This window comes from Lactuca virosa, chromosome 8, assembly GCF_052849685.1.
Source record: "Lactuca virosa cultivar CGN04683 chromosome 8, Lactuca_virosa_CGN04683_v6, whole genome shotgun sequence".
NCBI lineage: Eukaryota > Viridiplantae > Streptophyta > Magnoliopsida > Asterales > Asteraceae > Lactuca > Lactuca virosa.
In genome coordinates, this window is record NC_136433.1 from 8,522,072 (window position 1) to 8,594,160 (window position 72,089).

The 72,089-nt window shown below is 36.7% G+C and overlaps 2 protein-coding genes and 1 non-coding gene across 3 annotated transcripts; 1 reads left to right on the forward strand and 2 right to left on the reverse strand.

Annotated features, from left to right (window-relative positions):
* Positions 1-5,338: 5,338 nt before the first annotated feature.
* On the reverse strand, positions 5,339-6,844 carry SWEET3 (Nodulin MtN3 family protein). Its single transcript, XM_079063273.1, has 6 exons — positions 6,719-6,844; positions 6,575-6,611; positions 6,259-6,481; positions 5,974-6,135; positions 5,756-5,875; positions 5,339-5,670 (listed from the first exon to the last, which is right to left on the reverse strand). The coding sequence occupies exons 1-6, from the start codon at positions 6,753-6,755 to the stop codon at positions 5,464-5,466; spliced, it is 786 nt and encodes a 261-aa protein (XP_078919399.1). The 5' UTR covers positions 6,756-6,844; the 3' UTR covers positions 5,339-5,463.
* Positions 6,845-38,260: 31,416 nt separating this feature from the next.
* On the reverse strand, positions 38,261-38,770 carry LOC145130074 (uncharacterized). The gene has a single exon (XM_079064933.1). It carries the CDS (start codon positions 38,768-38,770, stop codon positions 38,261-38,263), a length of 510 nt encoding a protein of 169 aa, XP_078921059.1.
* Positions 38,771-39,790: 1,020 nt separating this feature from the next.
* Positions 39,791-39,897, forward strand: LOC145135217 (small nucleolar RNA R71). Its single transcript, XR_013719678.1, has one exon. It is a non-coding gene; the product is annotated as a small nucleolar RNA R71 (small nucleolar RNA).
* The last annotated feature ends 32,192 nt before the right edge of the window (positions 39,898-72,089 follow it).

Consider the following 72,089-nt stretch of genomic DNA (forward strand, 5'->3'; position numbering starts at 1 on the left):
GACGTACTCTGTCTGGACAAAAACCCTAATCTTGAGGGTTTGGACCCTATTTATTGATCCTTAAGTCCCATTTCTTCACCCCATTCTCAACCTCCATCATTTGAGACGTTCCCTTGCAAACCTTAGCCCCTTTTATTGCATTTTGATACCTTTGAGTGGGTTTTTGTGTGTTCCAAAGGAGGAAAAAGGTGGTGGTGAACCTTAGAAGCTAGAAGCAAGCTTGGATCTGGAAGTTTTTCATCATTCTCCATCTCCAGAAGGAAAAAAGTTCTCACCTTGATGATTAAGATACTAGATCTAGCTTGCATGATGATAATATGAGCTTTTTATCCCCAAATATGTCCTTCTTGTGCATGGCATGTTATAGAGCGTTTGAGCTGTCCTTTTGGACGTGTTTCCATGTCTTGAGTCATAAAAATATGATCTCGACCCCTGAGATTTCTTCATGCAAGCCATTAAGAACTTTAGTGGTTAAGATAAGTTAGGGTTTTGTTTTTGGGCTTGATCTATACATGTAGAACCATAAAGTTGGAAACTTTATGGTTTGGGATGCCATTTGGGGCTAAGACTGAAAGTTTGACGTAGTGACTTAAGGAATTAACCCCTTAAAATGAAGTTATTAAGCCATTGTATACGCTGGGCGTAGCTTGTCGTAGGTCGGGCGTACGCGTAAGGGAGCCCGATCTGGATCGCGAGTACACGGGGGGTACTCGGTCTGGGTTGACTTTTCTTGACCGTTGAATTTGAATTTGACCAAGGTTGACCAAGTTTGACTTAAGGATATTTTGGGTATTTTGAGTCATAGTTGAGCCTTGGTCTCTATCTGTTGAATAAGTGACATGTAGAGTCGGTATTTGGAGTAGTTGCTTGTTTTACTTTTCTTCAGACTGTGAGGTGAGTTTTCCTCACTGTACTTACGGGTCGAAGGCACCAAGGCCAGTCCATTGGATTGATATGCTGCTATACATTGATATACTGAGTATAGGATAGATCTGTATGATCACTGTACTTACGTGACCGTACACATCCTGATTTTATGTTAATGATCTTGGGAAATTCTGTTTTTAACAATGTTTTGAAAATAATGGTTTTGTAAACACTTTTATTTGTAAATGGGTTAATTTGAAAAGTTTAAATTGGTTGTCATTTTTGATATATATATATATATATATATATATATATATATATATATATATATATATATATATCCAGATGTTACATGATTTATAAGAAGTTCGTTGCATAAGATTAAAGTATACGATCAATACATTCTCATTAGAAAAATGACGTCACATTATCTTTACCACATCTTTACTACCACAGTAGTAACCATTGAAAATGGTTACTACTCCACATCATTTATACTTTTATTTTTATTTTTTTCGACAATAGATTAAATATGAAAAACATAATTTTTAAACATAAATAAGCATCTTAATAATAAAAAATTTCATTTAAAAATTATTAAAAGAGTTTATTTATATTAAAAATTCGTTTTAAGGGGTAATCGATATCCAAGAGGTTTGTTTGACGTTTAAAAAGAAAACTAAAATTGTTAACTAATTTATTGAAACATTATAAATGCAATTTTAATGAAGCTTAAGGGTGGTAAAGTGAAAATTGTATAAAACAGTTTTCCAGTGTTTACGTGCACCACATGCTCAAGATTTTATTCTAGCTATCCCCATAGATGGGCTTGGCCAACATATGTCTCCTGTGGAGTATCGTACCATCCTTAAATATCGACTAATGATTCCAATAATCCCAGTCGATGGGATATGTCCGGTGTGCCGCAAGCCATGTTTGGACTCTTTCGGTGAGCATGCACTTCATTGCAAAGAACTCCCGGGGTTCAGATACATGCACAATATGGTTAGGGATGTTTTGGTCGACATATGTAAGCGTGCCGGGGTTTCCGCCAAGAAAGAGGCTCCTGTGAATTTCCTGACTGGCCCGACAGACTGAAGGTCAACCCTTAGACTGTCTGACGTTTTGATTTTTGGATGGGTTGGAGGGAAACACACATGTGTGGACCTTACAGAGGTATCCCCTCTCGTAAGCTTGAGGGCCAGGGGTTTCACGACGGGACATACTGCATTCAAAGCTGTTACATGTAAGGTCACCAAACATGAGAAACCATGCATGTAAAATCAACACTCATTCATACCATTTGCATTTGATACGTTTGATTTCCTTGCGCCGGATGCGGTGGAGCTTCTTAGTAGAATACAACGGATCATGCATAACAATGTTATATCCTCTAGATCTATGAATGTAGTCTTCAAAAGAATTGACTTTTCCATACGAAAGGGCTTAGCGGCACAACTTGTTGCCCGTTTGCCTTCTCATTCGTTGCACGATGATAACTAAAATGTACTACATTTTCAACAATGAAAATCAATATTGAACCAAAAAAAAAAGAATAAAAAAAAATATGAAAAGAAAGTATTGAGTTGGGGGTGCATGCATAGTAAAAAGTTTTAATAAGGGACCATTAATGTAACTTCAAATAAAAAACAAAGTAATAAAAGATTCCAATCGTTCCCTTTTCAAACGGTAAAATGGCTCCACCAATAAAAACCTCTTTTGTCATCCGTGAAAAGAGCCAAACAACAAGACACTTACGCCCCCTTGCGGCGGTGTTGACGCGCGAATATTGCTTGCCACGTCGGAGTTGGAGTTCACGCGTAATAAGACTCCCATAGAGTAGCCTTATGTATGTATGTCTCTATGTTTTACAATTCATTTTTCGAAAATAACATGAAACTTTTTTTTTTCTTTGCTTGAAAACCTAAAACACCGATGTTATGTTTTGCTACGTGAAATGGCTTAATCCATATGCCATATGCTTTTCGACTTTTGGTATGTTGGAATATTAGTGTGTGCTTATAGTCCGCATTCTAATATTACCTACAAATATTTGAACAATTTTCCACTACTTGTGACTTACAACCATAAGTATTGTTCTATGTTAATGCTAAGATATCGATTCTTTTATCTATCCGATGCCCTATCTATCGCTTTAAATTATCTGGGCAAATAAGACATTAAAAAAAACGGCCAACTTGACATTGCACACAAGCTGTTTGATGAAATTCCCCATCATATCTCATTTAAATTCTTTCATCCAAGGGTCAATAGGACTCGGTAGAATTCAAGAAGCAAAGTGGGTATTTAACCTTTTAACAGGCAAGTTGAAAAAAGATTCAATTACATATAATTTGATGATGAAAGATCAAATATCATGCAAAGGTATAGTGTTTCCTGTATCTATAACAACAGCTGATTGATATGTATGAAAAGTTAAAAAGTTCAGCCCATCTATGATTCGAATTCCATGCTGTCATGTGAGGTGAGCTATCAAAGTCATCTCTTATGACTCACTATTTGCTTTTTGGTTGAATTCTCATTATCTTTTTCAATCCTGTCCATTACTTCATTTGTTGCTATGCTTTCGCCTCCATTTATTTTCTGTCTTATTCTGCCTCAAAACATAATCTTATATTGATGCACTAGCATAAAATTTTGTGATTCGTGACATTTGACAAGACTTTAAGTGGGGCTTCCCTTTATCTTGTGTTTAGTTGAATAAATTGATCCCTTTTTCCATTAATTTCGTGGGGTTTCTCTAGAAGTGGATAAGGGTTGGGAATCGGTTCAATTTATGAGTTCTTTGGTTTCTTTAAAGTGGTTTCCTCAGTTTGAAAATTTTCTGGTCTAATTCGAAAAAGGAACCAATTCGAATTCAAATCCCTCTAGACCAAACTTAAAACCGAATTCGAATCGGTTTGGAACCCGAGGAAACCAAATATTTTCTTAAAAAAAATATAATGTTGCAATTTTCCTAATATAAATTACAAATGTTCAAACATAAAAAGCTAAAGTTCCAAACATAAAAATCTAAAGTATCTATGATTAGGAGATGAAATTGAAAACGAAAAGTGAAGTGTGCGTATGAATCGTGAATTCGTGAGAGTTAAGAGCCGTGAATACTGAATAGTGAAAACTCTTAATTGGTAAAAGGGCTAAAATGTCTTTAACTTTATACTGATTATTTAATATATAAAATATAAAATATAATTTTTAATTAATTAACTAATGCAATTTAAATTTTTAGTTCGATTTGGCCTAAAGTTTATGAGACCAAAACTCAAACCAAAAACCAAATTTAAAATTTGGTTTGGTCTCGGACCAAACCAAAAACCGAATTTTGATATGGTTTGGTCTGAAATCGATTTCGGTTTTTGGGTTTTTTGGTTCCGGACCAAATAATTCTCACCCTAGTGGATATTACACAAATTGTTCAAGGGTCTACCTTTATAAATAAACAATGCTACAGTCATGTCACGTTTAATCTTTAATCTTGATAAACTGAACATAAAATATTTGAGTTAATGGTGCATATGTTTGGAGGTGACATGAGATGCAAGCATAGCACCTTATGCTTTTCAAGTATTCTTCTCTGATATATTATATGTTTTGTTCTGTGGTCCATTAATAGTACTAGGATTCCTTTCAGACATTTTAATTAACGTTGCATGTTGCTTTAATTTCAAAGATCGGCGTGTTTTCTCTGTTTGAGCACTTGTTTTTCCAAGTAGATGGATCTTGAAAAAAGAACCTACTTTTGTACTAAAATGCATTACGTTCAGTTTGCTAGACAATTCAAAGGTTTTCAAAGTTGTCTTTGTTCCACCAAATTAAGGGAAAATGACTTAAAAGCCCAACTAAGTTTCCAAACCATTCAAAATACATCAATCATGTTTTGTCTGTTCAAAAAAACTCAACGAACTTAACATTTTGTCTAAAAAGTCCAACAAAGTTCCAAACCGTTCAAAAAATCCCAATTTTGTTTTGTTTAAGTTCGTTGGGTTTTTTTTGAACAGTCAAAACATGATTGGAGTTTTTTAAACGTTTTGGAAACTTCGTTGGTCTAACAAGTCATTTTCCCGATACAGTAATAAACCATGTCATCTGTTTCTCTTATTTGACTTTCAGGAAAGTGTAACTTAGTTAGGCTTTTTAGACAAAATGTTAAGTTCGTTGGGTTTTTTTGAACAAACAAAAAATGATTGGAGTTTTTTGAACGGTTTGGAAACTTCGTTGGGCTCGTAAGTCATTTCCCCCCAAATTAACATCCTATATAGAACACACTCATTGAGTATGGATATATGGCTCTTTTTTACTTGATCATACAGTTTCATGGTTTAATCAACATGATGAGGAAGGCAATATTGTTTTTGTGTTTTTAATAACATCCTGATTAATGAAAGTGTAATAACATTATCACTGAATGTAGCCTAGTAACTTATAATGACACTAAATCAAAACCTTGTAATAACATCCGAAAAATGATTGATATAGTCATATTTTTTTGGAAATTGATACATAAAACTAAAAACTTATCATCTTAAGTTGAATTTAATCTGTTTATGAATCATGATCTATGCTTAACCTAATCGATCAAGAGTTCACGTTTTGAGACATCTTTCCATTGATGTTATCATCTGTTGTAACCACTGCAATTTGCAAATGCTGTTTAATATTGTCTTCTTGATCAAGTTTTTCTACATCCCATTCTTCTTTTGGCTCCTCCATTACTCTGTTTCTGTATTTGCAATACACCACCAGTTGTAATGCCCCTAGAGGGCATCCCACAATATTTGGAGCCTGAAATTCCATTGTAATTCTCCAAATTAATCATTTTTAAGTTAAAAAAAAAAAATACAAAAATACGGGTTTGCATGGTACTAACCGCAATGAGAAGATCTTGGCCTATAAGTCCATAAGCCAACCATAGTGCACTTGCTAGAAATGAGAAAAAAGATAAGCTAAATGGCATATACTCCACGCTCTTTGTCTCGATCACTTTTTTCTGCAATACATATTCAGAAATAAGATACATTAATGGAGTGCACAACACAATTAAAACACTAAAAGACAAAATTTTAAAACGCCTTAACAAGTACTCACCATGACAACAAGAGGAGAAGCATACATGGCTACTGCGACTAGAAGTCCCACGCTTCCAACCAATCTTTTTCGTGTATGGTGATCATGGAGCAAGTAAGCTGAGACCAGTGCAGTCATGGAGAAGATGAGTATAACTATAGTCGTCATGATCCCAGTCTTCAACTGCAATTGCATGCATGTCAGAACAAAACAAGACAGAACAAAACCGAAAAGAAAAATGTTTGGCATGCATTGAACTTGCAACCTTCGTGGTTGATGAATGATGTGACGTATATATGCATGTACCTTTTGTTTTGGTGAAGTGAACCATATGAAGATAATGATGAAGGAGAGCTCAAATAGGATACCGAGGCCATTAATGGTGATCATAGGGAAGTTCTCCCATTGATTGCTTACAACAGGCAAACCGTACCAAGTATACAAAAGACAATTCAACAAGGAAATGATGTAAGGTACAGATGAGAACTCTTCTGTGCTTCTTTTCTTTATGACCCTAGCAAAAGTCCATCTATTGGCAAAAAACATAATTTTCATGTTAGTTGAATATATTTAGAAAAATATGTTAACTAGTCTTATTTAAAACATTGATATTATATCTTACATGGGAGCAACATAAAGTAGAAATGAAGCAGCATTTCCTGCAATAAGAACACAAGATTGCTATAAAAAATGGTATTTAAAACTCACATGTTCATCAAAATGAGAAAGAAAACAACGAAAATTTCTAGAAGTATAAAAAAAATACCCATTAATCCTACAGCCAAATGCAAAATGACAATCATGTTTTCTTGTTGGATTTTTCTGGTGATGGTCAAGAAGAGATGACTAAAGGTATTTAAGGACTTTAGCTTGGATGATGTAGCATTCGTTTGGAGGGCTATATATACTAGCCATGAGAAGCTTACTTTATTTTGGTACCATTTTTGAGTTTTTAATTTTTAGAGGTTGTTATCTTATGGGAAAGTATGATAAACAGTCATTGTCAATTGCAAGACCTAATATACACATCGTAAGGCTCTTTTTAAATTGTGTGGTACACGGTACACCTATTCTATAATGGTTTTTTTGAGTGACTGTCATTCGGTTTTGTGTTTTTATTGCCGATTACTTGTTATAGTTATTTTTCTAACATTGTTAAATGATCAAATATAGTCCAAGTTATAAAGCTAAAGGAATTCGAAACTAAGAATCCTTATAAAATGATAATAGAAGGGATTTTGATTATTTAAGTATTGGAAAACGATAGATTTTCTTTTTAATTTAAAAAAAAAACAGTTCCTCACCGCTCACTAGGGGTGGAAATTATTTGGTCCGAAACCAAAAAACCCGAAAACCAAATCGAACCGAAATCGATTTCAGACCAAACCATATTCAAATTCGGTTTTTGGTTTGGTTTGAGACCAAACCGAATTGTAAATTTGGTTTTTGGTTCGAGTTTCGGTCTCATGAAGTTTAAACCAAACCGAACGGAAAAACCGAATTTTATAAATTAATTAATTAAAAAATATATTTTATATTTTATATTTATAAAAGTATTAATTATAAACTAGAAATCGTTTTAACCCATTTACTCTCTTGATTTCGTATGAAACTTTAGATCTTTCTGTTTGCAACTTTAGGTTTCTATGTTAAAAATATTTTAATTTATGTTTCAATTTTTTTTAAGTTAATATTTGGTTTTCTCGGTTTTCAAACTGAACCAAACCGAATTAGAATTGGTTTTCGGTTTGGTCTAGAGAATTTGAATTCGATTTGGTTCGGTTTTCGAATTGGACAAAAAAAATATTTCAATCCGAAGAAACCGATTCGAGGAAACCGAAAAACAAAAAAACCGAACTAATTCCCACCCCTACCGCTCACTCTTGCTCCCTTATATTGTGAAGTTTGGAGAAGATGACTCGTCTTTCGGCGATGATACTAAACAGTCTATTTCGAAACTGTGTCAGAGACCCTCTCATTTTGACCAACCCTTGATTTAAACCTAAGAGGTTTAAAGTTGAGACATAAAAGATGCCAAGTGTCACCCAGTGAACCTAAATCGATAGACGAGAGCTTTAATGAGTCATTATGTTTGAGCATTTAGTTTTTATTTTTAAATTTGGGAATGCTCTCCCAATTTGATTATCTGTTAACTTTAAATATGGAGATTTTGTTTTGAAATTCCTCACTAATTTTTTAGGGTTTTCATGTTGAGTGGAAGATGCATCAAGATTTCCACTATCCAATGATTTTAAATTCTTGAAGGTGCTCGCTTGGTTTCTAGATGGTGAAAAATCAAGAGGCCACAGCCACCAAGTTTATTTTCTATTCTCTCATTTACTTTATATATATATATATATATATATATATATATATATATATATATATATATATATATATATATATATATATATATATAAAACCCGTGAGAACCAAGATTACAAAATTAATTAAACGTTTATAGTAAAAAACTCAAAGTTATTAATCAATTATTTTAAAAAAATTATTAATTAAGAGATATTTTTTAGTCATATAAAATTATAATAGTTGATTTAAATAAATACGTGACCTTATAATTTGAATTAATTTTGTTTTAATTTTTATTCTAATGTTATTAATTTAATGTAATTAAAATGGGAAATTTAAAATTTGAATTTGAAATAGAGAATCAATTGTTTGAAAAATGACATTACATTAAATAAGACGCTAATAGTGACACATAACAAAAGAACAATAAACCTATTATTTTGTTAGAACAAATATATATGTTCAGGTTCATTTAAGACCATGCTAATTTTGTGAAACCGTGAGACTAAATCTAAAAATAATTTTAAAATGCAAAATAAAAGGAAAAATCTGAAATATCTTTTTTTAATTATTATTTTCGTCACTTTAATTACCTAAAAAAAATAAAAATAAAATAAAAAATTACCGTTTTTTTTGAAAAATACGTGAAATATTTTAATAGAATATTACACTGTAAATATTCTAATATTATTTTAGAATGTTAGAATATTCTACTAGATTTGTCAGATATGTAGAATATTCGAATATTCTATTAGAATATGTAAAAAAAGTATTTATTTATTATTATTTTTTTATTTTTTTTGGTATTTTTTTATTTTTTTTTTGGAAAATATAAATTCTGAAAATAATATTTGAAATTTTTTTTTCGAAAATTTTCAATTATTTTGCATTTTAAAAATATTTTTTTTATTTACCAAATGAGTGGCTAGGATTGCGTCTCATGGTCTCACAAAATTAGGCCGTCTCACATGAACCTAACCCTATATATATATATATATATAGTTTGATGCGTCAAAATTATTTTAGATACTTAATTTTTGTGATCTACATTTTTATCTATAAACCACTTCAAAGATTATAATATGATTGTATATAATTTTCTTAATTTTCTACGATATAGATTTTAATTATCGCCATTTGTTGTGTATGTTATTTATTAGGGTAATCTCATATTTTTTTTAGTAAATTAAATTTTATATATTTAAAAGTTAAATTTAAAAGTTATTAGCAAGTAAGAAAGGAAAAGGGAAAAGGGAAAAGGAAAAAGGAAAGTGAGGTAAAAATACAATGGTTAGATGAAAAAATATGAGAGGAGATCCCACCCAGTGCAATAAAAAGTTAGTCATGTGATTGTTTGTACTATGTACAATTACATCGCTGCATGAAACTAGCTAGTTCTATACACAGCTACGTCTTCAATGTCATTGTGTTTGTCATGTCCTTGATGTCTTTAATAAGCTGTTCATAAGGTACTTGATAAAACGATAAATTCATTTTGATATATTGCCTTCTGTTAAAAAATTATTATTTAATATACGAGTACAATTTTTTTTAATTGTATCTCCAAAATAGTATTTTGTACAAAAAAGATTTAAAATATTGAACGTAAAAGATCTTTTACAATAGTTTTTTTCAACAATTAAATATCTATATACATTCTAATATATATTTAAAATATTGCATAAAGAACCATCAAATAATTGGTGGTTGTTTTAAACATATACTACAATGGTGCCATTTTGATCTAATATGTGGTTATAAAATAAAATAATAATCTAAAATTACAAAGCGATTGTTATATTTTTTTTAATCTTATGTATTTGTGTAATGTTGATAGTTTGGTTGAAAATTCCTAATGGTATTTTCTTTATACAAATATTTTAGTTTACTTTACACATTTAAATAAGCAATTAATTGGTTAAAAAATAATAAATTATTTAATTTATAGCATAACTATAGAGGTTAGTTATATAGATGATTAAATGGTGGGAGAAAATTAAGTGCATAATAAAAATCCTTAGAAAATGATATAGTATTTGTTTTTGGAAAAAAAAAATATAATTTACTTATAATTTCTTCTATGTTTTAAACACGATTTGAACACTCGATCTCAAAATAATCTCTTAATGCCGTTGGGTTAAAACCATTTGGTAAACTTTTTATATCTTATTATCCTATGGAAAAACCTATAAAAAAACTTTCATCGAATATGCTATCAAGGACAAATAAATAGGGATGAACATATTAACAAAAATATCAAATTAAAACTATATTAACCGATATAACCACTATTACTAAAGGAGGTTGTGATATATATATATATATATATATATATATATATATTATTTTGATTAACCTAATACATATATACTTCAATTATATTTAACCGAACCATTACAAACCGAATGGAACAAATAATAATAAATGTATTTTGATATAATATATTATTAAATATAGCATATGTAATTATGTTAGGAAATGAAATTTTAAAGGGTAATTATTTGAAATTATATAAGATACATAATCTTCTATTGTTCATTTCCGCTTTTCACTTTTTATAGCAAAGTATATTACGGTTAACTGATATTAACCATTAACCGACTAACATCGTTAATCAAAATCAATACTAACCGATATCCAATAGCTATCAAAATTCATTAACTAATTGTAATGGTTATGATTTGGTTTTAACCCATAACCGAAACAAACCACCCATAAACACCCTTACAAATTAGATTTACCAATTAACATATTTCATTAGATTATATTATCTAAATATATTTACCTCGCGATGAACACCCTTACAAATTAGATTTACCAATTAACATGAGGTCTAGAGTTTTAACTCAATTAGAACCTAATGGTCGAGTTGTATAATTTCAAACATGAGGTCTAGAGTTTTAACTCTGACACGTCTAAAATATTGGCAATATTCCACGATAGACTCGAAACAAACGTTGTCCCATATACAAGCCTCATTTGGGTTACTGATCTATCCAAAACTGAAGATATCTACGTGTTTAATGTATGGAGGACTTTGAGAAATCTTAAACGTGTTATCTGTCCATCCAAAATTGAGGATATTTACATATTCAATGTATGTAGGTTTTTGAGAAATCTTAAGTTGATTTCCTATTTGAATTCTTTTAATTTGTGTCCATAATTTGTTCTTACAAGTAATTATGTGTAACTGATTTAAGAGCAGACTTAATTTTTTTGGAAATAATAGCACATATGGAAAGTATGTCCTTGTTTCTCCAAAGGAAATTAATATCACAACCTAACACAGGAGAAAACAATGGATCAAATGCTTCTGAAATCATGTGACGTGTTCTCTTTAGAAATATATCCTTTTTAGGAAATAAAAAGAGAATAAAGTAGAAAACAAACTAAAGAGGTTCGCAAACCATTGACCAATCGATGGTTCATGTTGTCTCGTGCAGACATGACCAACATTAAGCATTCTCGTTCAACCAAGTCAAGGGACGCAACCATAAGCTAGATCTACACACATTTTTATTTTATTTTATTATTATCAATTTTCTAAATTATGATTTAAGTTAACTGAACCATTAACAGCTATGTATGAATACACATTTTCCTAACATACATTTAATATTGCTTCTTGACTATATTTTATGTATGAATACATATATATGATGTTGCTTGTTTCCTTCTTTATTTCGATGAATCTTCCTATTTATAGTTTCATTTTCTGACAAAAATTTAATTTAATTTCATCAAACATGACAAAACAAAGGATCCAACAATGACCAAATACCTTTTCTTTAAACCAACCATCCCTAACTACGTTGTCTAAACCCGATTTTTTTTAATCTTTTCAAATTCTTTTAAAATTAACATATCCACTTCCATGTGAATATGTGATGGCCATTTTGCTTTTTGCTCCCCTATTTTTCGTCTATTTTATTTATCATCTTCTTACAATTGTCATGTTTCAAACAAGCTTTCATATACCTAAGTAAATAAACTATAATTTACTGATACCTAAGTAAATAAACTATAATTTACTGATATCACTCGTTGTTTCTTGGATATTTTCTAATTATATGTTAACTTGGTATATTACAATATTCTTAAATAAATTCCATATTAATGAGATTGCGAAGCATTGTCATGCAGAGCAGGTCCGTTGATTTTGAAAGTCATGTGTGAAAATTAAAAATGGATCCTTAAAATTTTGGATTAGCAACAGATAGGGACAAATTAGCAATGGATAGTGACATATTAGTGATGGATAATGACAGAGTAACAATGGATTACTGATGAAACTGCGACGCATTTACTGATGGATTAACAACAAATTAATGACATAATCGTAACGAATTAAAATTCCAGGCCCTCTGACGACAAGAAGCCATGTATAGTTGCACACTCCCCACATGTACTCAGGACTGGCCTGATGCCATGCATCGAGTCCACTATATAAAATAGAGTAAATTACACGAATGTACCCTATGGTTTAGGGTAATTTGCGCGTTTGGTCACTAACTTATTTTTTTAACTCGGAAGGTCCCTACTGTTTGTTTTTGTTACGCGCTTGGTTCCTATCTTACCTAAAAATACTATTTTACCCTTCATTTTTTTAATTTATTTAAATAAACATACCCCTAACCTCACCCTCCTCACCTTATCTTATCTATCCCACCATTTTCCCTATTTAAATAATAGTCTTTTTAGGTAAGATAGGGACGAAATGCGTAACAAAAACAAACCGTAGGGACCAAGTGCGTAACAAAAACAAACATTAGGGACCTTCCGAGTTAAAAAAATAAGTTAGGGACCAAACGCGTAAATTACCCCAAACCATAGGGACCATTCATGTAATTTACTCTATAAAATATCATAAAAAAATAATAATTTGTGGATTATGTACGACATCCGAAGTAACCTACTGTTAAGATTAGAAAGATAAAATGTAATCATAGATTCGAATTTTATGGATAGTCTTTAGGTTTTTTTATTTAGTCTCTTTAATTGCTAATGATTGGCATTTATTCTTCAATAATGGGATAAAAATGACGTTTCCAATGGTTATTATAAATGTAATGTTGATACCCATTGGTGGAAAAATGACAATATCCACAATGTGGTTGTATATTTGGAATTTTCGTTAATATAGGGGAGGAATATTAAACTTTTCCTCATTGACACACAATTTGTTTTTTTTAAGCTTTTATAAGGCCAAGAGGAGTGGGGGGTGTTACAGCCCCTCGCTATTATTACTTGAACACCACCTCTAGCACTCGCTAGAGAGTTTGCTATCTTACCCTCGTTAAGCATTTGACGAGATGAGAGAGAAAAACTTTGTGCAGTGTGATTGGTGGAAGTTTATTTTAGTGGATTGTAATTTGCATTTTTATTTAAATAAAAAACAAAAAATGTTTTTTTTAATGAGTGTTATCACTCCCTATCAAATGCTAAGAGTATGTGTTAAATAGAAAAAAATGAGGTGGTATTCAAAAAACTGATGTGGCAAGGTGTTAAGAGTGTTACCACTCCCCTTAGCCTAACTAGTTTAATATCCGTTTGGTTTGGTGAACGTATTTGGCGATATATGAATAATTAATAGTTATTGTTTGTACAATACGATTAATGATGTATTACATGTTGTCAAATAATTAATACTGACTTGAAATATATATATAAAAATAATAAATCAAATTTACTTTATTTTGTAGCATTAGACATTTATTTGTTCAGTAATTTACTATGACAAATCTATCGAGTCATAGCATTCAAATAAAATTGTTTATGTTTTAGTAGATAATGCATAGGAAGAAATATATATTTAGTGATGTGCCTGTAATAACATGAAGTCAAATGTTGCAATTATGAAAGGAAGATAAGGGGGAAAAACCCAATTCTCATGGGTATTATTTTAAACGGAAGTTTATCTGATGGAATAAAGGGGAAACGATGCATACACAATTTCATGATTAGCCCTCAATGAATTAGAATTCGTGCATGTTGAATGCAGATTGTATTGTTCGTATCAGTAATCTAAATGATTAAATACTCAGGAAAAATACCGATAATATACATGAAACAGATGTTACAGAAACCTCAAATAATGATCAAGATTGCAAGAGAAATTATTGGATATTTATATTCACCCACAAAATTACATTCCCCCGCTCTCTCTCGAGTATCTTAGGTCTGTGAAACAAGGGAAATCTCCGGAAAAGTCACAATATTTTACCATAATTTACGAAAAAGTCCCAAACTAAAATTTGTTTACGAAAAAGTCCCAATTACCGGTAAAAACGACGATTTGGCCCTATTTTCCCGGTTTTAATAAAGTCCCATTATTTTACCATAATTTATGAATAAGTCCCAAATTATGGTAAAATAATGGGACTTTAATGAAAATTATGGTAAAATAATGAGACTTTAATGAAACCGGATAAGTATTGAAACCGATAAACCGAAAAAAAGAGTCAAATCGTCATTTTTTCCGGTAATCGAGACTTTTTCATTAACCAATTTTAGTTTGAGACTTTTTCGTAAATTAGAGTGAAATATTAGGACTTTTCTGAAGATTTCCCGTGAAACAAAATATAATAATATTAGTTGTTATTTAGAAAAATAAGAATCAAGAGTCAAAAATAACATTTTCTCACTCGAACTTGATGACCCAGATGACAAACAGAAAATGAACAATCTTTTCTTATACTTGGTGCCACATTGTTAGGACTATATATAACAATTTAATACATAAAAATATTCATTAATTTTTGCAAACATAGAAACATACTCATTTGGCTTCAAATCTGCAACTGCTCCACTTGGGTAATACATATTAAACAATCCGCAGTAGCCATTAACATAGATTTAGGAATACCCGTTGGAAGTTCACTCGCTTTATATCTAAATTATGATAAATGTAGATTAGTGTGACATCTCTAATTTTTTTTTTTAGAGTTAAATAAAACTTTTTTTTAACATTTATTTAAAACAGTGTATCATTTTGAAAACTTTTTTTTAATGTTTATTTAAAACAGAGTATCATTTTGAAGAATATAATAGTGCGGAATTGACCCAAAATATTTTTATTGTAAGATAAAATCAACATCAAACATTTTTGAAGAAACGTCTTTCATTAAAATTTAAAAACCTCGGATGTCATAAATGATACATAAAGTATAAGCATAAACTAGTCATTACAAGACATTACAACTCTTTATTATAATAATGGCCTAAATCTCCTTTAACACTTGACAGATACAATCACTTATTTCATAACCTTCTTACTAGGGATGAGAGTGGGTCCAAACCCGGACCGGTAGACCCAAACCCGGAAAACTCGGGTGTAACACTCGTGTTTCTAGCCTAGGCATTAATCTTGATATGATAGTCTAGGTTAACCCTTGTAACTCATTTTGAAGAAATGAAAAAGGAATTATGTGAATTCTATGTGTTTTTTGTGTTTTATGCTTAATTACTAGGAGTTAATTAATTAAGAATAAAAATGAGCGTCGAAAATAAATTTTAGATAAAGCCGATATCTATTAAGAAAGTTGTAGTGGTCGTGACAAGGATTACGGATATATAAAAAATGCCGAAATCCGAGTTATAACGAAGAAGTTATGCCCTGTCGAAGTTTCACGACAAATCCGGCTCGGTGCTGAATGTCGTAAAAAGTGAGTTTTCGATAAACTACTTTTTAGCCTTAGTGATCTAAACGAAACTCGTAGTGTTCGTTAAACCGAGAGTAGGTATAAAAAGAACACCCAAATCTGACTTCGTATGAGGAAGTTATGATTTTTCGAAGTTTCAGCTTAGCAGTAGACAGCTAAAAACTCGAATTTTAGATCGAGTGATTTTTAGCCAACACAACCTAAACGAGAATCGAAGGTCTCGTAAATAGTAGCACAACGGTAAAAAGTCTGACGAAAACGGACGTCGGATGAAGAAGTTATGAATTTTTAACGGATTTCCTGTCCCGATCTGTTAAAAATAATAATATAAAACTAAAGTCAAAATTAGCCGACGAAGTCTAAACAGAAGTTGTAGAGCGTAATTTTACCTACGCGTGCATATAAAGAACGTCAAAAACGGAGCTCGTATGCGAAAGTTATGGATTTTAGAAGTTTTGGCACGAAAAACGAGAAAAATTGCTAAAACCGAGAAATTTCGCAAGGTGGACTCCGGACACGTGTCCTCGCCTCGCATCCGACGCGTGTCCAAGAAGGTTGCTGAGTCATCCGAACCGGGGAGCTGATCTGAAGTGGTCCAGTAGCGGTGCGACACGTACCCTCCTTCACGTGACCGAGCCTCGCAAGGTGCCACGTACACCCCCTCCTCGGATCCGAACTTCGGTCCAATCACAAGAGGCCAGCAGCCCCTTCGCACATGCATCCCTCGTGCGAGCCATCCCCCTGCGAGCTTCGGATCTTCGCCACCTGGAGACTTCTCAGCCATTGGATCAGGAGGCTCGCCCCTATAAATAGGAGGGTGCGAGACCTCCCGGGTATATTTTGGAAAAGTGTCAATTTTAGCCCCTAAACTCATATTTCTTTCATATTAACATCCCCCGAAGCCCCGGTATCGATTATAACCCCCGGAATACGCCACGAAGTGCCCGTGAAGCCCGAAAAATTTATCTTTTCGGTTTCGAAGCCCGACCTTTATAGAGTCCGGTTTCTCAATAAAACTCCCGGTTTTATTAGAAACGAACGTTTTAGGAAACAAATTGCTGCCCGATTATCATCAAATCATGTGAGTGTGTAGTTACTTTCACTTTACACATAGATATGAAGTATTTAGCTTAAAATACGTGCTATGTGTAAATATGTTAATTGTTTATTTGAGGTGACTGTTGAATAGATGTTTTATACAAGTTTTAAACTGTATATGTATTTTATCTACAAATATGTTGGGTAGAACATGGGTAGACAAAATAGTTGGTGGGTGTTAAAATGATGAGAGGCCTCGGTGTTGGTGTTGTTGTTGGTGTTATTGGTGAAGTTGTCTAACGGAGTATAGATGACGATCACAGACCTTTCTAGACAGTCTAGTGGTACACTAGCAAGTTCGCAACTTGTAGGTGTTGATGAACTAAATGTTCATTGGTGTACTCCAATCCCCCTCATGGTTGCCTTTAGGACATGTATGGCTGAGGAGTCCCCTTAGCAGTAGTGTCCAACCCGATGATATTCCTTAGGCTAAGTCCCTTGTGTTAGGTGTTTAGGGACGTAAAGTGAGGACAATGGGAATGAGTAATCAGGGTTATTGTTGATTGGTGAACTTAATAAGTTATTATTATTGTGGGTTGAAAACCCTATATGCTCACTAGGCTCCCAAGTCTGACCCACTCAGCTTTTTATGATTACAGGTAGTGGACCCCGAGCATAGTCGGAGGACGATGAGAGATTTTTGGATTATAGGCCAGTAGTTGTAAATAACTGTTGAAAGGCTTATAATGTCTTGTTTATGCTTTTGATCTGTATCGGAACATGACATCCCAAGGTTTTGATATATATATGGGAAATATATACCTTCTTAAAGAAGAGTTTTGATAAACTTTTATCATATGTTGTTTTGGGGACCAATTACGCAACTTCTTTTAAAAAGATTTCTCTGATTTTGTTTTGAAAAACATAAAATAAATCGGTCTTTTCTGGCCGAGAATTTAGGGGATGTCATAGTTGGTATCAGAGCATTAGTTTAAGCGAACTAAGAAATTGTAGAATTTCTAGACTTAAGCTTAGAATGCTAAGTGATGATTGTGAGATGAGTGTCTACCATAATTTAGACCTGAGCACTAGTTTATTTTAGGAAAGGTGCCTAAAATGCCTTTATGTGCTAAATGCTATATGTTGCCATATATGCCATTATTTGTTCGGATCTATGGTCTGTTGCCGACCGGATCTGGAAACCTTATGTGTGTAGGATTCTAAGCGTATGATTACGAGATTAGAACTAACATGTAAACGTTTCGGAGTGATAAGGGAATTGACATGTCTAACAAGGATAAAAACCTAAATTCGCCTTATTCGGTATATAGATTTTAATGGCAAGAACTCGAAGTGGAGTGGGAAACGCAAACAGAAACCAACAACCTCAACCTCAAGTGGTGGAACAGGTGCCTATAGTAGGAGCTGCACCCGAACCCATCACCATGGCTGGAGTACGAGCTGTGATTTAGACCATGATGGCTGAACAGAGGGAGGAGTTGAGGCAAATGTTGCTGAACAATAGGGATGAACCTTCAGTTCCTGTTGAACGACGTGAAATAAATGACGATCGATCTGAAGAAGGGAACAACAGCAGATCGGTTGGTCATAGTGAACCGCTCGTGGTTGGGAGGAATAACCACGAGGATAGAGTGGAGAGAAATGGGTGCAAGTATAAGGACTTTATGACTTGCATCGACCTTCACTGGAAAAGAAGATCCTATCGGAGTAATGGACTGGATCTCGGAAATGGAGTTGGCTTTCATGACTTGTGATTGCCAAGGCAAGTTACAAACTACCTTTGCAGTACGTCAGTTCAGGGGTAGTGCTGCTCGTTGGTGGAATACATTGGGGAAAACCCTAAGCCCTAATGAGCCACTGCAAATGAATTGGGCAGAGTTCTTGGTGCACTTTAAGCGCAAGTACTACTCGGCCCAAAACGTACTTGAGTTGGAAAACCAATTTCTAACGTTGAAGAAGGAGATTATGATCGTTGACGAGTATACGAATAACTTCACAGACAAAATGGAGTTTGCTTTGCGTATTGTCCCAGATGAGCTGGCGAAAATTGACAGGTACGCAAAGGGACTTCCATGGGAGTATGCGGTGCCAGTACGTCAGGCACTTACTTTGGAGGCAACTATCTGGGCTGCCAAGTCTGTTGAAGATATGATCAAGGGGAGAGTCGCAAGCAAGGTTGAAGTTGGCGAAAAGAGAAAGTTTGAAGGAACGTCAGGTTCCAACAAAAAGAACAAATTCTCGAAGTCTGGTTCGAGAAAATTCGGAGGAGGAGCAGAAGCCAAGTGGTGTGACAGGTGCAAGAAGAAACATGCTGGGAAGTGCATAGTGGAACTCATTTGTTACAAGTGTGGAAAGCCAGGGCATTATGCCAATAATTGCACCTTCACTAATAGCGTCTGTCATGGGTGCCATGAAGAAGGGCATATTTTGAGGGATTGCCCGAAGAAGAAGGACGCAGCAAAACCCAATCTGCCACCAAAGCCGAAGGCGAGAGCCTTTCAGATGACACTCGAAGCTGCGAAAGAAGAAGCCGATGTCGCTTCAGGTACCTTTCTCGTAAACGAATTGCCTGTCCAAATTTTGTTTGATTCTGGAGCCAATTACTCCTTTATATTGGATGAATTTGGTAGAAAACTAGCTTTGCCTGTTGATAGACTAGTTAATGCTTTATTAGTCGAAATTGCTAGTGGCAAGTTTGTACCTGTTAGCCATCGTATGAAAAACATCATCATTGATTTGGATGAGAATAAGTTCCACGAGGAATTATTGCCTATCGAGTTAAATGGTTTTGACATAGTTTTAGGAATGGATTGGCCTAGCGCCAATGATGCCGAAATAATGTGTAGGAAGAAGATAGTAAAAGTAAACCCGCCAGGGAAAGAGTCGTTTATGGTGTATGGAGACAAACACAGAGTAATTCTAGAATCATTTCCCTAATCAAAGCCAGAAAGTGTTTGGCCAAGGGGTGTACATCATATTTAGCATTCGTGATCGATGCTAAGAAGGAAAAGAAGGAGGTGCAGGATATTCCGGTGGTGTGTGATTATCCGGAAGTCTTTCCCGAAGATCTTCCCGGATTGCCCCCTGATCGACAAGTGGAGTTTCGTATCGACTTGTTACCAGGAACGACGCCAATAGCCAAAGCACCTTATCGATTAGCACCAACCGAAATGAAAGAACTTATGACACAACTTCAGGAGTTATTGGACAAAGGTTTCATTCGACCTAGTTCATCACCCTAGGGAGCCCCTGTGTTATCTGTAAAGAAGAAATACGGGAGCATGAGAATGTGCATCGATTACAGAGAGCTGAATAAAGCGACCATAAAGAACAAGTATCCGTTGCCGAGGATCGATGACCTATTCGACCAGTGCAAGGTTCGAGCTATTTCTCGAAGATTGATCTTAGGTCCGGATACCATCAACTAAAGGTGATGGAGCAGGATATCGAGAAGACCGCGTTCAGAACAAGATATGGACACTATGAATTTTTGGTTATGTCATTTGGATTAACCAATGCCCCAACAACTTTCATGGATTTGATGAAAAGGGTTTGTAAACCATACTTTGATAAATCCGTGATAGTATTCATAGACGATATCTTGATCTATTCGAAAAGCAAGCAGGAGCATGAAAATCATCTGCGTGAAGTGCTAGAAGTTCTGAAAGAGGAGAAGTTGTATGCAAAGTTCTCCAAATGTGAATTTTGGATTCAAGAAGTCCAATTTTTAGGTCATGTGGTTAACCAAGAAGGAATAATGGTTGACCCAGCAAAGATTGAAGCTGTGATGAAGTGGGAACAACCAAAAAGTCCTACGGAGATTCGAAGCTTTTTAGGATTAGCCGGATATTATCGCCGATTTATCCAAGGCTTTTCTTCGATTGCTACTCCATTAACAGCTTTGACCCACAAAGGAGCTACTTATGCTTGGAATGAGAAGCATAAGGAAGCCTTTGAAAAGTTAAAGAAAAGATTGTGTGAAGCACCGATTCTTTCGTTACCTGAAGGAGTTGATGACTTCACAGTCTATAGTGATGCCTCTGGAGTTGGGTTAGGATGTGTTCTGACCCAAAGGGATAAAGTGATAGCGTATGCATCGAGGCAGTTGAAAGAACATGAAAAGAACTACCCCACTCATGATCTGGAGTTGGCAGCGGTAATGTTCGCCTTAAAGATATGGAGGCATTATCTTTATGGTACTAAGTGTAAACTTTTCACTGATCATAAGAGTCTTCAATATCTCTTTAATCAGAAGGAATTGAACATGAGGCAGTGGCGCTGGCTGGAACTACTCAAGGACTACGACTGTGAGATACTTTACCACCCTGGTAAAGCAAATGTTGTTGTTGATGCTCTCAGTCGGAAGGTAAATCTTGAAAAGAGAAGGCCAAGAGCGCTGAAAATTGAAGTCGTCTCGACAATCGTGGAAAGTATAAAGAAAGCTCAGGAGGAAGCTTTGGAGAAAAATGACCGGAAGGAGGAACATTTGGGTAAAACGTTGGTGTTTGATACAAACGGTCAAGGATTGAAGGTATTGAAAGATAGGATTTGAGTACCTAAGACGGGAGGAGTAAGCGGTCTTCTGATGGAAGAAGCTCACAAAACCATGTACTCGATTCATCCCGACAGTACGAAAATGTATAGGGATCTAAAACCATATTACTGGTGGCCGACGATGAAGCTCGATGTTGCTAAGTATGTGGCTGAGTGTGTAACTTGTGCTAGGGTTAAGGCACAACATCAGAAACCGTATGGGAGTTTAGAACCTTTACCTGTACCCATGTGTAAATGGGAGGACATTACCATGGATTTTGTGACTAAACTACCCAGAACAAGGAACGGTCACGACATGATTTGGGTGGTCGTTGATCGCTTCACTAAGAGTGCTCATTTCATAGCCGCTAACGAGAAATGGTCTATGGATAAACTTGCGAATTCTTATGTGAAGGAAATTGTGAGGCTACACGGTGTTCTGTTAACGATTATATCCGATCGTGACAACCGTTTTACCTCAAGGTTTTGGAGGAGTCTACAAGAGGAATTGGGTACCAAGTTGTGTTTGAGTACAGCTTACCATCCTCAAACCGATGGTCAAAGCGAACGAACAATTCAAACGTTGGAGGATATGCTGAGAGCATGTACCCTAGAATTCTAAGGTAACTGGGATGAACACTTACCTCTAGTATAATTTTCCTATAATAATAGTTTCCACTAAAGCATTAAGATGGCACCTTATCACGCTTTGTATGGGGAAAAGTGTCGAACGCCATCATGTTGGCTGGAAGCTGGGGAAAAGCAGTTTATGGGACCTGAAATAGTCCATCAGACTGCTGAAAAGTTGAAGGTGATAAGAGAAAGGATGTTAGCTGCTCAAGATCGACAAAAGAGCTATGCTGACAAGAAAAGACAACTGATATCCTTCGAAGTTGGAGATTCGGTTTTACTTAAAGTCTCGCCGTGGAAGGGACTTATAAGATTTGGTAAAAGGGGAAAGTTGAGTCCAAGGTTTATTGGACCATTTAAAGTTCTTCAGAAGATCGGGAATCAAGCTTACAAGCTAGAATTACCGGAAGAACTGGAGGGTATTCATAACACATTTTATGTGTGTTATTTGAGGAAGTTTACGGGAGATGTGCCCGACATAATTCCGATTTCTGAGTTAAGGTTGGATGAAAACAAGAGGTTGATTGAAGAATCTGAGGCAATCGTTGACCGTAAGACTATGAAGTTGCGACGCAAGATGGTTGATTTAGTGCTTGTGCGCTGGAAACATACGAATGGGCCAAATCTCACCTGCGAAACGGAGAGTGACATGATGAGTCGCTACCCGCAGTTGTTTGTTGGTGTGTGATTTCGGGGACGAAATCATCCTAAGGGGGAGAGAATTGTAACACTCGTGTTTCTAGCCTAAGCATTAATCTTGATATGATAGTCTAGGTTAACCCTTGTAACTCATTTTGATGAAATGAAAAAGGAATTATGTGAATTCTATGTATTTTTTGTGTTTTATGCTTAATTACTAGGAGTTAATTAATTAAGAATAAAAATGAGTGTTGAAAATAAATTTGACATAAAGCCGATATCTATTAAGAAAGTTGTAGTGGTCGTGACAAGGATTACGGATATATAAAGAATGCCGAAATCCGAGTTATAACGAAGAAGTTATGCCCTGTCGAAGTTTCACGACAAATCTGGCTCGGTGCTGAATGTCGTAAAAAGTGAGTTTTCGATAAACTACTTTTTAGCCTTAGTGATCTAAACGAAACTCGTAGTGTTCGTTAAACCGAGAGTAGGTATAAAAAGAACACCCAAATCTGACTTCGTATGAGGAAGTTATGATTTTTCGAAGTTTCAGCTTAGCAGTAGACAGCTCAAAATCACTCGAATTTTAGATCGAGTGATTTTTAGCCGACACAACCTAAACGAGAATCGAAGGTCTCGTAAATAGTAGCACAACGGTAAAAAGTCTGATGAAAACGGATGTCGGATGAAGAAGTTATGAATTTTTAACGGATTTCCTGTCCCGATCTGTTAAAAATAATAATATAAAATTAAAATCAAAATTAGCCGACGAAGTCTAAACGGAAGTTGTAGAGCGTAATTTTACCTACGCGTGCATATAAAGAACGTCAAAAACGGAGCTCGTATGCGAAAGTTATGGATTTTAGAAGTTTTGGCACGAAAAACGAGAAAAATTGCTAAAACCGAGAAATTTCGCAAGGTGGACTCCGGACACGTGTCCTCGCCTCGCATCCGACGCGTGTCCAAGAAGGTTGCTAAGTCATCCGAACCGGGGAGCTGATCTGAAGTGGTCCAGTAGCGGTGCGACATGTACCCTCCTTCACGTGACCGAGCCCTCGCAAGGTGCCACGTACACCCCCTCCTCGGATCCGGACTTCGGTCCAATCACAAGAGGCCAGCAGCCCCTTCGCACATGCATCCCTCGTGCGAGCCATCTCCCTGCGAGCTTCGGATCTTCGCCACCTGGAGGCTTCTCAGCCATTGGATCAGGAGGCTCGCCCCTATAAATAGGAGGGTGCGAGACCTCCCGGGTATATTTTGGAAAAGTGTCAATTTTAGCCCCTAAACTCATATTTCTTTCATATTAACAGCCCCCGAAGCCCCGGTATCGATTATAACCCCCGGAATACGCCACGAAGTGCCCGTGAAGCCCGAAAAATTTATCTTTTCGGTTTCGAAGCCCGACCTTTGTAGAGCCCGGTTTCTCAATAAAACTCCCGGTTTTATTAGAAACGAACGTTTTAGGAAACAAATTGCTGCCCGATTATCATCAAATCATGTGAGTGTGTAGTTACTTTCACTTTACACATAGATATGAAGTATTTAGCTTAAAATACGTGCTATGTGTAAATATGTTAATTGTTTATTTGAGGTGACTGTTGAATAGATGTTTTATACAAGTTTTAAACTGTATATGTATTTTATCTACAAATATGTTGGGTAGAACATGGGTAGACAAAATAGTCGGTGGGTGTTAAAATGATGAGAGGCCTCGGTGTTGGTGTTGTTGTTGGTGTTATTGGTGAAGTTGTCTAACGGAGTATAGATGACGATCACGGACCTTTCTAGACAGTCCAGTGGTACACTAGCAAGTTCGCAACTTGTAGGTGTTGATGAACTAAATGTTCATTGGTGTACGCCAATCCCCCTCATGGTTGCCTTTAGGACATGTATGGCTGAGGAGTCCCCTTAGCAGTAATGTCCAACCCGATGATATTCCTTAGGCTAAGTCCCTTGTGTTAGGTGTTTAGGGACGTAAAGTGAGGACAATGGGAATGTGTAATCAAGGTTATTGTTGATTGGTGAACTTAATAAGTTATTATTATTGTGGGTTGAAAACCCTATATGCTCACCAGGCTCCCAAGCCCGACCCACTCAGCTTTTTATGATTACAGGTAGTGGACCCCGAGCATAGTCGGAGGACGATGAGAGATATTTGGATTATATGCCAGTAGTTGTAATAACTGTTGAAAGGCTTATAATGTCTTGTTTATGCCTTTGATCTGTATCGAAACATGACATCCCGAGGTTTTGATATATATATGGAAAATATATACCTTCTTAAAGAAGGGTTTTGATAAACTTTTATCATATGTTGTTTTGGGGACCAATTCCGCAACATCTTTTAAAAAGATTTCTCTGATTTTGTTTTGAAAAGCATAAAATAAATCTGTCTTTTCTGGCCGAGAATTTAGGGGATGTCAAACCGGGAACCGGTTAAAGGGATTTTGTCGGACCGTAAACCGGACCGGTATATAGGAACCGGTTCCAGTTCGGTTCTGGATAAGGTACTGTGTAAAGTGGGTCTAGAACCGGAAAACCCAAAAACATTAAAGTGGGTCGGGTCGAACCGGGTGAAGTGGGTCAAGAACCGGAAAACCCGGGAAATCGGAATTTTTTTGGTAATTACTTAGTGGTTGAACTTCGAAAATTTTCAACTTTGATATCCCAACTTCAGGGGACTGTAAGTCATTGAATATTAAACCAAAAATGACAAAATTATAGTCTAAAATCATGTAAAAACTCTAAACTACACGTTGCAAAAAACCTCATGATAATCCGACTTCAAACGAATTAGATATACATTTTTAAAATTTCACAAAATATAAAAATAAAGCTGAAAAATAGAAAATTCCCAACATTAATTCCCAACTTTGCGGGACTGTAAGTCAATGAATATGAAACCAAAAATGACAAAATTATAGTCTAAAATCATGTACAAACTCTAAACTACATGTTGCAAAAAACCTCATGATAATCCGACTTCAAACAAATTAGATATGCATTTTTAAAATTTCACAAAACATAAAAATAAAGCTGAAAAACAGAAAATTCACAACATTGATATCTTGCCTTTATAGGACTGTAAGAAACTGAAAATGACTAAATTATAGTCTAAAATCATGTACAAACTCTAAACTACACGTCGCAAAAAACCTCATGATAATCCGACTTCAAACGAATTAGATATGCATTTTTAAAATTTCACAAAACATAAAAATAAAGCTGAAAAACAGAAAATTCACAGCATTGATATCTCGCCTTTATAGGACTGTAAGAAACCGAAAATGACAAAATTATAGTCTAAAATCATGTACAAACTCTAAACTACACGTTGCAAAAAACTTCAAAAGAATTAGATATGCATTTTTAAAATTTCACAAAATATTAAAATAAGGCTGAAAAACAGAAAATTCACAGCTTTGATATCCCGACTTTGGGGGACTGTAAGTCAATGAATATTAACTCAAAATGACAAAATTATAGTCTAAAACTATGTACAAACTATAAGCTACACTCTGGAAAAAACCTCATGTCAATCCGACTTCAAACGAATAAGATATTCATGTTTTAAACTTTTCATAAAAACCGGTTCCGGTTCCTAACACGGTTCCGGTTCTTAAACGCGGTTTACCCGGACCCGAAGGACCCAAAACCCGAATTACCCGGAACCCAGATAAAGCCATTCTTTAACCCCGGGACCCGGACCGGTTCTACATATTCCGGTTCTAACGGTTCCGGTTCTAGTTCGGTTTTCCGGTTCTAAATCTCATCCCTACTTCTTACCGCTACATGTGATACAAATACACTGAGTGAGTTAGGCTTGAGAGCCTAGTGAACACATATGATTTTCAACCTATAATAATATAATTAACATCATATATATATATATATATATATATATATATATATATATATATATATATATATATATATATATATATATATATATATATATATATATATATATATTCCATCAAAGTAATTAACCCGATTACTCATTCCTGTTATTCTCACTCCATGATACTAATATGATGATCTCAAGGGACCTATCTTAAGGATTATTGTAAGAAACGAGTAAACAATACTACTTCGGGGGTACCGTAGCAATAAATGTCAATAAGGCAATCATGGGGGATAGAGCACATCAAATGAACGTATAATTCATTAACACATACAGATTGCGAGTTTGTCAATGTTCTATTGGACTGTCTAGAATAGTTCGTAGTCGTCATCTATACTCTGTTAGATAACTTTTTTTTATCAGTACCATAGTACTATAATAGTCACGGCCTCATATCATTATTTCATCTTTCACATCCCTTTTTCTACCCAATATAAATTAAGTACGATAAAATAAGTAATCAATACTTTAACAAAATATGATTTAAATCAAGTATAATCATCTCTAGCACAAGTATCATAAATACATATAATAAGCACGTATAACATTTAAGCAGTAAGATACTTTGTAGTTATATATAAGATGAAAGTAAATATGCACTCATCTATTAATGGTGGGTGACTTTTAAGATGAAAGTAAATATGCACTCATCTATTAAAGATAAATGACTTTTCGTTAAGTTTGCGCTCCAAATACGCTTCAACCTTTTCTTTTAAAAGGACCTAGATATAAATATCACTACATCCAATCATCGTTTATATTATTCGCGGGTGTAATTATAGTTTCTTAGATGTATCAATAATCTCAAATGAAACACTGACTTATAGCTGATAAGACACAAACAAGTAAGATCATATCGGAGGTAGGATCTGTTTGGCATATAAAGATACACTGTTTGGAAAATCCACTTTAAACACCTCATTGATCTTACGTTGTCATCATTCCCGTAAGTAGATCGATCAGTATACCGACTAATATTATTGATAATTCTTATTTATAAGTTCATAATAATGATTATAAACATAAATATAAGTTATACTTGAAGCATAGAAAACATAACTCAACTTACATGTTGTTTAGCGGAAAATCGAAAAATACGCGGGTAGAACTTTGAAACCGAAAACTCTATTTATCTAGGCTCTCTAGTGCTCTAAAGCTTCGCTACTAACACCTAAGAAATACTAGAGTAGGGCCTTGACAAATCAGAAGAGTTTGGGAGAGTTTGTGAAGTATTGAGCACCTAAACATGCATGAAAACGCTTCTATATATATGGATTTTTATAGGGCGCGTTGTGTCCCTACCACGTGTTGCCATCTAATTCATTTTCGTGGGGAGGAAGGGTGCAGTAGGAATGTGACAAGTGTCGCCCTCTGGTGGTGCCACGTGTTGCTCATCCAACGACCCAAATTTATTATTTTTCTAAAATTCATAATTTTCGCACACGGGCTCAATTTTAGATGGTTTTTATATTTACGCGTAGCTATCGACGAGTAGTACAAGTTTAATTTAGACTTTGTCTGCTAATTTTCACTTTATTTTTCGTGATTCGGTTTGAGGAGGCTCAGACTGTAAATAACGTTGCGAAATTCATAACTTCTTCATACGAACTCCATTTTCGACGTTCTTTATTTCCACACGTAGGTATTCACGAGTACTATAACTTTTGTTTAGATTGTTTCAGCTAACAATCAACCAATTTTCATTCGATTTCTGTTTTGCACACTGCTGTAACGTGTCACACTCGAAACTTCGAAAAATCATAACTTATTCATACGATGTTAGATTTTGGCGTTCTTTATATTGACGCGTAGGTATTGAAGATTAATTCAACTTTTGTTTAAATCATTTATCCTAATTACGCTTTTATTTTTTATGTTTATTTTATCCTTATTTATTAAGTTTTAACATAGGTTTTTATACAAATATTATATTTACGTAATATCTATCCAATTCCATAATATATAAACACATATATTCAAATAATTCTCTTTTATTCATTCATAAAGGTTTACATTTTCAACTGACATAATTACAGATCTTTATAGTTAATGCCTAACGCGAACACAGACGTTAAAATTATCTCCTCCTCAGGATGATTCCGTCCCTAAATTATGCATCAACAAAACAACTCTGAATAATGATTCCCAAATCGCCTCTCGATCATCCAATATGGATTTATCTCGGCACTTGTTTCCACACATTACTATCTCAACCTATCCTATCGTGTTATACACGAAATAATGTTTTAGGTTCCTTTATGACAGGTTTACGACATGACGACTTAATTCCATAACATTAACTCCATTGATTAAGGTTATATTTAAGCGACCTTGTTACATCGAATTATTCACACAACCATTTCTCCTTATCCATAAATGAAAAAATTCACGAACTTAACTGTTTTGTTCCTCTTTCGAGTTTCGACTTTGTTGGACTATAATAGTTTTCACATTATCACCATTATAAGTGCTCTTAAGAAGATCACAGGATGGTCTTAGATAAAAAAATCTTTACTTATTCCTGATAACGAGTCTATGAAAACATTCTCTACAGACTAATTCTCTACATAGGTGATACCTAGAAAGGTATATTCTTATTTCTTGTTATTATTTTAACCCACGACATATCGTGTTTCTTCACACTCCTGGGACACTTGATGATACGATCTAAGATAAGATCGTGCCATTTACCCATAGGAATAGGTAAAGGTCTCAAGTTCCCTTATGATATTTGATGTCATTTCCTTACTTTCTACCAGAAACATTCATTTTATCATCTACCTAATAACAACCGAAGCTGATAACTCTTCTCCTAGCTTCTTGTGCTGCAACTCTTCTAGAGTTTGATGTCAAATCCGAAGTCAAGTTGCCTTTCACACTTTTTCCTTAAGGGTTTGTTCTCCCCTTCTTGGGTTTGAACCCTTACCTAATGCTACTCACAATTGATTAAAGCCTAATTGGCTCGACTTATGTGAATCATAGCTTCTTTTCTTACTGTAAGAAACTCCTGATTGTCATATTAATGACTTTAACATTTCCAACCTAGTATCACTGTTTGTGTTTACTGTAACGCCCGTAGATTCGGGGTAAACAATTAAAACATAATGAGCTATAAAAACAACATTTTTATATAAGATTAGATAAGATAAATAATCTTAACCTAAGTTATAGTATATGTGACAAAGATTCCGTACATATAAATAACTCTAAAATCCGATTTCGTATGAAGAAGTTATGTTTCTTCCAAGTTTCGCGATTAACCGAAACAACCCTATGTATCATAAAAAAAATGAATTGTTGATACATTGCTAAAAAGCCTAAGAAATCTAAACGAAAGTCGTAGTAGTCGTAAAACCGAGAGTGTGCATATAGAAAACATGTAAATCTGACTTTGTGAGAGGAAGTTATGATTTTTCGAAGTTTTAGCGCAACAATGCGGGCACAAAAATCAAATTTCAAATCGATTGATTGTTAGCCGAAACAATCTAAACGAGAATTGAATATCTCGTTAATATAAACCCGTCAATATAAATACAGTCAAGAACGGAGTTCGTATGAATAAGTTATGAATTTCGCACAGACTTTAATAATCTAAACCAGTCTAAATATGATTTTTTGTTAGAGTGAGGATTAGCGGTCGAGACGTTAATGAAAGTTATAGAGCTCGTCGAGAGGATTTCGGGGATATAAAGAACGTCAAAAATGGAGCTCGTGTGCGAAAGTTATGGCCGTCCGAAGATTCGTAAGAATTATACCACATTGACGACGTGGCAGCACTGGAGTGCGCCACATGGCCATGTCGGTTAGCCAACCCTTTCGCGAGACCGAGCGATGTGGCACCACGAGGGCATGACATGTGGCTCCATAAAAATGCAACACGTGATACCTACTAGAAGGAGACGACGTGGCCCTTTCCTGCACACGACCCGTGTCAATTAACTTGAGGAGCCATCAATACTTGAGGGCGCGACGCGCCTATAGAGGAGCGTGGTGCGCCTCCCCATACCCTATAAATTACTTCAAATATCAACTCATTTCTTTCACAAATCACTCCCAAATCTCTCTAAACTTTCTTCTACTCTTGAGTCCGAATTTTCCGAGCTTTTGAACTTTTTAGCGAGGCTTTGTAGTAGTTAGAAGCCCGACGAAAAGAAGTATTTAGGTCAGGATTCTGCCCGTGCAATTTTCCGGTTTTCACTAAAAATCTCTGTAAGTTAAGCTACACTTATTTTATTTAAATTGTAACTTATATTTATGTTCACAGTTGTTATTATGAACCTATATATACGATTTATCAGTGATTCTAAGTCATTATACTGATTGATCTACTTACGGGAATGATTCTGGGATGGGTTTAGTGAGGTGTTTAAAGTGGGATTTCCAAACAATATACTCTGTATACAAAATGAACCCTACCTAGGATATGATCCTACCTGGATATTCCTTACTTGATAAATCTTGATGTAGACATTGGGATCAGTGAGGAATCTAGACTATCATTAGTCACCAGGAATATTAGACTAAGACTTAGTATAAATCATACTTAGATCACATCAGGGGAAAAGCTAAGGTGTTAGGCGAAGTTCTGCCCAAATCACCAGTCATCAACCTAAGTCAGGTGAGTTCATAGTCCCTTTAATGAACATGATTTGAATACAAGTATTAATTAAAGTATTAAATATATATTAGAAAGTTTATATGTGAGCTATATGATTATTGTCTGGTTTATCTGTTAGAAATGTATTTAAGGATATACTATATGCGGACCAAATATGGTTCTATATATGTTAACAGATCTATTATTACATGATAGTGATAGTAAAAGTATTATTTGAGATAATAATAAAAGTATATTAATACCTAAATACTTTGTGTTAAAAATATACACTAGATTAGGATAGTGTTTTCTAAACAGAGTTGGTATTGGGAGTTTTAGTTTTGTTCGTTAATGAGATAAGACTTATTATAGATAACTAGTCCAATTAAGTTTGATATTGGGTAGTCTCATTCAGGATATGTGTGTGTAAGTTAGGAACAAATAGTAGAGTTATGTTCCTTGACACTTTCAGGAGTTGATGGTACGAAAATACGTACCGGAGTACAAATCGTATTCCTTTTGGATGACCAGAAATGGATGGTCCAGATCAGACAACTATAACAATATGTATGGTCATCTCCTAGAGTAAGAAGAAAACACTTGATCATTCTAGTCCGTCTTGTGAATTACGTTGCAAGTGTGGGTTCATAACCCACATAAGTAGATGAAAAGGGATACCATATTCATCAAATACTTTGATGACATGAGTGCCTTTATGCCTTTCACCATGCAACGTCCCAAAAATAATGAAATAAAATTTTCGTTTTTAGATTAATAAATCGTTACTACATATCATTTCCATAAAACCAAGGTAATCAAGATTTAGCAAAACATCCTCGAATCAGAGTAAATCACAGAATGCGAAAACATGTGGTGTGTGCTCTGCAATCATCTCGAGCTCTTCTATTTGAAAACCAGAGTACGTGAAACATAAACTGAAAACAGTAAGCACAAAGCTTAGTGAGTTCCCCAAGATACCTCATACCACACATACACAAATCACGTAATGGGCCCCGCCCGGCATCGGACCCCGTCCGCCATCGGGCCCCGCCCGACATCGAGTCCCACTCAGCAAACAGATCTGTCAATCATCAGATCCCGCCTGGCATCGGGCCCCGCCCGGTATAATCATATAAACATATAAGAATATGAACATATAAACACACAACACATGCCATAATCACAGAGATAAATAGCATACATACTAGCCTTCGGGCCCCGCCCGACATCGGGTCTACCTGGTAATCATAAAACACATAACACATGCAAGAGTCACACAGACAACAAGCATACTAAGCATAAAAAATCATGGGCTACTGGCTGAATCACACAGACGATCCCTAGCTGTTGAATCACACAGACGATCCCTGACTATTGGCTGACAGATTCCCTGACTGTCGATATCAAAACATCACCCAATTAACAGTTGGGTTCCAAACCATCACCATAAATCCATACTCGGGGAAAAAAGAACATTTTACCCCTAACATTTCTTGGACCAAGACCAAGGCCCATACTCATAATCTAATAGGCCCAAAAGTCAAATAACCAACCAAGGCCCAATTATGGCCCAATTTTCCAAATTGGGCCCAAACCCCTTACATAGGCCATACACTAAGGCCCAACCAATTTCCTAGCCCAAAACATATATACCCAGTTGGCCCATTGAGAACTCAAACAAACAAGCCCAAAGAGGAAGCCCAACATGAAGCCTAAAAGGCCAAAACCCTCCTCACTGAGTACGTGGGGCGTACTCAGCTGTACGCTAAGCGTACATGAAATCTGGATTGTAAGTTGGCGTACAGACTTGTACCCCCAACGTACTCCTCCTTTAAGCCATATTCGACATTAAGCTCTTAGTGCTTAAGTCCAGAAGTCCAGACCATAGATCTAAGTCATAAACAATGTCTAGAACCATAAAGTCACTGACTTGGTGACTTTGCATGACCCAAATGAACCCAATATCGAAGTATAACCTTCTACTTCCATAACAATGGCCCTAACTCATGCATGGATGGTTCTAAGCCTCAAATACGACAACCTTACGACTCTAGGATCAAAAGAACACCAAGAGTAGCAACTCTAAGCTTCAGAAATGATAATAAACCACAAGATCTCATTTATGAGACCAAAATGGGTCCGAAACTCAAACAAAGGAGATCTAAGATAACAATGAACAAGATCAAAGCTTTTTTACCTCACACAAGCTGGAAATGAAGCACATAATCCAGATCCATAAGCTCATCCTTGATTCAAAACCTTGCATCAAGCTCCATCTTCTTGGAAATGACCCAAAAACACCAAAATGCACATCATGAGCTCAAAATCACAACCATGGAGGCTTAGAGACGATTTCTAGGGTTGTGGGGACTTGGAGGTTGGTAAAGAGGCCAACCCTAATGACTAAATGTGTTTATATAGGGTCCAATACCAAATATTAGGGTTTCTTAATTCCCCTCGTACGCCTTGCATACCCCTCATACGCCCAACGTATGAGGCTTCGCATTCCCGATCAGTCCTCGCACTACGTTCAGCGTAATCCATACTATGCCTCGCGTACCTTCCTCTGCAGCAGTACGCCCTGCGTACTAGGGTTTTCCCTCAAACCCTACACATTTTGAAGGCCATAACATCTTCGATATACATCCGATTACGACGATCCATATATCCATGAAAAGATAATGAGAAGCTCTATGATTTAATCAACCCGTACTGGCCTTACCATGTCCCTAACTAATATCCATTTTCCATAGAAGCCCGAGCTGACAAAATACTGAACTACCCTTTAACTCCAAAACACAAACCGAATACCCAATTATCCAATACACCTCATCCACCTCCAATTGAGCCCAAAACAAACTTCTTCAAGTATTCTAAGCCTGCTAATACCCCAATCCTTGATCACCACCCCGAAATGGAATCGATCTGAAACAGGGTGTTACTCACCAGGCAAGGAAGCCCCTAACAGTGTAGTCAAGCCCTTTCTTCTAAACAGTTTATTTTCCTGATAATCATGGACTAGGGTATGTGAGGATTGACTGGGGGTAGGTATGTATAGGTACGAGGTTTATATATATCCAAATCGGAATTATATCTATATGGTGTTTCGTAATAGTTGGTTTTGCAGGTTAATATATATATATATATATATATATATATATATAATAACATTGTGGGATTATAATCCCTATGTATCTTGATGTGCACAATAGTACCTACTATTCTTAAATTTATAACCTAACAAACTCTTAACTATGCACCTGTAGGCAGTGTACCTAGTCAGATTATAGTGTAGTTCATGTAAGTTGGGTGTCGATCACAGGTAATAGAATTTAATCAAATCAATTAACTAGTTTTAATTAAACTAAGAAACAAACTTTGATTTGGGGGTTTTTACTGATTTTTCAAGACCAGAAGAACTTAAACTATCAATTACCAATTAAACAAGCAAATAAAACAAATTAACTTCAAGAATTGAAAGAATACTTCTACTTAGATCCGATTTCACTTTCTCCTATGGTTGATTTCTAATGGATAGATAATATTGATTACCAATTATCTAGCTATTATGATCAAATATCTATGCCTACCGGTTTATGTATGACAAAGCAATGATCATGCACAAGTTAAACACCAAACTGATAATAGCACAATTGGACTATAAATAATATTAGTTACTCTCCTATGATCAAGTTAAGCAACCAAGCACTAATTAAGACTAATTATGCTCTCTAACACAGTTAAAGTTAGTAGCTTTAATTACTTAAACTAAGATATGATTAATCCTAGCTCTAATTATCTAATGATCATAAAAAATTAGGAGATAGATTCATGCAATTAATATGATCAATTAACACAAAAAAAATTGATTTATAAGTAATATAAACTAGAACTAAACATGATAGAGTTTATAAATATCAAACACAAGTAAAATCAAATATAATCATCCAAATATTGAAATCAACACATATGGATCAAATTTATCTTCACCAAATAGAAGTAAAAGTTATTTAGCCTCTCATTGTACCAAAAAACACAATAAATCTAAGTAAATTAAGGTAGAAATGAGTATAATAAGCAAACCAACTAGATCAATGTTGAATTCTTCTAAATCTTCTTCAATCCTTGAGCTTCAATTGAATTTCGATATTCTTCTGGGTTTCTAAAGGTTCTTGGTCATAATAAACCTCACGAAACCGAATGCATCCCCCTAATTTCAACCTAATGTCTGGGTTATATAATTTTGAAAATTTGATCACTACGTCGTGGTTGACCGCCACTACGACGTGGTCTTCGAGTAAATCCCGTTTCTGCCAAGTTAGCTTGATGGGTCACGGATATTTCATTCTCCACGTCATGTTGGTCAGCTCCACGATGTGGTCTTAGTGTAATTTTCTTCTTCTTTTGTTTTAGCTCCCGTTTCATAGCTTCTAGCTCCTCATATGCTTCCTTTTTGTCCCGAGCAAGTATTTGTCACTACAAAGCATATTTTAAACATAATAAGTATCTTTTGTTTGATATTAAGCATAAATGTAGCTAAATATATTAAAAATATGCATTAAATGTGTAGTACAAAGCATATTTTAAACATAATAAGTATCTTTTGTTTGATATTAAGCATAATTGTAGCTAAAAATATTAAAAATATGCATTAAATGTGTAGTTAATTATGCACATATTAAATTACCCCACACTTGTCTTTTGCTGGCAAACAAAACTGATTTTATTATCATCATATCAAGACTTTAGTTACCAACATCTTTCAAGAAAATCTATTTTGAGCCTCTCCATTACTCCAAGACCGCAATGAATGTATTTATGTCTATATTTTTCCTATGAACTTCCCCAATTCTAAATACTCACAATCTTTATAAACACTTCCCTACTTCTTTTGAACAACACTCATTTTATGCATCCCTACGAATATATCCTTAGAAATCTTTCTTAACGTCAAGGTAATTTTTGGTTTAGCCTCCAAGCATACATATGGAAAAATAACCTAGAAAATAAAAAATACAAGAAATAACTTGGCAAAATTTGCATTATTCTTGAGTCTTCAATAATTTGGAGCTTTTCTTCATGATATTTCTTGATCTTCATAGATTTATAGACTCTTATTTCTCAAACGTTTGCAACTCCTTTTTTTCTATTTTTTTTCTCTTTTTTTTTCTTACTTTTTTTTCACTCAAAACTAAAAATCCTATAAAAACATATGCTTAAGCAAGAGAACTTAATTTCAACCCTTATTGGTTAGAGGGATTAGTCTAAGTTCAATGACTACATAAGCTATCTTGGATACATTTATGGCACACTATGCTAAACTTATTGTGGCAACTAAGCAAGGTTGTGTTTTCCATGATTTCACTAGGATAGGGAAGCCAAAAATACACTATAACATCTATTGGCTCAAATAAACATTGAAACTCGCATCGGATCGCCCCACACAGCACTAGCAACCTAGATCTCAACATAACAAGTTTTTAACTAGATTCAATTTTAGATTATTATTGCAAATCTTTCTAATAATTTTTCAATCCTAGTCATTTTTTTCAATTTTTTTAATCAGAAGGCTTGTTTTCCTAAATTCAACCCCTACCCCACACTTAAATGATGCAATGTCCCCATTCCATGCTAAACAAATTAAAGAACATAAAATAAAAAAGGAAGAATTGGAACAGACTCCCCTGGGGTAGTAGTGGTGAGATCGAATTCTGAAACTTGTGTGGTAAAGCTTGGACTTCTTGTATAATGGCTGGAAATAGTAATTATGAGCCTTTTTCTCTTGAATGAAAATGTGCCAGATCGAATTAAATCAAAGAAACATTCTTCAGAAGTGTGCTGAACCTCAAACACGTCGTGGGAAAGCAACGCCACGACGTGGTGTAGTGCTGGAAGTCGTAATGGTCAAGCAAAATAAGATCACCAAGACGTGTTCAAGAGATGCCACGTCGTGGTGTCAGTCGGATGCGGTCGCGATAAAAGCAATTGCCACGACGTGGTGATGATGTCCATGTCGTGATGTCTTCTTAGTGAACCTTGTAAGATCCAAAGTAAGGTGTCGACTCTTCATAATGGTTAGGACCATTCCTGATCTTTCTTTCTGTAAAATTCTTCAAAAATTCTTCTCTTCTTCATGTGGGAACCCCACACTTATCTAAAAACATGGTCTTTAACTATGATCTTCAAAATTTGCATGGTTTCTTCATCCATTAAGCTCCTTCACCGCTTCCCGTATTTTTTCCTAAACACTACAAAATAAAATCAGAAGAATAGAGAAACAAATGATCAATTGGTTAAACTAACAATAAAAACTAAAACCATAATAAAACTACAAACTTAAAAAGAAATCAAAAGGAAAATAAAATGCAAACTATGAAACATCGGGTTGCCTCCCAAAAAGCGCTTCTTTTTTTAGGAGTCGTGAGCCGGAATTTGTCCCACTCTACGCTGTTGTGGTTGGGAGTGGGATCTCCCTTTTATCCTTTTGCTCCTTCCATTTGCGTTTGTAAGCCTGAAACCTTCTCTTGTATGCCTTTTTCAAATTCTCCTTCTTCTTCTTGTTGGCACTTTCCTCATGCTTACGCTTTACCCCTTTTCCTTGTTTCTTGGCTTTGTTCGTCTTTTTTTCATCTTCCTTAGGATCTTCCTTGACTAACTCCATCTTGACCAAAGTTGGCTCCTCTAATTCCCCACCCATGTCTTCATCAACTATCTCCACTTCTTGATACAAATCCTCTTCCACTTCATCAATTTATTCTTCCTCTAGAACCTTAAGTGTAGTAAAAGCGATCACCTCAAATGTCATGGGAATCGAGGCTCTTGGTTTCGAACGGTTGACTTTTTCACCATGGGGCTCCTCCCACACTTTTAACTCTTCTTCCTTCATCTTTTTAGTTGCAACTAACTAATCAAAATCTTTTTCTAGAACATCCATATTTGACACTTCATCTTTTGGTGCTTCATGACTCACTTTTGGACTCATCTCAAAGGTATTGCATCATCTTCCACACGAAGTGTGAGCTTTGAGTCCTGGATGTTAACTAGAGCTCTTGCGGTACTCAAAAATGGTCTTCCTAAAATAATAGGAAGTTCTTCATCCTCCTTCATGTTGAGAACCACAAAGTTGACCGGAAAAACAAAATTTCCCACCTTTACTAATAAGTCTTCAATTAGTCCCCTAGGATATGTGGTTGAGTGATCCGCCATGCGAATTTTCATCCTTGTATCTTGGAGCTTTGGTAATCCAAGCTTTTGGTAGAAAGAGTATGACATAAAGTTAATGCTTGCCCCTAAATCGGCTAAAGCATTGATAGAAGTGGAATTGCCAAATTCACAAGGAAATGTGAGTTGACCTGGATCTCCCATCTTAATTGGTAATCCTTTGATAATCGCAGCTGAGCACAATTCATTAAGAACTATTGTTGAGGCCTTTTCCAACTCCTTTCTATTGATCATATCATATTTTTCAAACTTTGGAAGTTTCGCCATTGATTTGAGAAATGGGGCATTAATTGAGAGTGAAAGCACTTGTTCCATAAATTTCCTTTGTTCGTGCTTCAGAGAATGCTTGCTTGCTCGAGATGGGAATGGAAAAGGAGGTTGATATGAATGAAGATACAAAAATTTTCATCCTCTCGAGACCACGACGTGGTGATACCGCCACGACGTGGTGAATCATCAGAGAATAATTCACTTTTTGATCTTTTTGCTTCGGGCTTCTCTTCTTCCAAGCATGAATTAGGTTGTATTGTAGCTACTTCATGGGTCATTATTGGCTTAGAATGAACCTCTTCTTCGGTGTAGATCACCATGACATGGGGTCGTGACTTTGTGTCTTGATTTTTAGGTGGTAATCTCTCATTGACAAGTGTAGTAAGTTGCCCAAGTTGAGTCTCTATGTTTTTGATGGAAGCTTGATGATTCCTCACATTGACATCAGTAGTATCATGTCTCTTTTCAGATGCTTCCATAAATCTATGAAGTACTGAATTGAAATTCATATTCTTTTACGGTGGTGGTTGCTCTTTTTGATAGAAGCCTCTACCGGTTTGTCTATGCTTCTCATCTTTTTTGCTTCTTATACTCTTCATATGACAATTATTCCTTCTTGGGTTTTCTCCAATCTTCATCATACTTGTCACCAATCGTGTAAAACACTTGTGCCTTCTTGTTTCCATTTTCATCTAAGTCAGAATCCTTGGTCAAATGCGGACAATTATAATTATCACACCAACCCTTATGACATGAAAGGATTGATCCAATTTTGTCATTCGCCTATCCATATTATCTAGTTTAGCTATGATTGCAGCCAAGTTCTCATTTCCTACTTTTCTTCTAGTAACATCATCTCGAGTTTTGTGGTACTCACGTGAGTGCTTAGTAAATTCTTCAATAAACTCTTTGATAGTTGTCAACTCCTTCTTCGTCATTGGCCCTTGCGAGTCAAGAAATTTTCTAGCTGTGACATTCACTCCATCATAGAAGATGGAAACTTCTTGTTGGACATTCAAATCATGTTGAGGGAAACTTCTAAGCAAACCATTGTACCTCTCCCATGCTTCATACAATGAATCTCCAACCTCTTGTTGAAAGTTAGCAATCTTCTTCTTGAGCTTTGAGATCTTCGAAGGTGGACTAAATTATTAAGTAAAATCATCACGAAGGTTTGACCATATGTTAATGGATCTGGGCGCAAGAGACTTCAACCAAACCTTGGCTTCACAGGTAAAAGTCACCAGAAGCATCCTTAGTAGCATAGATTCTCTTGGCACATTAGGAACATGAAAGTAGTTTGCAAGACCTCATCAATGTGATTGAAATCATCTTCATACTCTTTCCCGGTGAAAGGTATGTCCTTGAGCATGGATAGAATGTGCCATTTGAGCTCGAAACTTCTCTCGACTGGTATCTAGGGTGGAACTAGACCTAGTCCATGTTCTTCACGTATCCTCTTCTTATAGTCACCCATTGTCGTTCTCGTGATATCCGCCATCTCTTCAACCTCGCTTTTTATCTCTTTGTCTGAACTTCCTTCGGTAGATGATTCTAGATCGTATCCTACTTCTTTTTTGCTTGGAGTTTTCTCAAAAAGTTCAAATTTTTCGGATTTGAAAGTATTTCTCGATTCGCCCTTCTTGTCTTTCTTCTTGTGGAAAGCTGATTCTGGATCTTTTAGTGGAGGAACAATAGGATTTTTAGATCCTCGGATCATAAATCATTGTAACAAAATAGAAACAGAACAAAAACACACAAAAGGAATAAAATCATTAAACTAAAAATTAACTGAGACGTGACCACGACGTGGTGGAGATGACCACGACGTGGTTGCTTCTCAAAGAAAAAAGCTAAAATAATGCAACTAAAGTAAAATTTTGCGGTTTTACCCCACAAAAAATGTCGAATAACTAAAAGCAATTAACTATAAATGAAATAAGCCGTTCTCCGGCAATGACGCCAATAACTTTGATGTGAAAAAAGTACATACTTGTCTTCAATTTATAACCTAACAAACTCTTACTAACTATGCACCTATAGGTAGTGTACCTAGTCAGAGTATAGTGTTGTTCTGGTAAGTCGGGTGTCGATCATACGGAACAAAATTTAATCAAATAAATTAACTATTTTCAATTAAACTAAGAAACGAGATTTGATTTGGGGGGTTTTTACTGATTTTTCAAGATCAGAAGAACTTAAACTATCAATTAGCAATTAAACAAGCAAAGAAAACATATTGACTTCAAAAACTAAAAGAATACTTCTATTTAGATCCGATTTCACATTGTAACACCTGTTCCAGGTGTGGATTATAATATTTAGGGTTTTGTGCATGGACTCGGCGAGTTGGGGTGCTCCAACTCGTCGAGTAGAGACTGTTATGAGGACGCGAGGTTTGGGTTCTACTCGACGAGTCGGAAGGCCCCGACTCGACGAGTAGGAGCTGTAAAGAGAAACCCTAATTTTAGGGTTTGCACCCTATTTAAGGAACATAATCCGCCTCTTGTGGCCTCCCTTATCACCCTATCAGCCAGAGAAAACCCTAGTTCGACCTTGCACCTTCTTGAGTGAGAGTAAGAGCTTTTGTGAGTGATTTTTTAGGGTATTTGTGAAGGATTCTAGAGCTTGAAGAGTAATGAGCATGGAGAGAAATAGTAGATCTGACATCTACTCTGTATTGGCCATCATCTTGAGGTATAAATTCGTCACCTTGATCTCTAGTTGATTAGATCCCTTTTCTTGGAAGTAAATGGCCATTTTTGGTGCAAAATGGAGTCAAACTCGGATCTGGACTTGTCACAAGGATATGGTTCTAGATCTGGACCTCTCTAGGGCCACAATGACATAAAGTTGCTCACTTTATGCAACCTAGCCCTTTTCCATGCACAAAAACCTTGTAAGAAGCCTAGTTTTGATGTCATAGCCTTGGAGGGCCTTGCATGCATGTAAAGTTTGCAACTTTACGTGGTATCTGCACTAAGGGAGTTTGGATCTGGAGTTTGGGACCTTAGATCCCATTGAAAAGGGCTGAACTAGGAAAGGTCTGAAGGAACTCGTCGAGTCCCTTGGCTGACTCGACGAGTCGGGGTAGGGTTTGCCCGTTTCAGAGTTTCTGGATAAGTGCAGTGAAGGATTAGGGTTTTGGTCTGAACAGACATTAGTTTTCTGGACATATGATGAACTCGACGAGTCACTAGGGTGACTCGACGAGTTGATGCGGGATTCAGTGGAATGAACTCGGAAGGAACTCGACGAGTTGCTGGATGCACTCGACGAGTTGAGGTCAACATGGACTGTTGACCTTGACTTTGACCACGGTTGACCAGGGTGGACTTTGAGGGTAGTTATGGGATTATGACAAGTTAATAACATGTTGGTTGTAGGCATTTGAGGAGGAGCAATGTGTGGGATACATCTGATATTAGCTATTCAGCTCAACACTCGAGATGTGAGTCTCCTCACCATACCAATAGGTCTAAGGCACCAAGGCCGGCCCATATATGATAGGTGGTATCCTAGTTGAAGTTGTATTATGTTACATGTTAGTTGGTATGAGTTAGGAAGTATGCTAGTGGTATATGTGGTATGTTGTATGGAAGACCATGGGAGAGCCCATGGCACTTGGATGTAAGACCATGTGGAGAGCCCATGTCTTTCCTATTGAAGACCATGGGAGAGCCCATGGCACTTAGGTGTAAGACCATGTGGGCAGCCCATGGCATCCTGGAGTAAGACCCTGGGGACGAGCCCATGACATCCCTATTTGTTGTATGCATGGCTTATGTGATATATATGTAGCTTCCATAGCTAATATGGTATGTGTTATATAGATTGTGTATGGGGTATTCTTTGGGGAACTCACTAAGAGTTAGCTTATAATTTGTGGATTTGTTTCAGGTACATCTGAGCCAAAGGGCAAGGGCAAGGTTTGATGGCGCGACGTGCACTCTCTCTCTCAGTCGTTATCATGGGACACTGATGTTTTAAAATAAAAATTGTTGTTGTTATGAAATTGAAAACAATTGTATTTGTGACTACATGATTGGTGGAATGTGTTTTGGTTAATTAAAAATTTCAAAAAATTTCTTTTGAAAATTGGGTCGTTACACACATTCTTCTATGGTTGATTTGTAATGGATAATTTATATTGATTACCAATTATCTAGCTATTATGATCAAGTATCTAGGCTTACCAGTTTATGTATGATAATGCAATGATCATGCACAAGTTAAACACCAAATTGATAATAGCACAATTAGACTATGAATGATATTAGTTACTCTCCTATGATCAAGTTAGGCAACCAAGCAGTAACTAAGACTAATTATGTTCTCTAACATAGTTAAAGTTATTAACTTTAATTACTTAAACTAAGATATGATTAATCCTAGCTCGAATTATCTAATGATCATAAACAAATAGGCGATAGATTCATGCAATTAATATGATCAGTTAACACACAAAATCTGATTTATAAGTAATATAAACTAGAACTAAACATGCTAGGGTTTATAAATATCAAACACAAGTAAAATCAAATATAATCATCCAAATATTGAAATCAACACATATGGATCAAGTTCATCTTCACCAAACAGAAGTAAAAGATATTTAGCCTCTCATTGTAGCAGAAAAACACAATAGACATGAGTATAATAAGAAAACCAACTAGATCGATGTTGAATTCTTCTAAATCTTCTTCAATCCTTGAGCTTCAATTGAATTTCGATCTTCTTATGAGTTTCTAATGGTTGTTAGTCGTAATAAACCTCAAGAAACCGAATGCATCCCCTTAATTTCGACATAATGTCCGGGTTTTATAATTGTTAAAATCTTATCACCATGTCGTGGTTGACCGCCACCACGACGTGGTCTTCGAGTAAATCCCGTGTTTGCCAAGTTAGTGTGATCGGTCGCGAATATTCCATTCGCCACGTCGTGTTGGGTAGCTCCACGACATGGTCTTCGTGTAATTTCTTCTTCTTTTGTTTTAGCTTCCGTTTCCTACTTCTAACTCCTCGTATGCTTCCTTTTTGTCCCGATCAAGCCTTTGCCGCTACAAAACATATTTTAAACATAATAAGTATCTTTTGTTCCATATTAAACATAATTATAGCTAGAAATATTAAAAATATGCATTAAATATGTAGTTAATTATGCACATATCATCTCTCACCAGGTTTCCCAACCCGAATCACTCAATTTGTATGCATCACATATATCAAGACTTAAGCCACTGGAACTTGATTAGGAAACTAAGTGATTAAGAGAAAACCTACAATGGGGTTTCAGGACCATTATGTCTTTATGCTGTAACTTGTGTATCTATATTGAGTATGACATCCTTATGTTTTATTTGATATAATCTTGTACTCAAAGGATTTTTAAATACTAGGATTTTCCGCAAATAAAGTATGATGATTTTTATAGCGTAAAGAAACATTTTTTGGTTCTGAAAATTAGAGGATATCACAGCTGGTATTAGAGCATTAGTTTAAGCGAACTAGGAATTGTGAGGATTTATAGATTTAAACTTAGAGCTTAAGCAATAATGGTGAGGGTCGTGTCTAGAATATTTTAGGTAATATACCTAAATTAATAATAAAGACACAAGCACTAGAATATTTTAGGGTATGAGCCTTAACTAATAGTTTGTGCTAATAAAAATCAAGTTATAGAATGCCTTAGGTTATATACCTTACTTGCTCTTAGGAGCACTAGCATACCTGAGGATTAATACCTTATGTACTAATATGTGCTAAATGTTATATGCTTGAGGTTTCTTATCTAGAATGCTAATAACTGAAATAACTTGAGGTCTAATTCTTACCTTGGTTTGAAGGATAAAAACTTATATGTTCGGGTTCTAAATTAATGTATTAGAAATGACATGTAATTTTACAGGGTGATAAAGAGGATTATGCGTCTAACATAAGTAAACCTTCCCTATCATAATATACTCGCCTCTCGGTACACTAAGCGTCTGATTCAATGAATAGAACGTCAAGGTGAGAACTCGTAGCGGGCGGGGAAATGATAAAGGAAACCGATAGCCTAAGCATGTGATTGGTTGTGCACCAGTCGTCACACCTACACTCGTACCTATCACAATGGCAGGAGTGCATGAAATGATGCAAGAAATGATACCTAAGCATATGGAGGAGACTAGGCAACTAGTCCATGGGATTAAGAGAAAAGTCACAACACCGATTATTGAAAGAATAGTGAATGAAGTTCAGCCTGATGAAGGAAGCTGTAGTAAAGCTATAAATCAAACCGAACCACGAAGGGTTTGTAGAAAAAACACCGGAGATGAGGTTGACAGAAATGGATGCAAGTATGAGGACTTTATGGTATCCCAAATGCCAATTCTTTCTGGAGAACCAACTCCGACGATGGTTATGGGTTGTATCTATGATATTGAAATGGTGTTTGAATGTTGCGACTGTAGCAACAAATGGAAAACAATCTTCGCAGCTAGACAAATAAAGACTAGAGTATTGAGCTGGTGGAAACGGTTGGCTAATACCATGCCAAAAGGAGAAACAAGGAAGATATCATGGGAGGATGTCCTTGTGCAATTGAAAAGAGAATACTGCTTGGAGAGAGACCTTCTGGAGATAAGCAATTAATTCCAGAACCTGAAGAAAGGAGAAATGAGCGTCAGCCAGTACGTTGCAGTTTTTGTTGCAAAATGGAATTAGTTCCTTACCTAGTTCCTAATGAACTCTCCAAGGTAGAAAGATTTGCTAATGGATTACAAGCGGATTTCGGTCCAATGGTAAAATTAGCAACTACCATGGAAGCAGCCATCTAGGTTGCCAAATCCCTTGAAGACATAGTCAAAGGGAAAGCCATCAGCCGGGCTGGAGCCGGATGATATCCGCTCTCGACTGTATTTGTATCGTCGGATAGGTATTTACGAGATCTTCAACTCTCGTTTGCATTGTTTCGACTAACAATCAACCCGCTTTAATTTCGATTCTTATGTCGCACACTACTGTACTATGTTGCATCTAAACTTCGAAAAATCATAACTTCCTCATACGAAGTCAAATTTAGGCATTCTTTATATGCACGGTCCCACTTTTTCGATTACTAAAATTTTTGTTTGGATTATTTATTCTAAATAATCTTTTAATTTTAATATCTATTTTAGCCTTATTTGTTAAGTTTTGACGTAAGTTTTTATATCAATATTATATACACATAATATCTATATAGATCACACACACACACACACACACACACACACACACACACACACACACACACACATATATATATATATATATATATATATATATATATATATATATATATATATATATATATATATATATATATATATATATATATATATGGGAGCTCCATTGAGATCACTAACTCTTTTGAGATCATTAGGATCACAATCAACCATCAAAATTAGAGGGTTGTACCATACTAAATTCGAAGCATATGTACCAGATAAAAAAACCCACTTATTTTTTTTCGTTTTTTCAATTTTTAGACTTTATTTTTTATCGAAAAAAAGTGAAAATACCAAAATTCATATGCTTTGTCCTCTATAAATAGACATGCATATTGATATATAAAATTTTTATGTTTTTCTACGTGTCTATATTGGTGATGTGCACTATGCATATATGTATTTGTACATGTAAAATGTGTACAAATACACATCACTCGAAGAAATGTTTTCTTTCTGAATTTTTTACTACAAATCACCTTCTATAGCAGCATCCTAGCCTATTAGGATGTTTTTTAAATTGAAATTTTTTCACAATTGTGCGTATTTGTTATGTGCACATATACATATTTCTATTTGTGCATACATGCATATTTTTGTTTGTGCACACATGTATTATTTATCTGTAAAATATGCACATATGCATATTTATGTCATTTTACATGTCTATAGTGGTGATTTACACATATGCACATTTTTTTGGGAAAGAGGCCACAGCCTCGGCAAAGATCACATATGCACATTTATGTTTGTGCATACATGCATATTTTTGTTTATGCACACATTCACAATTCTGTATGTGCACTTACGTATATTTCTGTTTGTGCACACACATTTATGTTTGTACATATATGAACATTTCTGTTTTTGCACGAACGCGCACACACACACATGGACATTTTTGTTTGTGCACAGATGCATATTTCTGTTTGTGCACACACACATTTTCGTTTATGTTTATTGTTATTTTGTTGCTCTGTTGATGCAAAAGTTGGTTTTTGTTTTAGTTGTCTCTCTCATCTCATTCCCACTATTGAGAATCTTCATTCACATATTTAATGTCTTAGCATTTAGTAGTTTAAAGAATGTAAATGTTATTGTTCAAACATGAACTTTTATCCAATAAATCTCTTTGTGACATTTCCACGAACACCTTGTATGCATATCTCAAAACTTTAATTTTTTTCATTAAACTTTTGAAATCCATTCATTCCTTGAACTGGTATAAGGCAACATATAGAATGAGGAAAGAGATAAATTTGTTGGATATGTTATCAATGACAATTGGAGTCTGCTATGTTTTAAATCTTTTACAACATACAAAAAGGATAAAATTTTGATATGAATTTAGAATGAATCTTGTAGAAATTAGTAACAAATTAAGATATAAAGATGAACATCATTGCAAAGATACAACTAAAAACATACGATCTTGATTTTAGAATCAAGACTCTTCACAATGCATATGCTAAAAGAGAGATATGGCATCTTATGGAGTTAAAAAATCAATGAATGTACCATCTAACAGAATCATAAAGAGAATTCAAAACACAAAATGGTGGATTTGTTGTTGATATTGTGTATCATCAGATGCAAAATCTGATAGCCATGAAAAGAAGTTAAACATCTTATCGAGAACAGAAAACAAAAATGAATCAATGGATTGTATCCTAACCTCCGATCAATAACGCCAGATATCAGCGATACTGGTGACGTGTCTGGATACATGCTCAGATATACAAAATAGATACTGATCTCATTAGAACTTTAGTATATATATATATATATATATATATATATATATATATATATATATATATATATATAACTCCCTTTCGTTTATTCACAAAAGATTTCAAATGTCGAACGACATGGAAATAGTTTCATAACTATGCCTAACAAGAAATGCAGACATTACATAAAACTTCAAATATTTTCTTGTTACGGACTTCTGAAACCATATTATCATAAATATTTAAAAGTAAATGGCTTCATGTCCAATGCAGCAGTCATCCAATAACTATTGGTAAAATGGGAGGGGATATTGCCACGGTAAGTTTTAATAGTTTCACTGAATATATATGAATTGAAAATTGTACCCCTATTTACTTAAAATAAAGCAACCGATTTTAGTTTCTCAAAATGCACATCAGGATAATAATTGCTATCATAAGCTCACATCCCAACACTTGTCGTTCTATGTTGGTGTACAACTCAAAAATGAAAAGGACCATCACCCACCCATTTGAATCCTCCGATGGCTACCTTACTTGAGGAAGCGCTTCACTAAAATGGAGATGAATTGGAGTAACATCATTATTCTGAAGTTCACTTAGCCAAGCCAATTGCCATTCGAGAGCCGACTTTTATGCCATTCGTGCAACCCACTATGCCAAGGCCTTGGACCGGCAAGGCTCCATTGAAGAAATCAACGAAGAAGATTAAGCTTTTCGAGTAATTGGATTTAGGTAACTATTCCAATTCCAAGCAACTAGAGATGTTGAAATGATATGAGCTTGGAAATTTTGAAGTGAAGCTGAGGGAGGAAGTCTTTGTGTAACACCTGGAAATTTATAAGGTATTATTTATTTAGTTGGTTATTTATGTAATTTTGTTTTGGGCTTTTGGAGGATTGGAGTTTGTCATTGTGGATTAAGATAAAGCCGTACGCAGGGCGTACATCGTTGTATACGCACGATATAGATGGGTTAAGTGGGACATGGAGCCATACATGTACACATGACATACAAGGATGTACGCACGACATACGTGCTCATAACTAAAAACCTAATTTTTAGGGTTCAAGCCCTATATAATCACCTTAAGTCCCACGAGCTAGCCTTTTTATCAACCTCCATTGTCCTAAAACCCTAATCTCGAACCCTAATATCATCTTTGAGTGTTCTTGACATTTTTGGGGTGTATCTTTGGTTAGTTGGTGCCTTTGGTAGAAGAAGGAGTTGGTGAAGAAGCTTTGTTGGAGCTTGAGCTTGTGGATCCAGAGACTAGGCACCTTTCTCAATTGCAAGAAGGTATAAAGTCTCAACCTTGATCTTTGTATGCTTAGATCTCTTCATGTTATGGTATTATGCTTCTTTTGTCCCTAAACTTTGGTCTTGGTGAGTATGGGTTACTCCAGAACCTTTGAGCTGTCCTTTAAGACGTCTTGATGGGTCTAGAATCATAAAAATGGGACCTTGGACGTTAGTTTTCCTCCATGCATGAGTTATAGTGTCTTTATGGATTAAGAAGTTGGGGTTTTTGGTGTAAAGCTCTTAATATCCATGAAAAACCATAAAGTTGGAAACTTTATGGTTAAGGACGCTATTTTAGACCTAGATCTGGATTTGGACGTGAAGGATTAAAAGATTAATCCCTTGGTTAAGAGTTTTGTTTCAGACAGAGTATGCAGGGTGTACTCCTGAGTACGCAGTGCGTACTCATATAGGTCCCCGATCCTGTTTTGGTTGTACACCTGGCGTACTGCTGAGTACGCAAGGAGTCCTCAACTTGTTGACTGATTTTGACCTTTGATCCAATTTCGACCGTTGACTTTTTGACCAAGTGGACCTTGGTCAACTGTTTTGACTCAGGAAAGGCGTTTTGGTTATTTGACCACTTTAGGGTTGCACTTGGAGCTTTTGGGACTTATGGCCCATTATTTTGGTGTTTGTTGGGCCTTAGTGGGCCTAGTGAGTTTGGGCCTTAGTTGGCCTAGTTAGTTTGGGCCATATTGGGCCTTGGATGATTATTTTGGAATTTGGGCCTTTTGGATAGTTGGTTTGGGATTTGGCCATGGGCCAAGTGAGGTAAGGGGGTAAAATGGTCTTTTACCCTATTTTAGACTGACGGTTATGGATTGGAATCTAATTATTAATTGGTTGTTATTTTGTGATAGGGCGGGGATTTTAGCGGACCAATAGCCAGAAAATTTCTGTGAGATTCAGCAGTGTGAGGTGAGTTTCCTCACTGTGTTTAGTGGTTCGAAGGCACCAATGCCAACCCATGGTTTGATGTTTCAGTATGCTAGTTGTCTGCATGACTCTTGCATGTGTTGTGTGTATACCGGGCGAGGCTCGATGTCGGGCTGGGACCGATGACTATACTGTATGCTATTATCTTTGTGATTATCCCATGTATTTGTATGTTTGTATGTTTATATGTTTATATGTTTATATGTATACCGGGCGGGGCCCAAAGCCAGGCGGGGCCTGATGACTGACAGATCTGTATACCAAGTGGGGTCGATGTAGGGCGGGGCCCGATGAGGGGCGTGGCCCATTATGTGTTTATATATGTATATATATATATATATATATATATATATATATATATATATATATTTATGTATGTATGGGATGGGGTATTTTGGGGAACTCACTAAGCTTTGTGCTTACAGTTTCAGGTACTTTAGGATCGAAAGGGAAGAGTCTGGAATGATTGCAGAACACACACCACCTTTTTCCGCATTCTGGGATTTACACTGATATTGATGTTGTATTGATATGATTTGATTATCTTGGTTTTTATGAAAATGATATGTTTGTTGTTTTATTACTTTAAAAATGAAAAATTTTCGGGTCTTATTTTTGGTTCGTTACAAGTTGGTATCAGAGCCTTGGTTTGAGGGATTCGGACATACTCTCGGGTGTGTTTGAAATCAAACCGAGGATTTGGTAAAGTGTTTCGAAAAGAAATGTATTTTTAAGAAAGAGTTTTATAAGACAAGAAAGAGTGTGGTGCATGCAATCGACCGAGCTCAAGTAAGTTTTCCCAAAATACCCATACTTGTTATCTGATATGATCTGATCTGTGAATCTATGAATCACATGCTACTTAGCGCTAAGGATCTGCTCAATATTTGCAAGACATAATGATAGGAGAGATGCCTTTGTGTGCCTATTATATGAGCTTGTAGACTTGCATGCTAGTACTGATCAGTCAGTGATAGGATGGCCTGATTAGGTGATGCTTGGTTCTGATTGCTTGATGCTCGAATGCTGCTTGCTTTACGCTTTTTACCAGTTCTCACTAGCTTCAGCTAACTAGTAATCGAATATGCTAAGTTACAGATTTTAGGAAATAAATAATTTTAGAAGGTTAGGTTTTAACCCTATTGCGCATCTCTTATTTGAGTCCAACCGTTGTAGTGTGAGACCTCTCATTCGAAGAATTATCTGGTTTTGGTGATATGTAATTGTATTCATGAGCTAGTTAGAGGAAGTCAGTGGGAGTTCCTTCTGCAGCTGATGGCGGAGAGTGGTGTGGAGTTTGCCCTAGGAAAACCTAGGATGAGATTTAGTGTTGGGAGCCTTATCTGGATGAGGGATTTATTGTATGGATATGAAGTGACTTGGCGGATTCAACGCAATACTTGAGGAAAGTACGGATAAATGTGGAAGGTAGTGTAGGCCCGTATTACTGGAAGCAGAGGATCCGTACTCGAGTCAAGGAGAGCTGCGATGAAACCAGGAAGCTTGTAGAGTTATGATCCCTCAGTATATTCTGATGCTTATTCTGATGGTTTGTATGGTCTATTTTCAGTATGTTGACTCTGTGGAGCAGACCTGTTGGCAGTTCTGGTGCTGGAGAGGGCTCGGGCTTAAGTTCTGGATCCGGGCATGTTGGATGATCAGACGAGGGAGTTTATTTCGTCTGAGATTACCCGTTACATTCTTGATCAGACTCATGTGATCTTCGGTACGGTCAAGGAGGGCATTTTGCAGATTTTGGATGGGAGTTTGAGCTCCTTCCGTTTTGAGATGGTGGCCTTGGTAGGAGCACGTTCTTTGAACTTCACGGAGTTCCGGGCGTGTAGAGCTACAGAATATCACGGGGCGAAGGACCGGATAGAGAGCAGAAGGTGGTTAACGGATGTTGCTAACGCCTTCCGCACCATGCCCCGAGGGGGAAAAGGTCAGACTCGCTTCCTGTCTTCTGACGGACAAGGAATGAGACTGGTGGGAGGAGGTTGGGCGCTCTGTTGGTGATGCTGCTATTGATTCTATGACATGGGATGATTTTGTGACCAGGTTCAGGGCTGAGTTTGCACCGTTGATTGAGGTGCAGCAGTTGGCGCGAGAGTTTCAGGATCTCCGCCAGACTACTGAGACGGTGGCTGAGATCACTGTAATGTTTCGGGAGAGGGCAGTTTTGTTTCCGCAGTATGTGGCAGACGAGGAGATGAAGAAGGCAAGGTATCACGAGATGTTGAGGAGCGATATTCGGAAGTTTGTGAGCCGATCCAGTTGCTGGACGCTGGAAGATATGATAGCGAGGGCTAAGGAGAGAGAGATCGATTTGGAGATGGAGAAAAAGAGGAATCCAGATTATGTGTCGAGTGTGGAGGGTTCTGACAAGAGGCCCAAGGTATCTGGTTCAAGGACGAGAGGCCAGCAGGGCCGAAGCCGCTGTGGCAAGTGCGACAAGATGCACGAGGGAGCGTGTAGGGTGGGGGGTTCTGGCTGCTTCAAGTGCGGTCGGATAGGTCATATTAGCAGACTTTGCACTGATACTACCACCACCACCCCGATATACGATCTGATTTGCTTTCATTGCAATCAGAGGGGACACAAGAAGGACCATTGTCCGAGTTTGGCTGCAGCAGGACCGGTGTCAACACCCGCTCCTGCAACTCTTCGGATTACTGACGGCCGCCAAGGCAAGGCGGGTGCACCTGTGGTGAAGAGCAGGGCTTTTCAGCTGATAGCTGAGGAGGCTCGTGCAGCTCCCTACGTGGTGACGAGTATGTATCTTTATGATTTTATATTTTATTTTTGGATCGTTCCTCGTGAACGGTATTTCTGCCTTGGTATTGTTTGATTCGAGGGCTACCCGATCCTTTGTATCACTTGCGCTTAGCAAGAGGTTTGTTGGAGCTCCAGGGGAGCTGGATTCTCTGTTAGATGTCGTGTAACATCCCGAATCCCAGGTATAAATTTGAATTGTTTTATATTCATTTTGGCAGGGCAACTCGACGAGTTGGAGGCCACAACTCGCCGAGTAGAAATTGAGATAGCCGCGTGGATTTTAGAGTCAACTCGACGAGTTGGAGGACCCAACTCGACGGGTAGGAGCTGAGTGTGAAAACTCTAATTTTCAGGGTTTGTACCCTATTTAAAGGACCTTAAGTCCTTTACCCTGCCTCCCTCATCACCTTATCACCCTGAGAGAAACCCTAATCGAGCTATCTTCCACTGTGATAGAGATAGAGGCTAAGAGTGTGTGTTTTGGTGCATTCTTTGAAGGAACTTGAGGAGTAAAAGGCTTGGAATAAGGAGGAGTCTTTAGATCCAGGATTCATTTAGTGTTATCGACCATTTGGAGGTAAAAAGCCATTACCTTGATCACTTGGTTGTTAGATCTCTCCATTAGAGAGTTTATGGCCATTTCTACCTTCTTTTTGAGTCATTTACTGGTTTGAGCATGCTCTGAAGATGAGACCTCAGATCTGGACAATACTAGGTCCCTTAGGACTAAAGATTCAAGCTTTATCAAACTTTGGCCAAGTTCCATGCCTTAAACCCTTTGTTGAAGCTTTGTTTTGGCAAACTTAGCCCTATATGCCATGCATGGACGTAAAGCTTGCAGCTTTACGTGGTATTTCAGCCTTAGAAGGCTGGATCTAGAGTTTGGGGCTTTAGTCTCACTTAAATACGTCTGAATGAGTGTTTGGGTTAAAGGAACTCGACGAGTTGGTTAGCCAACTCGACGAGTTGGTTAGGGTTTTTGCCCATTATCCTGGACGGTGTGCAAACTCGACGAGTTGGCGAGACAACTCGGCGAGTTGAGTTGGATTTTTCCCGATTCTTCTGAGAACAGGAGAAACTCGACGAGTCGCATAGATGCACTCGACGAGTTGGGTCAACATGGACTGTTGACTTGAGTGTTGACTTCCGTGGACTTTTAGGGTTTGGTTAAGTTATCGATTTGGAGACCATAGAGGGGTAAAATGGTTTTTTTTACCCTTTTCGAGAATTAGTAAAAGGGGGGGGGGTAGCTTAACATCTTTAGAGTTGTTATAAATTATTAATTAGAGATGATTATGATATATGTAGGCGAAGTTTAGACCGACCGTTGAGTACGAGACATACTTGCTTTACCGACGAGGTGAGTGTTCTCACCATACTTACCTGAGTGGTATTCACTGTGCGACCGGAGGGTCTTTTTTGTGTTATAGACCAAATAGTCTTATATGCTTATACTGAAATATAAGATATTATGCATTTTGTCTTTGTGATTTATGATGTATATTATTCTGTGATTTTATTGAGATGGGACCATAGGGTTCTAATCGAGCCGTGAGACTGAAGGGTCTTCACTGAGACACATGACCGGAGAGTCCTTATCAAGCTATAGCCATGAGAGGCTAATTATTTGTGTATGTGGTATTTTGGGGAACTCACTAAGCTTTGTGCTTACATTGTTGTGTGAAATGTGTCTCGGGTACATCTCAGGATGGCGGGAAGGCGCCGACATGATTGTACACACCAACTAGAGATTATGTTTTGAGGATTCGAACCCCAAGTGGGGGAGAGCTAGTGGTTCTTGGAGAGAGAGCTCTAAGGGGGGCGATTTTGTGTTCAGTAATGAGGGCCAGACGCTATATTCAACAGGGTTGTTCCGGATTTGTCGTCTATGTTATGGATACCCGGGAAAAGGGTAAGGCGACCGTGGATGATGTGCCTATTGTGCAGGATTACCCGGATGTGTTTCTGGAGGAATTGCATGGGGTGCCTACGGGGAGGCAAGTTGAGTTCAAGATTGACCTAGTTCTAGGTGCAGATCCGATAGCCAAAGCACTGTATCGGTTGGCTCCTCCCGAGATGCAGGAGTTTTCTACATAGCTGCAGGTGTGGTTAGACAAGGGATTCATTCAGCCGAGCAGTTCACCATGGGGAGGCCCTATCCTGTTTGTGAAGAAGAAGGATGGGTCTCATCGTATGTGAATTGACTACCGGGAGCTGAATAAGGTAATGGTGAAGAACCTTTATCCGCTCCCGAGGATTGATGATCTATTTGATCAGCTTCAGGGTGCATCTTGGTTCTCCAAGATTGATTTGCGATCGGGTTATCATCAAATGAGGGTTAGGGGTGAGGATGTGCAGAAGATAGCTTTCTGGACTCGTTATGGTCATTACGAGTTCGTGGTGATGCCTTTTGGGCTTATCATTGCTCCAACCGCATTCATGGATCTCATGAAACGCGTGTGCAGGACGATGCTGGATCGGTCTATGATTGTATTTATCGATGATATATTGGTCTATTCCAAGACTCAGGAGCAAGACAGGAGCACCTGAGGGAAGTGCTGGAGACTTTAAGGAGGGAGAGAATTTTCACAAAGTTCTCTAAGTGTGAGTTCTGGTTGCGCGAGGTGCAGTTTCTAGGGCACCTTGTCAACCAGAATGGTATTCTGGTCGATCCAGCCAAGGTTGAGGCCGTGATGCAGTGGGAGGTTCCGAGGTCTCCATCTGAGATTCAGAGTTTCCTTGGTTTAGCAGGTTACTATCGGAGATTCATCCAGGATTGCTCCAAGATAGTTGTTCCTTTGACTCGATTGACGAATAAGACGGTTACATTTCGTTGGGGGCCTGAGCAACAGGCTGTTTTAGAGACCTTGAGATAGCGGTTGAGTGAGGCACCAATTCTGACCCTGCCGAAGGGTGTTGAGGATTTTGTAGTTTATTGTGATGCGTCGATCACGGGTTTGGGAGCAGTATCAATGCAGAGGTGTCGCATGATCGCTTACGCTTTGAGGCAGTTGAAGCCTCATAAGGCAAATTATTCGACTCATGACTTGGAGCTGGGGGCTGTGGTTTTCGCCCTCAAGATTTGGTGGCATTACCTCTATGGGGTCCGTTCTACTATTTACACGTATCACAAGAGCCTGAGGTATCTGATGGATCATCCAAATCTGAACATGATACGACGCTGATGGTTGGATGTGGTGAAGGATTATGATTGTGAGATCCTTTATCACCCGGGGGAGGCCAATGTGGTGGCCGATGCTCTCCGCCGCAAGGCGGTCGCGGCTCCGATTAGGGGTATATGTTTGAGGATGACCGTCATTACTCCAATTTTGGATCAGATTCGTGAGGCTCAGATCGAGGCTATGAAGGAAGAGCACCAGAAGAGTGAGTGTATTGTGGGTCAGGTGGCTTCCTTCGATTATGATAGTCGTGGGTTGTTGACTCTTCATCGGAGGGTTTGGGTTCCGTACCGGGGCAATGTACGTCAGGTTTTGATGGAGGAGACGCACAAGTCTAGTTTTTCCATTCATTCCGCGACGATGAAGATGTATAGGGATCTTCATCCTGAATATTGGTGGCCCTATATGAAGTGAGATGTGGCTTGGTTCGTGGAGCGGTGCTTGACTTGCAGGAAATTCAAGCCCGGACATCAGCGACTGATGAATTGTAGAATCAAGTATGAATCAAATAAGAGTTAAACGAATGCAGGTTGAACACACGATGTAAATATGATATGGTTTCAGCTCTATTATGCTTTCAACTGTTACAGAGAGTATGTAGACAAGTTCATACAAAGACTCTTATCTAACTCTAAGTAATGTCCCTATTTATAGGAAACATGAAAGCACAAAAAAAATTACAAGGACTAAACATCTAAGCTTCGTTACATATATGCCTTGTAAAATAAACTTATGTCTTCGACATATTACAATAGGTCTTCGACCCTTACATTCTCCCCCTTTGTAATAATGTCGAACATCTTCAGTTCAAAAGAATCTGTATAGCATACATCATCACCCTTCGGATTTCAGAGTACCAAGAAATAATCTTCTTCAACTATTTCTTGTCCCCTTCGTTATTCTTCTTGCAGCTATTCATACGAACAATAAAGTTCGTATATACTGGGACGTTGTATATCTTTCCACTTCGCAAGCTTGGAATAAGAATCTCTTGGCCTTCCCATTTTTATCCTTCCCTGCGAAGACCAAACCGAAAGGCTTCAAGCAAATCTCCCCATCTGCATACTTCGTTGGTTCCATGGGTACCTTTACTTCCAATCCCTTCGCAGTAGCCAACTCCACATCAGTTAGGGCCAAACACTCATAGTAGTTATCTATGAATATTTTTATGTGGGCAAGACCAAGTCGAAAATCTTCTGGATCAGTCTCTCGAAGATACGATGCATCTTTATCTTTCAAAACTAATGCAACTTGTATAAGATCATACAAGTTCATTAATGGAAAATCAGCTGTAGAGAAATTACATTCCTGACCATTCTCCCTTGCAACATAAAAATGAAGGTTCTGCATCATGTTCTCGAACATAACATCCTTCTTAATGCTGATCACCTTCTTTATCTTCACAAGTGACCATATTTCCTCTGGAAGTTTCCCTAGAACAACATGAAACCTGAGCTTCATGTATGTATAATCATCATCATTATCAAATTTCTCAGCAATCTTGTACTGAGCCATGATGAACATCATTTCATTCACCAGGAAATCCAGTTGTTTCATATCAGAATTAACAACAGCATAGCTTTGCTTTGGCTTCTTCTCAAAAGCATACATATGATTATATGGAACTCTTGCTTTGATTGTTTCGTAGTTGTAATGCTTCGCAGGATCACCCTTGTTCATTCCAGGCGGATCATTTGCACGAATACTCAAAATACTTTGAACGACTCTTAACTTCTCCAACTCAGCTTCAGTTTCAGCTTTCTTCTCCTCTTTCGACTTTTCGACCAAAATTGTTTTTCCTTTGTTTTTGATCGAAGAACTATCAACAACTTCTTTGGGCTTCAAACTACTACCACCTTCCCCAATCATAATTCCTTTAGAAATTGGCCTGGGAATTGGCATCATGGAAATTGGCATCGTGGTAACAACTGTTGAAGTAACAGGCCCAACAGTTGAGACTATTGGCTTTGATGATGGAATCTTCGTATGAAAATTTTTCCCAACAATCTTAACAGCTTCATGCGAAACCTCACCTTCTTTTGCATTACCAACCTTCTTTTCTCCCCTTGCACCCCTGTGACAACAGGTGGGGCATCTGTTGGTAGAAGACTGGAAAATTTTGATAACGGAGCCAACTGTTTATGCAACACAGCCTCGAATTGAGAAAACTTTTGTGATAAGAATTCTGGGGTAATGATCGAAGAGGAAACATGTGTGGTAGATAAGTCTTTCAACTCCTTTATCAAATAAGTAAGCTCCACAAATCTTCGACTATTATCCGTAGAAAGTTGAGTTACTTGAGGACTCAAGCTTTCATACAGCTTGACATACTTTGTTACAGCATCACAAATAATATCCACCTTTTGATTGAGAGATGCATAGTCTTGCTGAGCACCAGCAATCTCTTTGAGCATATCTTCACGAAGTTCTTGAAGCTTGAAGTTGACATCTTCACAAACTTGCTTCACATCTTTAATAAACAAGACATGTCGTTCTTTAGCCATCCTTCGTAAATCTTGAACTTCACCCACAAAATTCGAAGATTGAGACTTCACTCATAATTCATTACACTTATCATTTTGGTCCACCTTCTCCAAAATTCTAGATTCAGAATCTTGAATCATTCCAGAAACTTTACCAACCAGCCTGGCTTCGAATGCTTTGAACATAACATCAAGTTCCAAACTTGAAAAAGATTGATTTCCCCCCATGTCAGCTTGAGACTGAATAATCGAATTCATCTTCTTATTCAGAATCTTAAACTGCTTCATCGTCATTAACATATTGTCGGGGAAAGTTTCTTCTTCTTCATCAAACTCCATCTCGTCCAATGTTCCTCCAAATCCCCATTCGTCAACATCAGTGTCCTCAGTAGATTGAAGTGGATAAGTGGTTTGTGATGCGAACAACGTAGTGATTGGTTGAGTAAGAATGGTTTCAAAGGTGGGTGAATTGGTAGTGTTCGAAACAGGAACAATAAACGGAGGTAAGGAAACGAAAGTATCAGAAGGTGCAGGAATACCTTGAGTTGTAACAAAAATTTCTTTATTGGATTCTCCTTCACCCATGTTGACATTTACAACAGTATCGGATACGTGTGTAGAGATGTCTGAAGTTCGAACCTCCTCAGTAACTGATTTAGTTAACGAAACTTCGGGTGGTATGACCTCAGTCTTCTCAGGAGTAGATGTGGATTGGAGAATAGTGGCTTCAGGAGTTTCAGGAACTTTCTCTCCTTCGGATGATTCCTCTTGAAGAACCATCTTTCTTTTCTTTAACTTCTTCTTGGAAATAAAGGGTAGCCACATCTTCAGCTCTTCGTTTCTTTGACGAAGGAGAAACAGGAGCTGGAACCTCACGAATAAGAATTCCTTGGTGATTCAGATATGGTTTACGAACCATAATAGAAGAAGACTTAAACGAACCATCTGAAAGCTTTCGTGATCCAGGAGTCTTTTTCTTAATTCTTCAAAAAATACCTAATTTTGATGGGATGGTTTCCTTTGCTTGGTCATCAATAACAGGCTCGACCGGCTCAACCACAACAGTCGAAACTTGGGTTTCTGGCTTTGTCTGTTTCGGTGGTGATTTCTTTTTCTTTGGCTCCTGAACAGGTTTTTCAGGAGTAGTTGTTGCATCCTTCTTCGATTTTCGTGACTTCTTTGAAGGATCAGCTGCTTCTTTTGGCAACAACTTTCCAGTGTCATCATCATGATTGATTGTTTCCAAATACTCCATAAGAACTAAGTTTGTTGGATCAACACGTTGTAACATTGCATCAGGAATCCTTGCAATGTGCGTAAAGATTTCTGCATCATCAATAACCTCCTTCAGAAATTGATAATTTAAAAATTCAGCAGTCTCCTCACCAGCAGGCACCTCAATTCCTTCTTTAGCATAGAAATAACGAAGAATTAAACTCCAATACCTTGCACACGAAATTCCTTGAACAACATTCGTGTTTTCTACACTCTTCTGAAAGTCCTTCCACAAGTGTGTAGAATAATCCACTGTGATATCATAGTACACACCAGCTACCATCGCATAAACCTCCATTCGACCTTTATCCAAGCCAACACTGCGACCAGTCAAGCAGCGTAGAAAAATTCCGAAGAGAAAATTCCAAACAGTCGGAAGTCCAGACTTTTTGAAATCACTGATCTTGGTGAGTGGGGGTTGATGACCCATCTCATTAAACATGTGGATGACTTGAGCAGAAGAAAGATCAGTATATATTGGAGAATTAGGGATATCAAGAATCTGACAAAAAATCTTCTTGGACAATCGGATCTTCTTTTCATTCACCAGTTGGAAAGTGATGATATCCATTACTTTGTTGTAAGTAGCAGTGGATCCTACTTGTGAAAGCCATGAAAGTGGAACAACAAAGGAATTGAACATGGCAGTTGAAAGAACAAAGCTTTTTAGGGCAACTACCAACATCTTCAATTCATCTGGATAAAGAGAAACATCCTCTTCGACTTGATAGTTCGTGCCTTGAATCTTCATTATCGGTTGTGAAGTAACATCTTCAGTGTTTTGTGAGTGAACAATAACATAAGCAGAATTGGCCATGATTAGGGTTTGTTGAAGCTTTGAAGAACAATCGGAAAATTTCAGAGAGAATTTGGGAATTTTACGTTTGAAAGCGTAAACTGATAAAACCCTTTGATTCCCCTTTTATATGTAACCCTAGTGTTTGAATTTGAAGCAGGACTGGCATTAAATGAGATCCGACGTGGCACCTTGAATCTTGCACCACTCTGCCGATAAAGTAGCCATGCGTCAAAAAGGAGCTGTCACATCACCTTGAAACCCGGACTGAATACAAAACGTCTTTTCAAACAGTCTGATCGTTTATCCCAATTGAATTGTAATCGTCACCAACCTTCGGATGGAGGTAAGGCTCTTTCATTTTTGGGATGAAAAGCGAAGTCATGTGCCAGATGTTCGAAATCATCAGCCTGAGTTGGTATTACTCAGAACCTCAAGGATTTCGTGAGTGCAGTGTGCCAAAGAGAAGATAAGAAGCAAATTAACGAAAATTTGGATATGTGATGTCAAACAAATAAATTTCGACACAAAAGCAGATAAACCCCAGGCAAAGGTTACTTCGTTAATTATCAAGAGAGATAATCAACTGCTTGTGTATGTTCCCGTGAATTACAATCGAATACTTATAGAGAAGTATCGAATGGCTTCTTTTATAAGGCTTCATGGGTAGTTTACAATTTCGTTACATATCAACCTAAACATAAGGTGAGAAAACTTTTGTGATAAGAATTCTGGGGTAATGATCGAAGAGGAAACATGTGTGGTAGATAAGTCTTTCAACTCCTTTATCAAATAAGTAAGCTCCACAAATCTTCGACTATTATCCGTAGAAAGTTGAGTTACTTGAGGACTCAAGCTTTCATACAGCTTGGCATACTTTGTTACAGCATCACAAATAATATCCACCTTTTGATTGAGAGATGCATAGTCTTGCTGAGCACCAGCAATCTCTTTGAGCATATCTTCACGAAGTTCTTGAAGCTTGAAGTTGACATCTTCACAAACTTGCTTCACATCTTTAATAAACAAGACATGTCGTTCTTTAGCCATCCTTCGTAAATCTTGAACTTCACCCACAAAATTCGAAGATTGAGACTTCACTCATAATTCATTACACTTATCATTTTGGTCCACCTTCTCCAAAATTCTAGATTCAGAATCTTGAATCATTCCAGAAACTTTACCAACCAGCCTGGCTTCGAATGCTTTGAACATAACATCAAGTTCCAAACTTGAAAAAGATTGATTTCCCCCCATGTCAGCTTGAGACTGAATAATCGAATTCATCTTCTTATTCAGAATCTTAAACTGCTTCATCGTCATTAACATATTGTCGGGGAAAGTTTCTTCTTCTTCATCAAACTCCATCTCGTCCAATGTTCCTCCAAATCCCCATTCGTCAACATCAGTGTCCTCAGTAGATTGAAGTGGATAAGTGGTTTGTGATGCGAACAACGTAGTGATTGGTTGAGTAAGAATGGTTTCAAAGGTGGGTGAATTGGTAGTGTTCGAAACAGGAACAATAAACGGAGGTAAGGAAACGAAAGTATCAGAAGGTGCAGGAATACCTTGAGTTGTAACAAAAATTTCTTTATTGGATTCTCCTTCACCCATGTTGACATTTACAACAGTATCGGATACGTGTGTAGAGATGTCTGAAGTTCGAACCTCCTCAGTAACTGATTTAGTTAACGAAACTTCGGGTGGTATGACCTCAGTCTTCTCAGGAGTAGATGTGGATTGGAGAATAGTGGCTTCAGGAGTTTCAGGAACTTTCTCTCCTTCGGATGATTCCTCTTGAAGAACCATCTTTCTTTTCTTTAACTTCTTCTTGGAAATAAAGGGTAGCCACATCTTCAGCTCTTCGTTTCTTTGACGAAGGAGAAACAGGAGCTGGAACCTCACGAATAAGAATTCCTTGGTGATTCAGATATGGTTTACGAACCATAATAGAAGAAGACTTAAACGAACCATCTGAAAGCTTTCGTGATCCAGGAGTCTTTTTCTTAATTCTTCAAAAAATACCTAATTTTGATGGGATGGTTTCCTTTGCTTGGTCATCAATAACAGGCTCGACCGGCTCAACCACAACAGTCGAAACTTGGGTTTCTGGCTTTGTCTGTTTCGGTGGTGATTTCTTTTTCTTTGGCTCCTGAACAGGTTTTTCAGGAGTAGTTGTTGCATCCTTCTTCGATTTTCGTGACTTCTTTGAAGGATCAGCTGCTTCTTTTGGCAACAACTTTCCAGTGTCATCATCATGATTGATTGTTTCCAAATACTCCATAAGAACTAAGTTTGTTGGATCAACACGTTGTAACATTGCATCAGGAATCCTTGCAATGTGCGTAAAGATTTCTGCATCATCAATAACCTCCTTCAGAAATTGATAATTTAAAAATTCAGCAGTCTCCTCACCAGCAGGCACCTCAATTCCTTCTTTAGCATAGAAATAACGAAGAATTAAACTCCAATACCTTGCACACGAAATTCCTTGAACAACATTCGTGTTTTCTACACTCTTCTGAAAGTCCTTCCACAAGTGTGTAGAATAATCCACTGTGATATCATAGTACACACCAGCTACCATCGCATAAACCTCCATTCGACCTTTATCCAAGCCAACACTGCGACCAGTCAAGCAGCGTAGAAAAATTCCGAAGAGAAAATTCCAAACAGTCGGAAGTCCAGACTTTTTGAAATCACTGATCTTGGTGAGTGGGGGTTGATGACCCATCTCATTAAACATGTGGATGACTTGAGCAGAAGAAAGATCAGTATATATTGGAGAATTAGGGATATCAAGAATCTGACAAAAAATCTTCTTGGACAATCGGATCTTCTTTTCATTCACCAGTTGGAAAGTGATGATATCCATTACTTTGTTGTAAGTAGCAGTGGATCCTACTTGTGAAAGCCATGAAAGTGGAACAACAAAGGAATTGAACATGGCAGTTGAAAGAACAAAGCTTTTTAGGGCAACTACCAACATCTTCAATTCATCTGGATAAAGAGAAACATCCTCTTCGACTTGATAGTTCGTGCCTTGAATCTTCATTATCGGTTGTGAAGTAACATCTTCAGTGTTTTGTGAGTGAACAATAACATAAGCAGAATTGGCCATGATTAGGGTTTGTTGAAGCTTTGAAGAACAATCGGAAATTTTCAGAGAGAATTTGGGAATTTTACGTTTGAAAGCGTAAACTGATAAAACCCTTTGATTCCCCTTTTATATGTAACCCTAGTGTTTGAATTTGAAGCAGGACTGACATTAAATGAGATCCGACGTGGCACCTTGAATCTCGCACCACTCTGCCGATAAAGTAGCCATGCGTCAAAAAGGAGCTGTCACATCACCTTGAAACCCGGACTGAATACAAAACGTCTTTTCAAACAGTCTGATCGTTTATCCCAATTGAATTGTAATCGTCACCAACCTTCGGATGGAGGTAAGGCTCTTTCATTTTTGGGATGAAAAGCGAAGTCATGTGCCAGATGTTCGAAATCATCAGCCTGAGTTGGTATTACTCAGAACCTCAAGGATTTCGTGAGTGCAGTGTGCCAAAGAGAAGATAAGAAGCAAATTAACGAAAATTTGGATATGTGATGTCAAACAAATAAATTTCGACACAAAAGCAGATAAACCCCAGGCAAAGGTTACTTCGTTAATTATCAAGAGAGATAATCAACTGCTTGTGTATGTTCCCGTGAATTACAATCGAATACTTATAGAGAAGTATCGAATGGCTTCTTTTATAAGGCTTCATGGGTAGTTTACAATTTCGTTACATATCAACCTAAACATAAGGTGAGTAATTGTAACCGAAATTACCTGTTTGACCAGTGTAGTTAGTGACTAATGTGAATATAAGCCTGACTTGGGAAGAAATTTTCGTATGAAAGATTTCATTAAGGCTTTCATAAACACACATTGAGTCTATGGAGGCTTGGGTCGACATGCTGCAGCATGCTTCTAGGGACAGTCTAACTAGTACAAAGTTGTCGAAATTGTACCTTCCCAGAGAAACACAAGCATGACCCTTGTATAACTTTTGTGAAATCTGTACACATAAAAGACAAAGATCAAAATATCAAAAATCTTTTTGATATTTTTGATTTTTCGAAAAGAAAAAATATATTTTTGTGTTTTTGTAAGTTTTTCGAAAAAGAAGACAATTAATAAAAGAAAATCTTTTTGGATTTTGTGATTTGTCGAAAATAAAATGACAAAACAAAAATAAAATCTTTTTGTAGTTTTTGATTTTTCGAAAATAAAATGACAAAACAAAACAAAATCTTTTTGTAGTTTTTGATTTTTCGAAAATAAAACTAAGATACTAACGAAAATTTGGAAATCTAACGAATATTTGAAAAACTTATCAAAAATTTGTTAAACAAACGAAACTTTGACAACCAGACAAAAAATTGACAAACTAACGAAAATGTGTATCCCAAGAACCAAACTTCTCAATGTAACGAAGACGAAGCATGTCGAAACGTTGACTATGAACAGTAACCTCTGAATGGTTAATACTATCTGCCTCTGAATGAATCATGATGACCTCTAAATCGACACATTTGTATAACACTTCGTTGTTATACATTCGAAATCATTCCTCGAACTGAACATGTTTCGATCATTCCCAATCCTGTCAAAATTCGAACAAATGATTTTTCATCCAAAGCTTTTGTAAAAATATCAGCAAGCTGATCAGTTGTTTTTACAAAATGGACTTCAATGTTGCCATCTTCCACATGATCTTTGATAAAATGATAACGAAGAGCAATATGTTTTGTTTTCGAATGTTGTACTGGATTATGACAAATGCGTATAACACTTTGTGAATCACAGTACAATGGAATCTTTTTCATATTAATGGCATAATCTCGCAACTGACTCTGGATCCAAATAATTTGTGATGTACAAGCAGCAGCTGCAACATATTCAGCTTCAACAGTAGAAATCGGAACACACGTCTGCTTCTTCGACTGCCAACTAACTAACTTCCCATCCAGAAATTGACAACCACCACTTGTGCTTTTTCGATCCAAAGTACACCCTCCAAGATCTGCATCTAAAAATGCCTGAATGAAGAATCCTGATTTCGAAGGATACCACAATCCTAATGAAATTGTTCGCTTGAGATAACGAAAGATATTCTTCACAGCAGTTAAATGTGGTTCTCGTGGATTTGCTTGATACCTAGCACAATTAGACACGGAAAACATGATATCAGGTCTACTTGCAGTAAGATAAAGCAATGAACCTATCATGCTCCTGTATATGGTAAGATCAACCGCATGCGTTTCTAACGAAGGTAATAGACTTATGCCAACCGCCATTGGTACTCTTAACTTCGTGCTATTTGTCATTCCAAATTTTTCGAGCAAATTCCTTGTATATTTTTCCTGATTGATGAAAATGCCTTCTCTGCTTTGATAAATGTTTAAGCCAAGAAAATTATTGATTTTTCCCATCATGCTCATTTCTAATTGGCTTTTCATCAGATTTTCGAATTCACTAGACAAAGTAGGGTCAGTAGAGCCAAAAATAATATCGTCGACATAAATTTGACAAGCAAGATGATTCCCAACTTTCTTTCGAAATAATGTGGAGTCAACTGATCGTTGTTTAAATTTCGACTGTTTTAAGAAACTGGTAAGAGTTGCATACCATGCTCTTGGTGCTTGTTTTAACCCATATACAACTTTATCTAAAATGTATACATGATCAGGATGCATTTCATTTACGAAACCTGGAGGTTGTTCAACGTAAACAGTTTCTTCAAGTTCACCATTGAGAAAAGCACATTTCACATCCATTTGATAGACATCGAAATCCTTATGAGCTGCATAAGCTAAAAATATTCGAACAGCCTCGAGTCTTGCGACAGGGGAAAAGGTTTCTTCATAATCAATCCCTTCTTGTTGCGAATATCCTTTTACGACTAGTCGTGCTTTATTTCGTACAATATTTCCATCCTTGTCGGTTTTGTTTTTGAAAATCTATTTTAACCCGAAAATTGAAACATTTTCAGGTTTAGGAATTAATCTCCATACTTGTTTCTATCGAATTCAGCCAGTTCAGATTGCATTACAACAACCCAATCTAAGTGTTCCATTGCAACCTTAACTGTTTTTGGTTCAATTTTCGAGATGAAAACATTGAACATGCAAAATTCTTGATGAGTATTTAATACCTCATTCTTTGCACGAATTTGAGCTCTTGTTAATACTCCATCCTGAGGATTTCCAATGACTTGATCTTTCGGATGAGTCGTTGTCCATTTCTCTAACGGTGGATATGCCGGATCAAATTCCAAAGGTGCATCTTCGTACATCTCTTCATTTTCAGATCCTGCCACATAAACATTATCATTTAGATCATGAAACTCATCATTTTGATTAAGATTTATTGTATTAGTTTCTTCATGCTCCTCCTCAACAAGATTATCATTTTGATGCTCCCCCTCAACTAGATGCTCCCCCTCAACAACTTCATCCATTCTCCCATTCTCCCCCTCGAAAGAATGCTCCCTCTCAACTAGAGTATTGGAATCCAAGTGCTCCCCCTCCACTGGATTATTATGCATACTTTCGCCAACTCCTGGAGAATTCGTTGTTGAATTAACATCTACAATTGTTTGAGGGATTTCCAAGTCATCAGTATGCTTCGAAGATTCAGAGTGATGATTATCATTCACATGAACTTTAGCATCCACAGCCCTATCAGGAATACCAAAAATTAAATCATAATCAAAGTCAGATGAATTTGATTCTTCAGTTTCATCAGATGATTCATTAATAATTGGTTTTTGTTCAAATTTCTTTTCAATTTGTTTGACATAATAATCATCAAAAGTAAGATTGAATGTCTCTTCGACTTTGCGTGTGCGCTTATGTAACACTTCTTTATGCAACCGAATTGTGCGAATATCCCAAAAATATGCCTTCGTCAGCCTTAGCTTGAAATTTGGAAAGGCTATCTTTAAGATTCATTACAAAACACCTGCAACCAAAAACATGAAAGAATTTGACATTAGGTTTTCGGTTATTAATGATTTCATACGGAGTGATATTGAATCGACGATGAATGAAAGATCGATTTTGAGGGAAACATGCTGTCGAAACTGCTTCAGCCCATAGATATTGAGGAAGATTCGCATATGTCAACATAGTTCTTGCTTCTTCGCAAAGTGACCTATTTATTCTTTCAACCACACCATTTTGCTGAGGTGTATAGGGCGAAGAGAAGTTATGCGAAATTCTTTTTTCGATTAAGTACGAATCCAACACTTTGTTCTTAAACTCAGACCCATTATCGCTTTTGATCTTTCGAACATTTTTCTTCAAACTTATCTCAATTTTCTTTATAAACTCGATCATTGTTTGAGCAACCACAAATTTTAACCTGAGAAAATATACCCAAGTAAATCGTGAAAAATCATCAACAATAACCAAAATGTACCATTTCTTGTTGAGAGTTTCAACAGTTGATGGTCCACAAAGGTCAATATGAAGAAGTTCCAACGGTTCCACAATTTTCGAATCTATCACAATTGGATGTCCTTTCCTATGCTGTTTCCCTTGTTCACAAGCTGCACATAAGGTATCATTGTCAAACTTTAGTACAGGTAAACCTCGAACAAGATCATCAACAACCAATTTATTCAAATTTCAAAAGTTTAAATGTGATAAACATCGATGCCATAGCCAGCTGATGTCTGAGGAAGCTTTCGAAAGTAAGCACACTGAGGGTTTGCCGATGATCGGTTTGATATCAAGAGTAAACATGTCACCATGTCGTTTAGACTTGAGCAAAACTTCGTTAGTTTCAACATTCGAAATGATGCTGCCTTCTTCGTTAAACACCACTTGATTGCCAGTGCCCACAACAAGTTGTGAAACACTTATCAAGTTATGTTGAAGACCTTCTACATAAGCAACACGATTAACAGTGAACTTTCCATTCGTGACTTTGCCATATCCTTTCACCTGGCACTTGTGATTGTTTCCGAACTTCACAACACCTGCATTTTCCAAGCTTCGAAAATCTCTCAGATTTTCCTTTCGTCCAGTCATGTGACGTGAGAAACCACTATTGATATACCATTTCTCATCATATTACTCATCACATAGCACCTGCAATCAATGAAAGAATTTAGGTACCCAAGGCTGTTTGGGTCCTTGGAAATTAGCATTAAAAACAGAATGAAATGCAGAACTTTTAACCCAATCACAAACTTTAGTTTTGAGACTATCAATTAAGTACACATCACTCGGTAAAGGAGCAGAAATATATGTTTTCGAAGGTTTAGATTTTTCACTGACATTCGCCTTTTTGTTCTCAGTTTGTTTTCCAACTTGTTTATCTTTCGAAACTGGTTTCCATGCTTTCACAGGAACATTTGATTCTTTGGAAGAAGAACTACTATTTGAAGAATCATTCAAATATTGCTCATATGCTTTGTGAATCTGTTGTTGGGAATATTTTCGAGATTGAAACATTTTCCCTTGTCCTTCAAGCCAATGATCTATATTCTTCACACTTGTCAAACCCTTTGTGTATGATACTTTCGAATGTTTCTTTCCAGATGGATTTGGAAAATTTGGTTTTTGTGGAACAAAATCAACATTTGATTTAGGTCGAAATGCCATGGCGTATCGACTTCCATCTTTGTTTCCAACGCTTATATTTTGAGAAAATCGATTTTGAAATTTTTGTTTTTGAGAAAACCTTGTTTGTTGATTAGAAGAAAATCTTTGTGTTGAGGGTTGATTTTGAACACTCTTTGAGGTATTTTTGTTATCTTTCGAAAACGTTGTTTTTGGAACTTTCGAAGAATTTGTTTTTGGATAGAATTCAGATTTAGTTTTATTTGTTTGAGTGGAATTTTTCTTTTGATCTGAATGAAGTGCTGAATGCGAAGACTTGTTCTCAACAAATTTAGTCTTTGTGTTTTCAGTCGTTTTCAATGTCAAACCATTTTGTTTCTTTCGAGACTCAACAGTTTGCCAGAATATTTTCTTACGAGCTTGTCTTTTTGAAATTGAATTTTCTTTTGAAAACTTGTCAATTTGTTCTTTAAATTCTTTGGAATTTAATTTGACAACAATTTCATTTTCCACAACAACCTCTTTTGTAACTTCTTTCACAATTTTCGATTTTTCAACCTATTTGCGTTGTGGTTTTTGTCTTTGAAAAACATATGAATTCTTTGTTAGATTATTTTCGACAATGCTTTGATTTGAAAAGAATCCTTCGTATGTTGTTTTCTTGTTGTCATCTTTGACCATTTTGGTGAATTCTGGTTTAATGTTCTCAACATTTCCAGTTGTGACAAACACTTGATTTGGAAATACAACATCATCTGTACACTTAAAATTTGATTACACCACTTGATTTGTTTCAAAATAATGTGCTCCTTTTTCAGACAGAACTTTGTCGAAATTTTTAGTGTCATCGATCACTTGATCAACAACAACACGTGGAATTTCAGTTTCTTTCGAATCTTTGTTTGATGAGACCTTTTTGTGCGAATCGTCTTCATCATTTTCATCATCACTGCTATCCGTGTAACTGTCTCGGATATCCACAAAGTCGGGATCACAAACTTTCGAAGTTGAAGGTTTGTCAGTGTCAATCTTAACCATCAAATCCTTAAGTTTTTCTTTTCCTTTAGATTTTGATGCAACATTAATGACAGACAACTAAGAACAATCAGCATCCTCAATATCACTAATTTCGCTAATATTGTCAGATTTATCTTCAATATCGGCAAAATTAGATTGAGAATCAGATGTTGAATTCTCAGTCTTTTTCAAAATTTTGATTTGTTCTGATTTTGTCAAAGTATCATTCACAATGTTAACTAATTCACTTGAATCAAGACATTCGTCAATTTTGACAATTCCATAAGCATATCTATCATCAGGAATTTTGTCAAACTCAGCAATATTTTTCTCACAATCATACGAAATATTATCAACCTTAGATCTCTCATATGCTAAAAAAGGTAATAATTTCCTATGTTGCTCCTTGCTAATTTCACACGAATGATTCAATGCAGTTAATTTGACATAGAGTCGTTTAGCAGAGTTACAATATATGTTTCGTTGGGCTAATAAGAGTTTACATCACTAGACAACGAATCTCTATCACACATAAGGTTCGTAATTTGCAATTCTAAACTCTCTATTTTTATTTTCTTGGCATCTAACTTCTTCTGAACTTCTATCAACTAAGAAGTTGATTTCTTAGCCTCATTGCTACCAGATACAACCAAAGCATCGAAATAAGCAACAATATCATCAAAAGCAATTAGATCAGAATCATATGCACTTAAAGGAATATTGAAAGACTGAAGAATAGTACGTACCTTCGTAGTCATTGGAGATTTATCAGCAGACTTTGACACAAAGCATCGACCCGTCACCTCTTCGTCTGAATCTTCCTCCAGCTTCGCATACATGGCTCCATGCGTAGGATTACGCATTTCTTCATCATCAGAGCCCGAAGACCAAATTTGATATGTGCCATCATTCTCCTGTTCACCTTGAGCCACCAAAGACAAATTTTTCGCCTTCGTACGCACCTCTTCCAATCTCTCCACATAATACGCTTCGTCCTTTACTCTATTGTTTTTCTCATCCTTCTTTCAAAGCATGCAATCATTTGCTAGATGATTTTCTCCATTGCAATAATGACAATCCATACCAGAATCTCCTTTCAATTTCTTCTTTTTCTTCTCCTCAGCACCCTTCCCATCATTCTTCTCATACTTCTTCTTCTCCTCTCTTGCAGCCTTGTTCACGAAACTTCCTTTTCCCTCACTTTGCTTCACCTTTGGATTAAACGGTTTCTTGAAAAACTTTTTGACTCGATTGTTTGAGTAAAAAGCTATTGCCTCATCATCAGAATTCATGATAAACCCCTCTTCATCATCAGAATCATCTTTTTCGACTGCTTCCTTTTCAGACACTTTAGAGACAAGTGCTAATGGACCTCCCAGACTAAGCTTCGACTCTTCTTCCATTTCGTTCACTTCACTTTCATGAGTTTTCAGTCGATTGTACAGATCATTCAAAGAAGATGTGTCGAAACTTTGTTGATTTTTCACCATCATTGTAACACTCCTCCATTCTTTACGGAGTCCCATAAGAAAGGTGAGATTGAATTCCATGGCAGACCTCGTGATTCCATAATGATTGCATTTGTAAATCAGCTCATTCAGCCTATCATAGTAACCTTCAATCGTTTCACCATCTTTTTGCTTGAAATCCTTCAATTCAATCAAACAGTGCTTAACTGAATTGATTTTCGTCTTCTCTCTACCTTGAAACTTTTCTTTGAGATTATTCCAGATATCTTTTGCAGTTGTACAACTTCTGACATAGTTATATACAGCTGGAGGCAATGCACCACGTAACTCTCTTATGCATCGTTTTTCAAGTTTCTTCATTCGATCAGTTTGAGCCTCCACACTCGTAGTACCAGACGACGATCCAATTGGTTGAAGATTCTTCGGAAGAGTAACATTCCCTGAGATGCAAGACCAAAGCTCTTCATCGAGTCCATTCAAGT

Coding starts and splice junctions, on each gene's coding strand:
- LOC145130074 (XM_079064933.1), bottom strand. CDS start 38,770: ATGGCGAAACTTCCAAAGTTTGAAAAATATGATATGATCAATAGAAAG.
- SWEET3 (XM_079063273.1), bottom strand. CDS start 6,755: ATGATTGTCATTTTGCATTTGGCTGTAGGATTAATGG. Junction 5,876..5,973: donor CTTCTCCTCTTGTTGTCATG/GTGAGTACTTGT, acceptor TATGTATTGCAG/AAAAAAGTGATCGAGACAAA. Junction 5,671..5,755: donor GCCAAGATCTTCTCATTGCG/GTTAGTACCATG, acceptor ATGGAATTTCAG/GCTCCAAATATTGTGGGATG.